We start from the raw sequence: 69,109 nt of genomic DNA on the forward strand, positions 1-69,109 counted from the left end.
AAACTTCTGAAGGGAAAATTTCAAAAACTTTCTTTTCTAACAACTTACCTGTATAATGTCCTGTATAATGTTACTGTATAATGTCCGTTGTAAAAAAAAAGGCAAATGCAATTGATAATAGAATATAGCAGGAGGATTGATAGCTTATGTTATTACAGAGCGTGGGAGAATGCAGTAAAAGCCCAAAGGTTGCCGTCACACCGGCTATTTCTGCTGCAGTCTTTCTGCAACGGAAAGCCCACAGAAAATACACAATGAATATACAGTGTCCAAATCCACATGGAAATGTTGCAGAATCTATATATTTAGTATTTTGATGAACAGTGGAGTAACTGCATTTAATAGGGGTGTATTCACCCTCAGTGACTAGAGTGAGCTGTAAATATAGCCCCATCAAGCATATACAGATGAAGATGTGATCAAGAAAAACATTCAGCAAGAGGTTCCTGAAGAAAAAAAAACAACTCATCAATGAAAGGGGTCAGAGGAAGACATCAGGAACTGTTGGCAAACATGGTGCACAGTCAAGCAAAGTGCAGCCAAACACAATGCTGGGGTTCCAACTAATTCCTTAGCATAGATGGGCTATAAAAGAAGACAACCAGTTCTAGTGCCATTGCTGCATTAGGTATGTCTTCCTTATGGAGTCTCTGATTTGACTTATATTTTTAGTATTGGGTCCTCTGATACTTGTGTTTGGATGCCATAACAAATTAATGCAGTTCTGAAGGCAAAGGAGGTCCAACATGCTGCTAGATTGGTATCGCGAATAAAGTGGCCATTCAGTGTATAAATCCTATAACCAAAATTGTTGTTTCACAATTAAATATTTGACACATTGCGGTGGTATATGTTGCCTCTATGAACCTTCCGTCTGATTAATATGCATGACAAAAGACAATGACAAGATACAAATCTTTTGACTCAGTTTATTAAATTACCATTTTGCTTAATCAATTGCTGTGCATTCTATTAGAGAGGTGCTCATGTATCAATACATAATGAATCAGGTTTCTTTCCATATAACTGATACAGTAATAACTATAATAGTTATGTGATAAATGTCGATTCATTTCACTTGTGGGAGTAATGTGTTTTTAAGCTACATTTGCTATGAAATACTTGTACTTTGTAACTGTGTTTCATTTTATAGGAATGTAATATCGTAAGAGTTGTCCCTTTTAAGACTCTGTAGCCTTGTACTGTATGCTTCTCGAGTTTTAGAAATGTTCAGAGAATGAAAGAATACATTGTAACTTAACCCTCTTTAACACGAGACAACTGCCGGCACTGGAGTGCCAATAGCCGTGACAGCGATAATTCCTGTGCCTTTACACAGTAGGGTCATCGCTCAGTGACTGGATATGAAGCTGGCTGGAGATTGTTCCTGCCGTCCTTCTACATTCACAGTAAATACGCAGTTGTTCATAAGCGACTGCCTTTGTAAACTGAACAATGCAGTGGCAGACCAACAACAATTTTTAGGTCTGCGTGAAAAATCGGACCAGTGATTAATTACTGATCAATCTTTTAATGCATACGTTCAGACTGCACAATTATCATGCAAAACACTTGATCTAATGAGCGATTTACACAATAATTGTCCAATGTAAAGGGGTCCTTAGCCTTGAAAAAGCAGATGCACCTCTTGGCAGTCAGCCCAGAATAGGGAGTCTCACTAAAGATAAACATGAAGTTGTATACACCTGTTTGAATGCTTTGCTATTTTTCTCTCAGCCAATTAGCTCTGACTTCCAAGTTCTTTATATTTTGTTACTTTTAATTAAAATAGACTTTTGGAAAAAAAAACTCCTAGACAATGTAAATAACAAGCATCTGACTTTGTTTTCAACAGCAGCTGACAAATAATATCTAATTCATGTGTGAGAATATAGATGCTGAGGTGGTTTCACAGGTGATGTTTACTTGTGGTAAATTCCTTTCTTTGTAATTTTTAATTAACTCTGATTTACAACTCGATATAGCTGGCTATGTTACTTATTGTTTATTCCTGGCCATTTGACCAAGATGTTGTTTAATGTTAGCAGGTGTAAATGACATAGTATGTGACTAATTAGGGGAAATTCCTGTTTTCTAATGTTTTGTATATGTTGCTCATATTCTTTTGTGCAAGCCCAATAGGTTGAAGCTAATAAGAAGAGATTATAAAAGCACGATACTGTCATTAATAAAGAGAACGGGTATCACTCATAACACATTAACACTATGTTAGGATTCTTTGAACCCTCTCCAGTAGTAGCACTACATAATTTGGAGCTGAGAGTAAACTTATATCAGGGCGCCCTTTGTGTGTTCTGCCAAATTACTCTAATAACTGTATAAGTATGGTGGGTGTTTTATTCACATGCATTCTGGATAAACATTGATCCAGGGATTATTCTGACTGCCATTATGCGAATGAACAAGGGGGCGGGTTGAAACAGGCTGAACTAGATGGACATTGTCTTCATTCAACCTAACATACTATGTTACTATGTAGCAGCCACAGCCAACAACTCTCTTTGAGGGCATCAACAGAAGTTGATCCCATGCTTCCTTTTTTTATGAAAAAACGATGGAGGATTAAATCACTGAGATGTTACATGACACTGTCCAGCACCTCTGATTGTCAAGACATAAAATACACAGGTCAATTATTGGCTTGACATTTTGCTTATAGAAGTATAGAATCCAACAGCACACTTGCAAATAACAAAAAATCCACAAAATCAGATAGGGAGGAAAGTGCATGCAGAGCCGTATAGGGTCAATGAACAAAAATACCCCGAATCCAATGTTGAGTAGAGATACGGCAGCATACGGGTAGAAAAGCTTTTTTCTTTTTTATCAAACCTTTATTAGTTCCATAAAGACTTGAAGGACCGTCAACGTTTCGACCTGTGTGGTCTTGATAAAGACCACACAGGTCAAAACGCTTCTGACATTTTGCCTAGTCATGAAAATATGTGTAGAGCATGAAATCTTGTAAATATTATGAACAAATGAGTTGCCAGTTCCCTTTAGTACAGTGTATAAACATTTGACGATCCAGATATTGTGATAATCTGGAGTAAGGAAGAATTGATCTGGGCCCCTTGGTATTAAATATCTTGGAGCCCTTAGCAAACACTATAGTCAGAGTACATTTGGTTTGGGTTAATGGAATTGAATTTGATGAACACTTATCACTCTGGGCACAAACACTTGCGGCTGCCCCAAAGCCCAGTGGTCACTCCTGACCTGGAAACTACCAAGGCAATAAGAAGAAATCTCCTTTAAATCAGAATATTGTATAATCCAGACCTTATTGTGTCCTGTTAATCCTAGATCAATTTATTATGCTGTCTATTACTTACCATATATTAGGTAATTATTGTGAATCATATAATGTTAATACAATATATTATTTATTAGATATAATAGTACTCTTCCACTGTGTATTATTACTTGTTTAGACTTCTACAGAGTGGCCACAAAAAAGTAGCTGGCATCATGCTCTTATAAAAGCTGTCTAATAGTTCTGACTTTATTGTCCATAGCAACCAATCACAGCACAGCTTTCATTTACTATACCGTTGAGGTAAAATGAAAGCTACTCTGTCATTGGTTGCTATGGGCGACAAACATTTTCTTTTAGACAGCTTTCATAAGAGTGTGTTGCTGGCCAACTTTCCCAAGTTTCTTTTGGTCTAGAAGTATAGTCATACATTATGATTAGATTTCTGTTTTTGCAGTGGTTTTAACCAATAAGATTGATTTCACACAGTGGTGTTTTTTTTTAAATGCCACTTCAGTTTTAATCACCCTTTTTTTAACCAAAACCAGAAGTGAATCCAGCAGAAAGGAGAAGTATAAGTCCTTCCTTTATATTTTGCATCCTTTTGAATCTGCTTCTGGTGTACAGTATTTATATACTTTTTGGAGGAAAGATGGTAAGAGTCTAGCCAGTCTCCAGAATGGAGAGCAGGATGTACTGGTGATCCTTATAGTACTGGAATTATACAGTGTAGTATGAGTTACTGTATATAATATGCAGCTTCAATATTTTAGAGGCATCACAAAAAGATCTACAACCTATAATGCCAAAGGAAAGGAAATCAAATCATTTCCGATTTTCCAATGTTTTTCTTTTTCTGTTTTGTTGTAATAAAAGGTTTATGTTAGTTTGACACCCTTACAAAATTGTTGGAAAAATTGGGAATTGTCCATATAATTTCTTTATATGCTCTGGAAACCATAACCTGTCGTATCTTCATGAGGCTGAAATGACTTGGGCCTCCACAGACGCCTCCTCCTGGATGAGTGTGTTCTGCTCTTCTTGATCTTTTTTCTTCTCTATCACAGCATAAACAGTGGTTGCTGGAGTCTGGATCGAGCATTTCTCCACTGAAGCATCATCCTTCAGCCCCATAACCTGCATATGATAAAGGAAGTATAAGTGACAATATAGACCATGGTGCTCACATGGTGGATTTACTTGGAAAAATCTGCTGTAGAACCCGTGACAGATATCTGAATCTGACCCTTGGAATTCTGCTGCAGAATTGCATTTTGAAATGTCATGGATCTGCACACAGATGTAGCCTCGTTCAATGGGGCAAATCCATGTGCTGCCAGCTGCCTTAGTTTGTGCAGCAAGAAGTAAAATGTCGATTTCAGATCCTCATGAGGAAGAATCTGTATCATAGTTCACTGAAAATAATGGAAAATGTATTCAGATGTGAATTTTGGCACAGAATCCCCTTTGCAATCCATGCACACATTTCATCATATGAACATAAGTCTTCTGCAAAAGGCTCCTGGTAGAGGCCAGTGGGGAGCTAGCTGCATTATATTTATATCATCAGCCATATAATTATGAATGCTTCAACTTGTACATTTGAATTCTGGGACAGTATGCATGCACAGTTGAGAAGGCACTCTGATGGCACTAAGTATGTGGCACTTCTTGGAGGGGTACTTATGATAGCCCTGTTAATAGAGGCACTTAAAGAGACCTTGTCACCATCTTTTTGCACCCCTTTCTGATGGCAGCATGACATAGTGACATTCCCACTGATTGCAGCCATATGTCTGCTTTGTGGATCTGTGCAGTAGTTTGGGAGAAAATGATATTTTATCAGTAGCAGCACATACATAGAGGAATACCTGAAGTAGTCCTCGATATTCCTGAGTTGCAGGCCAGCTACACCTATCTGCTCTCCAGTCACTGATTAACTGCTCTCTGCCTATTACAGTGCATAGAGAGCTCTCAATCATTGGCTGGAGGGTGGCGGGGCATTCTGCAGCTCATGAATCTGGAGGACTAGTTTTGTGTCTGGCTACTAGTAATAAAATGCACATTTCTCCAAAACCAGTGCACAGATCCATAGAGCAAACATATCACTGTAATCAGCATGCTTCCGGGGTTGAACTGCATGGTTAGTGCAGCAAGCCCCTGAGAATTTCCAGGTGCGCCACTAAAGGGGTTAAGCTGTCCTTATAGTGGTGTAACCTGTATGCATGAAAAGCGGCATGAACTGAAAAATGAGAAAAATTTATACTGCAAACTCTTTTTCTCAAATTTGGTTTTCAATAGTTGGTAAGTATAATGAAAGGAGCAGGATAGATAGATAGATAGATAGATAGATAGATAGATAGATAGATAGATAGATAGATAGATTGATATTAGATAGATAGATAGATAGATATTAGATAGATAGATAGATAGATAGGAGATAGATAGATAGGAGATAGATAGATAGATAGATAGATAGATAGGAGATAGATAGATAGATAGATAGATAGATAGATAGATAGATAGATAGATAGATAGATAGATAGATAGATATTAGATAGATAGATAGATAAATAGATAGATAGATAGATAGATAGGAGATAGATAGATAGGAGATAGATAGGAGATAGATAGATGTCACCTTTGTGATAAGTTGATTCACATATATTAAAATCCCACAATTTCAGTATATGTGACTTATTCTTTCATCATTACCTCCTTAGCATCTTCCTTGTCATGACTCGATTCCTTGCTGTAGTCTGTTAGTAGAGAAACCGCACTCTCCTCCTCTGTACCTTCTTCATTCTTCATAACCTCAAACTGAAAGCATAAGCGTCAATGTCTGATAGCCTCATTACAGGTATGATTAGAAGGGAGTCCTCATATGCAGCAGTTAGGCTCTTCTTACACACTGTTTTTTTTAAATCCAGCACTTGTCGCTTTTCTGCTCGCTGTAAACCACTGACATGGATGGAAGCTACTGTTTGGGAGACAGAGGCCAATGAGATTTCCATCTCACATATTCTCCCGTATGGTTACTTCCTGGTTTCTATTCCCAAATTTCTGAATGCAGGATGGAACCCAATATAGAACCCAAGAAAAAAAATAAAAAGCAATCAAAAAGTTGTTTGCACTCCGAAATGGTGCCAAAAAAAAAAAAGACTACAGAATATCCCGCAAAAAAAAAAAAAGAGCCCTCACAACACTAGATCGACGGAAAGATAAAGTTCTGGCTGTCATAAGATGGCACCAAAAAATAAAATACCTTTGGAAAAACAACTTTTTTTAAAAGTAGTAGAGCAAAAAAACAACAAACAAAAAAAACCCTATATACATTTGGTATCATCATAATCACTCTGACCTATAGAATAAAGTTCTGTTAGTTTTCCACAGTGTGTATTGTTTTTCTGTTTTTAGATGCATCATTCCGATCCCTGGCATTTTTCTTGTTTTTCGGTAGCCTATTTTTATTACTTTCATTGACTTCAATGTGAATAAAGTAAAGGTGAAAAAACTACAACTAAAAACTATGATTACAGTACTTTTATTTATGAATGCAGTGTGGTTTACCACTGTAGCAGGTAAAGGAACATTTCATGAAACCATTTCTTTAACCCCTACATAACCTCTTGGGCTTTTGTGACCAAAGCAAAATTTCACCTTTTGGAATGTTGCATTCTAAAAGTGAATTTATTGCTGTTTCTTAGTCTACCGCAAAATGTTTTGTTCCTTTATTTTTGGGACACAAGTGATTACCCTATTATTTACAATTGGACAAGATGTTAATAAATTTTGTAGATTTTTAAGAGAACATTGGTCAGGAATAAGAAACAGTTCTAATTTTCCATGCTGTCTTTTAGGGCTTTTTCAAATGAGCCACAGAGCGACCGAAAATCATTTGATTGGGCACACAAATCTGCCGTTTATTCGTCCGTTGAGACGGCCAGGGTCCGGCGCATATACGCCGAGCCCAGATTGCTGTCGGGTGGGGGGAGACAGTTTAGCTCTGCTAAACTGCCCCCCCCCCCCCTTTCCGCTCCCTCGTCAACTCTCTGCAAGGGAAGGGGCAGGACCAGAGCTAGTGTGCTAAGCTCCTGCACTCTTCCATTGCTGGCAGCTGACAAGAGGCAGACAGTGGGCAGGAGCTTAGCAACTAGCTCCCGCCCCATCCTGCCCACTCCTATTGCAAACAGCGGGCAAGGGGTGGAGAGAAGGAGGGTGGAAGTTTAGCAGACACGCTGCTAAACTCCCTCCCACCTCCCTGCTCCAGCAGCTACTATTGGCTCTGATAGGAGTCTATGGGAGCCGCCGCCGTATTCCGGCTGGGCGCTGGCCGAAATGCACTCATATGCGCTATCTTGGCCGGCCGGGCGCTTTTATGCCGCGGGAATACCGCCATCTGAACTGATGCATTGTAAACCAATGCATCAGATGGGCACCATATATTATCCGGCCTTGAAAGTGCGACCGATATACGCTCATGTGAATAAAGCCTAAAGGTGGTATGTTCAATTACTAATAGCTTTTTTGTGATGGCGGTGTTGCTGGTGTGGGGTGATACAAAACCACGGCACTGCACTTGGCATCTTATCCATTGCATTGATTCCATGTATTGGTGAGCTGCCCAATATTTCATTTGCCACTGTACATTTAAATTGTTTACCATAATATGAGGTCTTTATATGGTTCAGGATTTTTGATTTTTAGCTACAGGAGGCGCTCTGATAATACTGATGCATAGTGTTGTGCAGCATGTAACAGATTCATCAACAGGGTTTATACCAAGTTAGGGTAAAACTTACAGCTCAGACCTGTGGTTGTCCTCTGACGGAATTATTCAATAAGCAATTTTGGTTTGGCTTGACAAAAGGCATAAATGCATTAATAAACGTATCCAAGTAATAAATACCCGTTTAACACTAACATATAATGCTAAGGACAGCTCGGTGCATAAAGTTATACAACTACTACTGAAATCAGTGCAAGGTCTAAACTCTCTATGCAGTGAGTTCCCTCTAGTGGAGGATTCTAGAAACTACTATGATTGCTAGCAAAAAGGAGAAAAGTGCACTTTGGAACTACTGTAGGTCTCGGGGATATGCAACCATCTGTGATTTATCTTCATGGTGCTGCTATCTTCTGCATTATAAATCTGATCTATGCACAGTATACATGAAAGTGAAAAGTTTAGTTGTACCTTAGTATAATCAGACTCTACTGCCAGTTTCGTCCAATGAACCGGTAGATTAGGATGATATGATCTCCATTTAAAATGTTTCACAATAATAGCCGTTAAGAGAATGAGGACTATTGTTGACAGAAAAAGTCGAATAATATTTTGCCTTGTATAGTCTTCAGTTGTTGAAGTTTTTTGAAATGGAAAATAAGAAAATAGTCATCATTATACAGCAGATAAACAAGTGACACCACTGATCAAAGTGATACTTTGTTATAAAAGTCACTGCATAATATTAGTAAACTTGCTGCTAAAAGAAAAATAGCAAAATCTGGAGTTTTCATAGCAAAGATACAGTGCTGTCAAAAAGTATTTGCCCTTTAGGGGTCCTGTCCACGGGTGTAGCGATATCCCACAGCAGATCTCCGCCACGGGAGCCGCCGCCGGGGAGCAGGGGAGAGCTGACGGCTCTCCGTGCTGAGCCTATCTGACAGGCTCACCGTGGAGAATCACGGCAATTCGCAGTATGCTGCAATTTAAATCCCGTTAGCGGAGGATCGCTATGACTCTTGGCTCGTGGACAGTGGGGCTGCACTTTCCATAGTAAATCTATGGAAAGAGTTCACTGCGTTCCCTGCAGCCGGATTATCCTCGCGGGGACCACAGTGAAAATTTGTGGACAGGAAGCCTTAGGCCGAATGCACACGGCCGGCTAAGATTCCACATGTGGGATCCTGCAGCGGAATCTGATCATGTGCCTGGCCGAAGACCCCTGCGTACCTGTCCGGATGGTTCTATTCTGTGTTGCAGATGTGCCGGCCGGCACGCTGGCGCACATACGCAGTACAGAAAATGCCAAGCTGTCGCTAGGTGATGATGCGGTATATCTTTGTCTAATATGATAAGTAGTTTAATGATCTGACAAAAATGCCAAAGTAGGAGAAATTTGCAAGGGGGCAAATACTTTTTTACAGTACTGTAACTAGATTGTCAATGTAACAGAGCTCAGTTGGCAATTTAGAGGCAAATTCATCACAGCTTTTTTCGCCGTATCATAGATGCCTGTCTGGAGATCAATTTAGCGGAATGTTTGACCATCAATGACTTGTAGAAAACGACAGATTACCCATCATGATATCACTGAACATTGTGCCCAACGCTCTGCCACTTTGACAATCTCAGTCTGTTATATCCTGAAGCTCTGCCATTTCTATATTAAAAAGCAACATGTTACGTTTCACACGCAGTGAAGCCTGCTGCTATTATAACTCCACCAGAGGAAAAAGCCTGAGTGATTGCAATATCCAAATGTCAGAGGAAAGCACTGAACAGACCCCGAGGCAGAGTCCAATGTCTGGGATAGCAAAATTCTGCATTATAGGTATAGTTGCTCTGTCTTCCAAACTGATATACTGCATATTCACAGATGTTTAAGGTGCAGTAGCTCAGATTAGGCAGTTGGTGGTGGGGGGGGGGGGGGAGGAATACATCGTCTGTGGTTTTTCACTAGTGCATAAAATTCATGCAATATACATAAGTGTTATGCAGGATCAGAATTGACACAGAAGTTTTTATTCTTCTGCTGACATAGACATAAAAGGGCTTGATTTTTGCAGCATAAGTTGGTATCTTAATGGCACCATTTAAGGTGTATCTGTCACCAGATTTATGCTGCCCTATCTAAAGTCTGAATAAATTAGTGTTTATAGCGCCGGCTCAATTACTTTATTTCATACTATAATATTAATCAAATTACTGTTGCTGCAGTGGGACTGAGACGGACCCCTCCATTCTGTGTGTGCTCCCTGTAGTCATGTAATGTACACTATGGGAAGAAAACTGGTGTTCTGCACCATAGGTTGACAATCTGCAGCTCATGAACATTGAGGCAGAATCAGAGGCATAACGTGAAGCTTCTGGGCCCCAATGCAAAACCTGTAACAGGGCTCCCAACTATAATGCTTTATACATAGTACTGGGCTCCCTATATGGAGAAGAGAGGCCTTATGGGCCCCCTAAGGCTCCTGGACCCGGGGGCAACCACATCCCCTGAATTCCCTATAGTTACGTCAGTGGGCAGAACAGAAGCACTGATTTATAGAAACTACGACAAAACAATGTAAATGACCCAGCGCTATAATTAAGTATTCTGTCACTAATTTATGCTACCTTCAAAGACAGCAGCATACATATAATTTATTGGGAAACTTTGCCATAAACTTTTGTGGAGCAGGAGCAAGTGCAATTTTGCCAGTGTTTTATGGGTTTCATTTTAACAGCGTTCTCTATTTTCTTTTTATTCTGCCGGTCATCCATTTTCACAGAGAAGAGTGAGGTAGATGTGGGCTCTATGGACATTCAACAACACACGAGCAGCATCTATGTGCGGTCTCATGTTTTTAGCCTTGATTGGGCATACAGAACCCAACAACAGTCATCTAAATACGGGATTATTCAGATAAGAAAAAACTATTTTTCTTTAAAAAAGTAAATTGCTGTGTATCACCATATTTTGAGATTCAGAACATTTACTTTTTTCTATTGATAGCGCAGGGATAGGGATCGGTGTTTGTGCGGTGAACTGCAGCGTTTGTTGCTTCCATTTTTTTGATACATAGGACTTTTTTTTCCATTTTTCTAGAAGGCACAGTGGCCAAAAGACATAAATTCTTTTTACATTGTCGGATTAAGGCCTCGGTCAGACAAGCCTTTCCTCCCCACACCAATAGGCATGCAAAAAGATCGCCCCTCGCGTGTGGGGAGAGGGAAAAAAAAAAAAGAAACAAATCGCATGACCGGGTGAATTCCAGGCTATTTGAAGTAGCCAGTTCACACAATCGAAGGTATGTGGTGTGTGTTTTTCAGCTTCCATAAAAGTCTATGAAAAGCACGCTCCAAAGATAGGACAGGTCCCATCTTTGCGCACTGCATGGACCTTTATATGTGAATTGCACTAGCATGTCCTGTATTTGTATGTGCGAGTATTTTGCACCGCTAAAAAATATACATGTGAACACTTTCATAGGAAAGCATTGGTTCTAATAGACGCAAACTTTTTGCGCGCCTATACATGTGCGGAAAAAACGCTCGTTTGACCGAGGCCTAATAATGTGATATATTAATAGTTTAGATATTGTACCTAAAGGCCCATTGAGACACAACAATTATTGCTCAAAAGATGTATTTTAATCGACTTTTGAGTGATAATCGTTGTGTCATTTACAGCGCAGGATGATCGCTGAAATGTTGAGCGATCACTTTGCACTCTGAGCAGAGGATGCAGAAGACAAGCAGGGCCACTTGTCTTCTGCATCCAGCTGTTCCCCGCACAGGATGCCTGGCTGTTATACAGCCGAGTGCTCCGAGCGGAGGATGCAGAAGACATGCGGGTTGTCCCTGCTTGTCTTCTGCATCCAGCTGTTCCCCGCTCGGAGCGCCCGGCTGGCCCGGCTGTTATTAAGAACAGAGCTGGTCTGCTGGACCTAGCCTGTCATCAGGGAGTGGGATACACCTGAAAATATAGTATCAGCTGTATACTGCTGTGAATTCCTGATAACTGATCACTGATCTTTCAGCACGCTGAAAGATAATGATGAGCGACTGCTTATCGAAAACTGCACGATGTAAGTGCAGTTACACACAATGATTATCGCTCAAAAGATGGCTTTGGAGCGAATTTTGAGCGATAATTGTTGTGTCTAAATGGGCCTTAAGAAATGAGAAATTAATATTAATTTTTGTTGCTTTTTTGTTTTTTTTTACATATTATTGAACATTTTTTACACTTTTATAAAATCTTATTTTACTTCTGTAGTTCAAAGTATTGTGTCTGTCAACAGCCTATTAAGCCCTGCCTATTTACAGATATTGCAAATGTACACTACCGGTTAAAACTTTTAGACCACCTCACTTTTTCCAGTTATTTGTGACAGATCGCGAAAGTGCTTTGGAGTCCCCTATATTGAGGAGAGAGAGGAGGATCTCTTACATATCGCCCCATATTTGGAGACATAGGGGGCTGGGCTAGAGGGCTTTCCCATGAGAGAGAGGTGGGATGAGAGAGGGGGCAGGGCTAGAGGGGTTCTCATAGTGATTTTTCTCTAACCCAGAGAGGGGTTGAGGCTAGAGGGCCCTGCCCCTCTACCCCCCTCTCTGGGAAGCCCTGGGAAAGCGCTCTAGCCCCACGCCCTATCTCAATCCATGTTAATGTGTCTTTTGTTCAAGCTTTAATCCTGGGCAACGCGGGGTATCCCTGCTAGCTTAATAATTGCATACATGCGGCAATGACACCTGCTGTCATGTGTTTGAACATTTGTGTAGGTCCATTTATGATGTGCACCCTTTCCCTCTTCGCCTTGCTGGTGACGGAGTGGATGTGCACCTGTGCATCACCAAATAAATATCTGTCTTGTCGCTCTCCCTACAGAACTCTACAAATTTTCGGGATGTAACCTAGCCTATGTCCTTCCACAACATGCAAGCTATCTCCCTGCCAAATTTCATCAAAATTACTTCAGCTATTTACCCATGAAAAGGTAACAAACAGACAGAGTTACTTTTACATTTATAATATTAGTATGGATACTTTGTGTTGATACCTACCTTCCATTATGATAGCTGCATCACTGATGAGAGAATCTGCAAAGTTACCACCCCTCCTAATGCGATACATACAGTAATAATTCAAGTAAGACTGCTCTGGGTATGGTATTGTAAAATATACTTGATTTTCTTTGACATCTTTTATTTCAGCAATGACATCTTTGCTGTCATTAAATAGCTGAAACCACATTCTTGTATTGTTCTCTGATGCCTTGCAGTTTATCTTCAGCTGTCCTTTGTACTTCTCCCAAGTGACTGAAGGTCTGGGGAGAACTGTAAAATATATATACATGGAGAACAGAAATTACATCATCTAATTTTCTAACAAATTTCCCTAATGTTGTTAGAGAATGAGCTAAGACAATATTCACACTGGTGTGGTTTCAGATGATCCAGTTTTACTAAAAACAGAAATCAGCTAAATGGAAAGCTTTGCTTCCATTTTTTTGGCTGAACCCCACTCAGTCCTGTGTCCTGCTCTTCTGTCACCGAGGAGATGCTTCTCCCACTTGCCGTGACATCGGATTGATGATACATAGGGAAAGACCTGTCAATCATAATCAGCTGGATGGAAGCCATCCAGCATTCACTTCTCTCTGTCCCCAGGCCAATGTTAAAAAGGGTTACCAAGATAGACTTTTATTACCTATCCATAGTATAAGTAATAAAAGTCTAATCAGTGGGGGTCTCACTGCTGAATCCCACTCTGATCCTGAGAACGTGGGTACTGTGTCCCTTCTTCTGTCTCTGCGGGGATGCTTCTCCCACTTACAGTGATGTCGGGTTGTAGAAAATAGCCAAACACTTGTATTCAGCTATCTCTGGCAATACCTTTGAAAATGAATGGAATGGCACCGCACATGTGCAACCATCACTCCATTCAATCTCCTCCTCACTGCAATGAACTTGAGACCCCTGTTCTTGGGATTGTGAGGGTCTTAAGGGTGAAGCACCCACCAATCTTACCTATTTTATCACCAATCTCGTTGCAACCTGGTTTAAGATATGTTTTCTCTAAAATGTGGCAGTGCTTTAAATATAGTTCCTGGGATCATGGGACCAGTCAGTTAGTCATAGTTAGAACAGTATAATTTTACTGACAGCTTTTCTTTAAGACTTAAAAGTTGAAATTAATTGATACATTCTTACCTTTAACATCGATCATCAGTGGATCGCTGAAATGTGACTCCATTCCTGATTTATTGTACCTACAAGAATATTGCCCAGCATGCTGTTTATCTGCCTTGTGTATTACATAGGTGAATGGATTGTTGTCATTTTCCTTTATTTTATCATCACCCTTGAAAAGGCTAAAAACGATGTTCGGGTATGGAGAAGTGCATATTATAGTTACATCCTGTCCCGGCTGGATAATGCTGTGTGGTTCAGCAGTGATTGTGGGTGGAGGGAATATGTCTGTATAAAATCACAAACATTATATGAGATTGTTTAATGAGAAAAGTTGAACTTTATGTATATACAGTATGCCATAGATTAATCTGTGTAACCAGGTGCAGAGATGGCAGTCATACCCAATCCATGAAGTTTATAATGGTCATCCAAGGAGTGAAGAAATTTAAAAATATCCACGAATGTTATAAAACATAAAAAGGAAGCATTACTTCTCCTTTCCACAACAATGCAGCCCTGAAGCTCCGGTGGTCTACCACCAGTCTACTTGGCAGATTTACAAATACTATCTATTATAGTCACCCGGTGCAAACTTTGACTAGACTGTCTAAAATGCACCGATTTATCAAGTAGCTCATTCTGGATTATAAATCTGGAACATCTTTAGACTTTCTAATCTAACCTTATACCATTTTTTAGTTTATGTCACAAATTTGGCACAAATTTTGGTGCACAAAGTCGCATTTAGGACACATGCCCTTTTAAGGAAATCCAAAACTTGTCCAAAAGCTTATAGATCAAAAAAGGAAATACACATTTTTTACTGACATTTGGAAGTATTTTTTTTTCTTTCAGTTAGCAAGGAATGTTGATTTGAAAAACCCTGCACTAATGTCACAATGTATGTGGTGCTGCTGGATGCTTTGCAATAGGGAGAGGTTTCCCTACATCCTTATATGTCCAATTTTTCTGTAGTAGTAAGGCGCAGTGTAAGTGATTCAACCGGATGGACGCAAGTTATAGCCCATATGGAAAGGGCTTTTGATACCTAGACAACTTCCAAGGGATAGTGCTGGAAGACTGTAGTAAGACTATTAGCGACAAAGTTGTAAAAATGGAGGATGTCACCGTGTCTGCACAATGAGATAATTAATCTATCAAATGAATGGTAATCCAAAGTTATTAAAGTTTGCTTTGGATTTTGTGTCTGTAGATCTAAAACCATTACCTTCTTCTCGCACTACAGAAGTGTTTATTCCCTGGTTGCCATGGAGACGAACTGTATGCATTCCAAGCGCTAGAAGTCGAGTTTGCTCAGTAAGAACAGCTAGGGATGTTTTTTATTGCATTCAGCTCTTGCAACTATATTGCTGACCAAAAGCAGGGTTGTGATTAACAGGGATGCGCACAGGAAGTTGGGAATTGTGCAAAATGTAGTTTCAAGCTGGATCCAGAGTTGGCAACTTGCACACGTGACTGGTACACTGGACAAAAGGGGCTAATACCGTATTTTGATACCCTCTGGTGTATGCCAAGTTGATCAGGTGTTAATGTTAGAATAAGACGATGATACAAAACATACTTCTAGGTTGTGTCAGAACTACTTCAGAAGACAAGAAGCGGTAGGCATCAAAGAATGGAATGGCTTGCACAGTCTCTGGAAATAAATTCTATTGAGCTTGTTTTGGATCAACCCTTCCAATCCACTGCCTGACGTCTGAAGACATTCTGATTGAAGGCTGTACAGCTCCAATGTCGGAAGACATCTGGCAGGATATTCTTACTGTATATTACTGGCTGCTCTGTTGTCAGGGGCCACTCCAGCATGTCCCATACCGCAGTACTGGCTCTGGCCAGCAGATAGCGCCATTGTATGATGGCAGAAAGAGAAAGCCCCCTAGGAAAACCTGAATCCATAATTGGATTGCAAAGGGTGGACTGGACAGAAGGGTGAAAGCAAAGCAACCGTCAAGTGCAGCACATTGGTGGGAACGTCTGCAACAACGTTGAGAAGAAATCAACAATATCAGCTAGAGATGCTGACTTTGAAGAGTCAAAAATCTAGATTTAGTTTGGTGGAACAAAGTTAACCCTTTTTTTCCACCTTGTTTATTTGTTTTATGCTTTCATTTTAAAGTACATTTGAGATATTAAACTGTGTAAATATAAATAAAAACTAGAAAAATTGAGGTGTTCTGAATTTTTTGACCGGTCGTGTATGTCAGCATTAGAGATGAGCGAGCGTACTCGGATAAGCACTACTCGCTCGAGTAATTTGCTTTATCCGAGTATCGCTGTGCTCGTCCCTGAAGATTCGGGTGCCGGCATGGAGCGGGGAGCTGCAGGGGAGAGTGGGGAGGAACGGAGGTAAGATCTTTCTCTCCCTCTCTCCCGCCCGCTCTGCCCCACTCCCCGCTGCGACTCACCTGTCAGCCGCAGCGGCACCCGAATCTTCAGGGACGAGCACAGCGATACTCGGATAAAGCAAATTACTCGAGCGAGTAGTGCTTTTCCGAGTACGCTCGCTCATCTCTAGTCAGCATAACAAAGGACTTTCTTGATTCAACATAAATGTTAGCAGCAGTTGGAAAATATTGAAACATTGTATAATAGATACTTTGTGTTGATACCTACCTTCCATTATGACAGCTGCATCACTGATGAGAGAATCTGCAAAGTTACCACCCATCTGAATGCGATACATACAGTAATAATTTGAGTAAGACTGCTCAGGGTATGGTATTATAAAATCTACTTGATTTTGTTTGACAGCTTTTATTTCATCGATGACATCTTTGCTTTCATTAAATAGCTGAAACCACATTCTTGTATTGTTCTGTGGTGCCATGCAGCTTATCTTCAGCTGTCCTTCTTTGTAGTTCTCCCAAGTGATTGAAGGTCTGGGGAGAGCTGTGAAATATATGCACATGCAGAACAGAAATTACATCATCTGGTTGGCCAATAAATATCCTAAATGTTATTGGAGAAGCATGCTAAGGCTATGTTCACACTAGGGTTGTTTCAACTGATCCTTTTTTACTAAAAGCAGAAATCAGCAAAACTGAAAGAATTGCTTCCATTTCTTGGGCGGATTTATTAAAGCCATCCATAAAAAAAAAAATGAATGATTTACGTATCACAGCATTGAAAACAGATCTGTTTTCTTGTGCAGCCCGGTAGAGATGTGGGGACAACAGTGGAAGTTGCCCTACAGTACCACAGAAGGTTTTTATGCTTCCCTTAGAATGATGGCATCAGTGGTGCTGTCTCAATGAATGTGGCTCAGTTGTTAGCATTGTTGCCTTGAAGGACGGCGTCCCAGGTTCAAATCTCACTTACAAAAACTCCATGCAGATGATACCCTTGGTCAGATTTGAACCTAGACCTCCAACACTGCAAGACGACTAAGCTGCTTCTTCCTTCTCCAGAGGAGGAGAAGAGACATAAAGAGAACATACAAACTCCATGCAGATATGGTCCTTGATCAGATTTATACCTAGTACGCCAGCACTGCAAGGCAATAATGCTAACCACTGAGCCACCAATCTGCTTTTTGCTTCGCCGAAGAAGTAGAGGAGGAACAAGGAGCAAAAAGAGGAGGAGGAAGACGGAAGGAGAAGCATTGTTTTAATACATCTCTATGTGTTGCAAAACTGAAACATTTTCTTTAGGTTTTGCTGTTCCCACAACAGAATAGCAAAACTGAAGTGAAAACACTAGTGTGAAAAAGCCCTAACATTTCAAAATTCATGCCATTGCATGCGGGGGAAAGAAAAAGCAGGGCAGGATCTATCTTGTCTTGAACGTATAAAACATGAGTGCGAGAAAGATAGGACAAGCCCTTAATTTTCTCATGCGCAGTCATGTGGACAAAGCCATTGAAATCAATGGCTTCGCCTGTATGGGTTCGGCAGGCGTGATTTTCACGCTTGCAGAACCCTCCACAATCACAGCCCATGTGTTTAAGCCCTGACACATCAAACTCCAAAGGTGCATTCATAATCTACAATCTCCCAACATTCTTGGCTATCTCAGTGCCACAGAGCTCACTCTAATGATTTACGTTGTGGGAAGAATAGTCATTAAACCGGGCACCGTACAGTCATATAGAATAAGAAATACTAGTTGGTCCACAGCATCATAAGAATTCGGCTAACCTGTGTCTGTCAACAGGCTTGTTGACTTTTCCCGGCAACAAGTAGCAGAATTGCGATTGCTGCTCTGAATTATAATAGAGGTTGTAATGTAAAATTGGTACAATAGAAGTAAATGCAATGTATTTTCAAAGTGCGAACTTCTTGAGCTGAAAACAGATTCTTCTTACTCATAGTTATATAACTCATAATCTTTACCATACTGATTGCCATGTTTTAAATATGAAGAAATAATAATAATTTTAATAGAAAATGAAATCCATGGGAGCATGATTAGACTGCCAAGCATAGCTGAAGAAATAATACTTTCCTAGCTCATTGTTTGTAGCATTGTTCATACTCGGAGAGAAATGGCTGCTGGGCATCTCTCCCAATTTGTGTATGTTGAGAGACCTGGAAGCCACCCAGCATTAACTTCTCTATGATCCAATACATAATGCTGTCCTCAGTACAATGTTAAAGGGGTTGTACCAAGGATATCAAAATTGGGATTATTCACCCTAGAAAATAGATGGTTATGGGCGACCAAATCACTATGCATAAATACATTAGGGGGCAAAACAAGGATCTCTCCCATGATCTGTTTATACCCAGGACTGTGACGGTAACAAGAGGCATCCTCTACATTTAGAAGAAAGAAGGTTTCATCTCAAACGCAGAAGGGGGTTCTTTACTGTAAGAGCAGTGAGACTGTGCAACTCTCTGCCTGAGGATGTGGTTATGGAAAAATCTATAGAGATGTTTAAGAGGGGACTAGATGTCTCTAGATGATTGGGGAAGGCAACCCCGCAAAAACAGACTGCCAAGAAAACATCACAATGTAACATCACCCTCGGAGTCAGTCATAGCTCGATGCTTGCACCAAGGCACTTTACCTTTAGATGTCTTTTTAGGGCATTATGACCTTACAGGATACAGACATTAAATACTCAGAAGGGTTGCTGATCAGGAGATCTTCCGATTGCCAGTCTTGGAATCAGGAAGGAAACTTCTCTGAAAAGTGTTGATCCAGCGATAATTCTAACTGCCATTATTGAGTCAGGAAGGAATCTTTACCCCCAGGGTGGGGTAATTGGCTTCTGCCTCAGTGGAGTTTTGTTTTGCCTTCCTCTGGATCAACATGGGGGGGCAGAAACAGGCTGAACGGGATGGATGTTGTCTTTTTTCGGCTTAGCATACTATGTTACTTAGATAAACTTTTTTCACCTATCCATAGTCTAAGTGATAAATGTCTAATCAGTAGTGGTCACTCCTGAACCCCACTCTGTTCCTGAGAATGGGGCTCCTGTGTCTGCCTGTCCCGTCACTGTAGGGATATTTCTCCCACTGGCAGTGACATTGGATTGATGAAAATAGCCGAACGCTTGTATTTGGCTATCTATGGCAATCCCATTGAAAATCAATGGAGCAGCACCGCAGCTGCACAACTACCACTCCATTCAATCTCCTCCTCACTGCAAAAGGCTGCAGCAAGCCTACAATGGGGAGGAAGGCGGACTCCAGACCCCTGTTCCTGGGATTGTGGTGGTCTCAATGGTGAGACACCCACTAATCTTGGTGCAACTCATATTAAGCCATGTTTTCTCTAAAATGTGGCAGTGCTTTAAATACAGTTCCTGGGATCATGGGACCAGTCAGTAAGTCATAGTTAGGGCAGTATAATCTTACTCCCAGGTTTCCTTTAAGGCTTAAAAGCTGAAATTAATTGATACATTCTTACCTTTAACATCGATCATCAGTGGATCGCTGAAATGTGACTCCATTCCTGACTTCTTGTACCTACAATAATATTGCCCAGCATGCTGTTTATATGCATTGTGTATTACATAGGTGAACGGATTGTTGCCGTTTTCCTTTATTTTATCATCACCCTTGAAAAGGGTAAAAATGATGTTCAGGTATGGAGAAGTGCATATTATAGTTACATCCTGTCCCGGCTGGATAATGCTGTGTGGTTCAGCAGTGATTGTGGGTGGAGGGAATATGTCTGTATAAAATAACACAAAAATTTTATGAAATTATCGGTATAATTTACAGAAAACATTGCTTAATGAGAAAAGATTAACACTTTCCAATCCACTGTCTGACGTCTTCAGACATTCTGATTTAAGGCTGTACAGTTCCAATGTCGGAAGACGTCCAACAGGGTATTCTTACTGTATAATGCCGGCCGCTCTGTTGTCGTGGGACTCTCCAGCATGTCCCATAACGCAGTACTGGCTCTAGACAGCAGATGGCTCCATTGTATAATGGCAGAAAGAGAAAACCCCCTAGGAAACCCTGAATCCAAAATTGGATTGCAAAGGGTTAATTTGATGTATATACAGTAAGCCTTACGTTAATCTATGTAACTAGGTAGCTTTGATGACAGGGGTGTAACTGTATGGGCTACAGGGATGGCAGTCATATCCAATCCCTGAAGTTTATAATGGTTACCCAAGGAGTGAGGAAATGTAAAAATATCCACAAATGTTATATAACATAAAAAGAAGCATTACTTCTGCTTTCCACAACAATGCAGCACTGAAGCTCCAGTGGTCTCCCACCAGTCTACTTGGCAGATTTACTAATATTGTCTAATAGTCAGACAGAGTAAATTTAGATAGTTTATCAAGTACCCCATTCTGGATTATAAATTTGGAAAATCTTTAGACTTTTCTGCCACTTATTAGTTTATGTTACAAATTGGGCACAAATTTTGCTGCAGAAAGTCGCATTTAGGTCCTACAGTCTATTCAGTGAATCCAAAACTTTCCGGGGATGTCTAAACCACATGATAAATGTGGAGCAAAACATATAGGACAGTTTTTTGGCACAACTTGTGCCACAAAGCTGTTGAATTTTCAATAGTAAAACTACCCTTCTGTTTGCAAGTGGGCAGCTATAAAGTTTTGTTCTGCTTGAGACAACTTTTACCAATCAACAAACTCACAGATCATGCGCCATACAAGAGGCAAGGGGAGAACGATCAGTGGAGATTTGCCTGAGGAAGCTGCATGTAGCTGTTTCCTCACGATTCAATAAAGCTTCAATGCTCATGTGTTGGAGTGGTGGTCTTGTGTTGGAATTAAGTTTTTCCCTTGTCTCTGCTTTATTTATCTGGTGATTGGCACAGTGAGTAGTCAAATGTAGGAACAGGCAGTGCCCACAGTTTACTAGTTCATGAAGCGCTATTGCAGATACTTGTTTTCAGTCAAGTGGGTCTGCAAATGAGTCCTTGTGTTTGTTTTATCTTTACTCCTGGCATCATTGCACCCATTGCTGAGCTGTGGTGCTAGTAGTATGGCCCATTATCACTGGGATTACTGATTGACTGCAGTAGTCCCATGTTTCCTGCTTGCAAACGAAGACTGGGAGGTCCACCATAGCGTCCATGCTAGATCGCCAGGTGATCGAAAAAGTGAAAACTGCTTTTTTTATAATTAATAACATTTAGAGATGTTAAGAACAGATAAAGTCCGGCAGCAGGAAAACTTAAGGGCTGTTGAAACAGAAGTTTATTGAGTAAGGAAAGACTAGAAGCAATGGGATGAAACTGAAAGGGAGGAGACACAGATTAGATATTAGAAAAAACTTTCTGACAGTGAGGGTGATCAATGAGTGGAACAGGTTACCACGGGAGGTGGTGAGTTCTTCTTCAATGGAAGTGTTCAAACAAAGGCTGGCCAAATATCTGTCTGGGATGATTTAGTGAATCCTGCACTGAGCAGGGGGTTGGACCCGATGACCCTGGAGATCCCTTCCAACTCTAAAAGACGGCTAAGGGGCGATCACATAACTATGTATAAATACATGAGGGGACGATACAAGGATCTCTCCAATGATCTGTTTATACCCAGGACTGCGACGGTAACAAGAGGGCATCTGCTGCGTCTAGAAGAAAGCAGGTTTCATTGCCAACACAGAAAAGGGTTCTTTACTGTAAGAGCAGTGAGATTGTGGAACTCTCTGCCTGAGGATGTGGTGATGGCAAAATCCATAGAGGAGTTTAAAAGGGGACTTGATGTCTTTCTAGGGGGGAAGGATATTACAGGGTAAAAATCTTAGGTCAATTGTTAATCTGGGTATACAGGCAGGTAGGAACTATTAGGGGTTGATCCAGGGATTAGTCTGATTGCCATTAGGGAGTCGGGGAGGAATTTTCCCCCAAATGGGCTAATTGGCTCCTGCCTCTTGGGATTTTTGCCTTCCTCTGGATCAACAATATGGGAGGATAAACAGGCTGAACTAGATGGACATTGTCTTCATTCAGCCTTACATACCATGTTACCATTCTATGGGTAGCTTTAAAATCGGACAAAACTTTACAAGAAAAATAAATGTGGCTTATTTAAGAATTTTGAATAAAACCTTTAGTGATAGCATACAGCTATACAGGTTACGGTGCTATTTAACATGTCACCAATAGTCACATGATTAAAAACAACCAATGAAAACAGAACCGAGTCCAGATGAAAGAGGCATTAGATTTTTGATATATTCTAATTATTTTTTTTAGAGGAATAAAAAAATACAAGAAATGAATACATATAAAGTTCCATCAGGAAACATTAATAATGGTAAATGACAGCTTAATATTCATACCGTTTCAAGTCCTGGTCTCTAGGGTAAAAATCCACAGGGTCTCCTGATTTAGGAGCTTTCGTGGAAACTTTCAATACACTATTGTTACTGATTAGTAATGTGGGGAATAGGTGCAAGGCGGCACCAGCTTACTATAGGTATGATGTAGCCCTTGTTGAGGACTGTTATGCATAAATACTAGTTGAAACCATTCAAAAGCATTATTTGCACTGCTGGATCTTGGCCCAAAGGTTGGTAATTTGGGATTGTCTTATGGTTGTCTTGCACCACCCCCTTAGGCCCTGCTCTGGGTATTAGTCAGATTAAACATAGCCAGGTCTATTGAATTTCACGAAATAATAACTCTATTGCTTACCTTTCACATATAGATACACAGGATCGCTGTGCTCGGAGTATTTTGAATTCTTTCTGTAATGGCAGCTGTAGAGTCCGCTGTCACTAGGTTTTACATTTCTAATTGTAAATTCTGGAGTGCGTTGATCTGCTATTGAATCGTTATTTCCTTTTTTTGTCCAGTAGAATCGTTGTGCTGCCGAGGAATTTCTGCAGTTGAAATGCACAGTACTACCATTCATAATGACGTCATTTGGATCGTCCGTTTCTATTTCTAATGTCGGCTTACGCAGTTTTTCTGGGTTTCAAAAACATAAGTACAAAAAGTTTTTCAGAGACAAATATAATAAACATAATGTCATAGAAAATGGTTTAGATTCTGTCAAAAAGCAAAAGTTGCTTGAAGTTTCCATGTTGTTTTGATGGAGAAACTCAAAACGATATCACGCTTGCATTTCTACGATTTTCTAGGAGAAAATCACATGCCATGGCTGAAAATACGTGTGTGAAAATAACATGTATTTTGAATAAGTAAAATGTATAATTGCACTCACATGTACATGGAAGCGCAAGGTATTTTTTCTCACCCATTGGAAATAATAGGTGAGATTTCTGTGAACTCACAGAAAAAGCAAACATGTTGCCACTCCTCTATCTCGCCATGTAAAATCGCCCATGTAAATACACCCATTGCAAATAATAGGTTGTATTTTCGTACAAATTTTCACAAGTTTTACGGCTCAATATCGTGTTCTGCCGTGTCTAACTAGCCTAAGGCTAACTTCAGTCTTTCATTTTTCACAAAACTAAAAAAAAAAAATCAAAAAGACATTTGCAGGATGCTAATCCTCCAAGGGTGAAAGATGAGGACCCTCCTGTGTGGTTGTAGAACTGTTTAATCTTATTTAGAACCATATGTTAAATCACAAACTCAACTAAAACCCCAACCCCAATACTGTGATGCCATGGAAAGTTGTTCAGAGCAACAAAGGGCATGGGCCCGAAACACCCACCATAGTCAAATTACACTTATGGTTAGTCAATACATTTGTGTCATGGGCCTATGGGAGTTGCACAAATGCCCACAAGCGGAGCCCTCTCATATCCATATAGAATATACATTTTGTATTTGATGCTACTTACCATATGCATTATTTTGTGCTATCACCAGACTGCAACCTAAAATATAAAAAACAGACCCTTCATTTTATATAGGTTTGTCATAGCTCCAAAAAATAAAATTAGGCTTCAATAATCCATAACAGTGTGGGGCGCATGTATTACTAGTGTTGCACCCAAATTCTGGCATACATTTCGCCTTTGTTTGGTGCAAATCAGTTAAAATAAATTTACTGTTGAGTTGCGCCAAAAGCACAGATGTTACTTCTCTGACCCCATTTTTCAAAAGTGTCTAGAAAAGGGGGCGGGGTTTAAGTGGAGTGAAGTTTTTAGACAGATTTTAAAAAGTTGCTAAATTTGTTGCAATCTTATTCCAGTAGCTGTGTGGCATGCTGAGCAACTTCGCATCTCTAGGTATATTTAACGATACAGCAAATTTATTAACACTCAACATTTTATATAATTATCACATTTAAGTAAGGAAAAAAAGGCATGCCAGAAAACTGGAATTGAAAATTCCCTTCATTATAAATTTCCCCCAGTGTGCTAGCTGGCACATTACAAATCAGATGGATAAATGCAAGCAAGGAAATCTTCAGTATGCCATATAGAACATAATAATGCAGTAATATAGAAGAAAGGCGTAAGTCCATGAGAACCGTCCAGGAAACAGCGATATGAAGAACGGTTCCACTGAAACCTGATAACATGACTATGGGTGTATTAGAAACGAAACTTTAAATGAAGAAGTAAGTTATGCAATATTTGATAATTGCACGCTATATACATATTAAAATAGAACAAGTAATCAACTTTTCTGTTGGTTCAGCTTTTCAATATTTCTAGTGAAGCATGATGTGAACAACATGAGAAAATAAAGATTTTTGCAAGTAAGAGCTTGCCATTTGTAGTTTTGTATTTTCTATATTTGTAGGTTATGTTTGGATCCCATCCCAGAAAACAAAACTAACTCATTTCAATGTTGTACTTGTACATTTGATCCCACATAAGAGGACAAAACGAAACCACTGATTTCAATGGTTTCATTTTTCACTGTCGGGATTCCCACACGTTAATGCTACGCATGATCAATAGGAAGATGGGACTTGCCCTATAGTTCTTGCACATAGTTTTTCTACATGTGAGAAAGATAGGGCAGGACCTATTTTCCTGCTTTTTTTTTTTTAACTCGCACGCTATAGTAAAAAAAAATACAGTGGTACATGTGCTAATATGCTCCGTAGCAACAAGTGCATTAGCACATGCACCCATCTATTTACACCCTTAGAGAAAAATAGCCCACCCTGCCATATCAGGGACTTTCTTTACAACCTACTGTGAGCACAGGACAGCACTGAACCCTCTGCTATTCAGGAACAGCCCATCAACAGTATAATTGCAAAGTTTTTTGAGTCCCTGTTGATTTGGTACCTTGCTCCTGTGAAGTTTCATTTACATAGAGTATTAAACGCCATTCAAGGGGTCTGTTCCAAGACATCAACTGGATGGCCAAAAACGACATCCATGCTGAACCCTGGATAGTACCATAGCCAATACTATTCTGTCTAGCCAAAATTCTGGAATCAAGCAGAAAAGCTTGCAGCTTTGGTCTGCATTTTACTAATAGCAGCTTATGGTTCTAGCCATGATTCAGTCTGGATGCCGTTTTTGACCATCAAGATGGAGCCCTGGGATGGACTCACCAAACAGGATTATAAATGCTATCTGAATGTAGTCTTAGCTTTCTAGTGCAATGTTTATTGCTGAGGGCTCATTCACACGGGCATATGCAATTCTGTGAAAAACAGACCAATTTCACTGTGTGTGTATGTGTGTGTTCCATGAAGTTTTGTTGCATATGTGCATTTTTTTATGTCAATGTGCCATCTGTTTTTCACGTGCGTAAAAAAAAAAACAAGAAACGGAAGAAGGCCAAAGTTATGTCACTTTCTTTATGTCTCCTGGCAACATGTGTAAAAATGCAGCACACATGCATATAACATCCGCCTTCGTTGCGGTTTGTTATGCTCTCATAGACTTTCATGGGTGATTTTGGTCTATGACTATGGGCCAAAATAGGACATACTGCAGTTTTTTTATGCAGACAATAGGTCTGCCTAAAAAAACATACAAATTTGAATAGCCCAATTTACTTTAAATGGGTTTTCTGGTTAGAATGAAGTTTTTAAAATCCATGCCAAAAGTGTTAAAACAATTAAACAAAGAGTACTTACCTGTCCTCTAGCGCTGCAGCCCTGCGAGTCCTCTAGTCTCTGGCAGGTAGTGGGCTGACTGCCGCTGTCAACAATTTGTTTCGAACTCCTGGCACCACAGGCCCCATGATGTAAGCACTGATGCCAGGTGAATGAGCCGTGACTCTGTGGCCTCTGATTGTCAGGCAGCGGTTATTTGATGTCCACAGTCAATAGAGACTGAAGGAATCGCTGGGCTGTAACACTGGATTGATGAGGACAGGTAAGTACATTTTGTTCAATTCCTTTAACCATTTGGGACCTGATTTTAAAAAGTTCATTCTAACAGCACAACGACTTTAATGGGTCCATGTGCTGTCTGTATTCAGTCAGTAATAAATACGGACAGCATACGAACAGGAAAAACACCTGTGTGATTGGGCCCTAAATTATATAGGTACAATGAGACTTGACCACTGCTATTGGCTGGTGTGTCTATCATACCCTTCTTAATAGCTAATATGCAACCTAGCATAGAGCAGGACAGAGTGGAGGAACAGCACAGTTCTGGCTGTGCAGCAAGTGCTATACTGTGCTAACTGTTGACTGTCACTCTTTTGGTGGCATTGGGAAATCTACGATAGGGGTATGCGAAAATTTGTATTGGCATCCTTTGTGCATGTCCCTGATCCCTTAGTAGGATGCCTAAATCAGACTACTCAAAAAGTAGATCCAGTCCCATATAGAAATACTTTGCCAGTGCTGCATGACACTATGTAGAATCTATACTGCATACAGTACATATACAGTAGGTTACTTATTATGCACAGTATATCTATCATCCATCATAACTAGAGATGAGCGAACACCAAAATGTTCGGGTGTTCGTTATTCGTAACGAACTTCCCGTGATGCTCGAGGGTTCGTTTCGAACAACGAACCCCATTGAAGTCAATGGGCGACCAGAACATTTTTGTATTTCGCCGATGCTCGCTAAGGTTTTCATGTGTGAAAATCTGGGCAATTCAGGAAAGTGATGGGAATGACACAGTGACGGATAGGGCAGGCGAGGGGCTACATGTTGGGCTGCATCCTAAGTTCACAGGTCCCACTATTAAGCCACAATAGCGGCAAGAGTGGGCCCCCCCCCCTCCCAACAACTTTTACTTCTGAAAAGCGCTCATTAGCATGGCATACCTTTGCTAAGCACCACACTACCTCCAACAAAGCACAATCACTGCCTGCATGACACTCCACTGCCACTTCTCCTGAGTTACATGCTGCCCAACCGCACCCCCTCCCCCCCACAGCGCACACCAAACTGTCCCTGCGCAGCCTTCAGCTGCCCTCATGCCACACCACCCTCATGTCTATTTAGAAGTGCGTCTGCCACGACGAGGGACCGCAGGCACACACTGCACAGGGTTGGCACGGCTAGGTAGCGACCCTCTTTAATAGGGGCGGGGCGATAGCCCACAATGCTGTACAGAAGCAATGAGAAATACAATCCTGTGCCACCGCCATCAGGAGCTGCACACGTGGGCATAGCAATGGGGAACCTATGTGCCACACACTATTCATTCTGTCAAGGTGTCTGCATGCCCCAGTCAGACTGGTTATATGCACCTTAACAGTAACCGCGTTGGTGGTAATGTGGTGGTGACTGCGGACCTAGTACCACGGTTGTATTTTGTTGGTTTTCGGAATGTGGCCAGGATTAAGTGGGCCGTGGCGGGGGGATGGTGGGGGGGCTCTCTTGTAGTGTCGGTAAAGGTGAAATTCTTGGACTGCCGCCAGACGAACCAATGCAAAGGCATTTGCCAAGAATGTTTTCCCTGTTGGAGGAGGAGGGGGATGTTTTTGAGGCACTACGTGTCCTCTCCACGTGTCCGTGGTTATATGCACCTTAACAGTAACCGCGTTGGTGGTAATGTGGTGGTGACTGCGGACCTAGTACCACGGTTGTATTTTGTTGGTTTTCGGAATGTGGCCAGGATTAAGTGGGCCGTGGCGGGGGGATGGTGGGGGGGCTCTCTTGTAGTGTCGGTAAAGGTGAAATTCTTGGACTGCCGCCAGACGAACCAATGCAAAGGCATTTGCCAAGAATGTTTTCCCTGTTGGAGGAGGAGGGGGATGTTTTTGAGGCACTACGTGTCCTCTCCACGTGTCCGTGGTTATATGCACCTTAACAGCAACCGCGTTGGTGGTAATGTGGTGGTGACTGCGGACCTAGTACCACGGTTGTATTTTGTTGGTTTTCGGAATGTGGCCAGGATTAAGTGGGCCGTGGCGGGGGGATGGTGGGGGGGCTCTCTTGTAGTGTCGGTAAAGGTGAAATTCTTGGACTGCCGCCAGACGAACCAATGCAAAGGCATTTGCCAAGAATGTTTTCCCTGTTGGAGGAGGAGGGGGATGTTTTTGAGGCACTACGTGTCCTCTCCACGTGTCCGTTCCATGTAAGCAATAGTAGCACTCAAGACAGGCCCCAGTAACAATTCTGAAGCAGCAGTATAGCGGGAGCGCAGTCTCCGTTCCATGTAAGCAATAGTAGCACTCAAGACAGGCCCCAGTAACAATTCTGAAGCAGCAGTATAGCGGGAGCGCAGTCTTCGTTCCATGTAAGCAATAGTAGCACTCAAGACAGGCCCCAGTAACAATTCTGAAGCAGCAGTATAGCGGGAGCGCAGTCTTCGTTCCATGTAAGCAATAGTAGCACTCAAGACAGGCCCCAGTAACAATTCTGAAGCAGCAGTATAGCGGGAGCGCAGTCTTCGTTCCATGTAAGCAATAGTAGCACTCAAGACAGGCCCCAGTAACAATTCTGAAGCAGCAGTATAGCGGGAGCGCAGTCTTCGTTCCATTTCAGTAGCCTTAGTATAGCCAAGGCACAAGTGACATTTATGTAGCTAAACTGTAGGCCAACCCCACACACCTTTCTGTACCATGAGTGCAGGCGAAGAACATAGAAATTACTATGATTACACTGTAGGTGAGGGCCCCAAAAAATTGGTGTACCAACAGTACTAATGTACCTCAGTAAAAATTGGCCATGCCCAACCAAGATGGCAGGTGAATCGCTTTGGTTAATGTGGCTTAAGTGGTAACTAGGCCTGGAGGCAGCCCAGTGTAACGAAAAATTGGTTCAAGTTAAAGTTCCAACGCTTTTAAGCTAATTGAAACTTATAAAAATTGTTCTGAAAAATTATTTGAGTGAGCCTTGTGGCCCTAAGAAAAATTGCCCGTTCAGCGTGATTACGTGAGGTTTCAGGAGGAGGAGCAGGAGGAGGAGGAGGAGGAATATTAGACACAGATTGATGAAGCACAAATGTCCCCGTTTTGGATGGTGAGAGAGAACGTAGCTTCCATCCGCGGGTGCAGCCTACGTATTGCTTACGTATCGCTGCTGTCCGCTGGTGGAGAACAGAAGTCTGGCGAAATCCAGCCTTTGTTCATCTTGATGAGTGTTAGCCTGTCGGCACTGTCGGTTGACAAGCGGCTACGCTTATCGGTGATGATTCCCCCAGCCGCACTAAACACCCTCTCCGACAACACGCTAGCCGCAGGACAAGCAAGCACCTCAAGGGCATACAGGGCTAGTTCAGGCCACGTGTGCAGCTTCGACACCCAGTAGTTGTAGGGGGCAGAGGCGTCACCAAGGATGGTCGTGCGATCCGCTACGTACTCCCTCACCATCCTTTTGCAGTGCTCCCGCCGACTCAGCCGTGACTGGGGAGCGGTGACACAGTCTTGGTGGGGAGCCATAAAGCTGGCCAGGCCCTTAAAGACTGTTGCACTGCCTGGGATGTACATGCTGCTCGATCTACGCACATCCCCTGCAACATGGCCCTCGGAACTGCGCCTTCTGCCACTAGCGCTGTCGGCTGGGAATTTTACCATCAGCTTGTCCGCAAGGGTCCTGTGGTATAGCAACACTCTCGAACCCCTTTCCTCTTCGGGAATCAGAGTGGGCAGGTTCTCCTTATACCGTGGATCGAGCAGTGTGTACACCCAGTAATCCGTAGTGGCCAGAATGCGTGCAACGCGAGGGTCACGAGAAAGGCATCCTAACATGAAGTCAGCCATGTGTGCCAGGGTACCTGTACGCAACACATGGCTGTCTTCACTAGGAAGATCACTTTCAGGATCCTCCTCCTCCTCCTCCTCCTCAGGCCATACACGCTGAAAGGATGACAGGCAATCAGCCGGTGTACCGTCAGCAGCGGGCCAAGCTGTCTCTTCCCCCTCCTCCTCATCCTCCTCATGCTCCTCCTCCTCCTCCTGTACGCGCTGAGAAATAGACAGGAGGGTGCCCTGACTATCCAGCGGCATACTGTCTTCCCCCGCCCCCGTTTCCGAGCGCAAAGCAGCTGCCTTTATGGTTTGCAGGGAATTTCTCAAGATGCATAGCAGAGGAATGGTGACGCTAATGATTGTAGCATCGCCGCTCACCACCTGGGTAGACTCCTCAAAATTACCAAGGACATGGCAGATGTCTGCCAACCAGGCCCACTCTTCTGAAAGGAATTGAGGAGGCTGACTCCCACTGCGCCGCCCATGTTGGAGTTGGTATTCGACTATAGCTCTACGCTCTTCATAGAGCCTGGCCAACATGTGGAGCGTAGAGTTCCACCGTGTGGGCACGTCGCACAGCAGTCGGTGCACTGGCAGCTTAAAGTGATGTTGCAGGGTGCGCAGGGTGGCAGCGTCCGTGTGGGACTTGCGGAAATGTGCGCAGAGCCGGCGCGCCTTTACGAGCAGGTCTGACAAGCGTGGGTAGCTTTTCAGAAACCGCTGAACCACCAAATTAAAGACGTGGGCCAGGCATGGCACGTGCGTGAGGCTGCCGAGCTGCAGAGCCGCCACCAGGTTACGGCCGTTGTCACACACGACCATGCCCGGTTGGAGGCTCAGCGGCGCAAGCCAGCGGTCGGTCTGCTGTGTCAGACCCTGCAGCAGTTCGTGGGCCGTGTGCCTCTTATCGCCTAAGCTGAGTAGTTTCAGCACGGCCTGCTGACGCTTGCCCACCGCTGTGCTGCCACACCGCGCGACACCGACTGCTGGCGACATGCTGCTGCTAACACATCTTGATTGTGAGACAGAGGAGGAGGAGGAGGAGGAGGGTGCTTTAGTGGAGGAAGCATACACCTCCGCAGATACCACCACCGAGCTGGGGCCCGCAATTCTGGGGGTGGGTAGGACGTGAGCGGTCCCAGGCTCTGACTCTGTCCCAGCCTCCACTAAATTCACCCAATGTGCCGTCAGGGAGATGTAGTGGCCCTGCCCGCCTGTGCTTGTCCACGTGTCCGTAGTTAAGTGGACCGTGGCAGTAACCGCGTTGGTGAGGGCGCGTACAATGTTGCGGGAGACGTGGTCGTGCAGGGCTGGGACGGCACATCGGGAAAAGTAGTGGCGACTGGGAACTGAGTAGCGCGGGGCCGCCGCCTCCATGATACTTTTGAAGGACTCCGTTTCCACAACCCTATACGGCAGCATCTCAAGGCTGATGAATTTTGCGATGCGGACGGTTAACGTTTGAGCGTGCGGGTGCGTGGCGGCGTACTTGCGCTTGTGCTCGAACACTTGCGCAAGCGACGGCTGAACGGTGCGCTGAACTACACTGCTGGATGGGGCCGAGGACAGCGGAGATGAGGGTGTGGGTGCAGGCCATGAGGCGGTAGTGCCTGTGTCCTGAGAGGGGGGTTGCATCTCAGTGGCAGGTTGGGGCACAGGGGGAGAGGCAGGGGTGCAAACCGGAGGCGGTGAACGGCCTTTGTCCCACCTTGCGGGGTGCTTGGCCATCATATGTCTGCGCATGGTGGTGGTGGTGAGGCTGTTGGTGTTGGCTCCCCGGCTGAGCTTTGCGCGACAAAGGTTGCACACCACTGTTCGTCGGTCGTCAGGCGTCTCTGTGAAAAACTGCCAGACCTTAGAGCACCTCGGCCTCCGCAGGGTGGCATGGCGCGAGGGGGCGCTTTGGGAAACACTTGGTGGATTATTCGGTCTGGCCCTGCCTCTACCCCTGGCCACTGCACTGCCTCTTGCAACCTGCCCTGCTGATGCCCTTGACTCCCCCTCTGAAGACCTGTCCTCCTGAGTAAGCGTTGCACACCAGGTGGGGTCAGTCACCTCATCGTCCTGCTGCTCTTCCTCCGAATCCTCTGTGCGCTGCTCCCTGGGACTTACTGCCCTTACTACTACCTCACTACAAGACAACTGTGTCTGATCGTCATCGTCCTCCTCACCCACAGAAAGTTGTTGAGACAGTTGGCGGAAGTCCCCAGCCTCTTCCCCCGGACCCCGGGAACTTTCGAATGGTTGGGCATCAGTGACGATAAACTCCTCTGGTGGGAGAGGAACCGCTGCTGCCCAATCTAAGCAGGGGCCCGAGAACAGTTCCTGGGAGTGTTCCCGCTCCTGAGCAGGTGTCATTGTAGTGGAGTGAGGAGGCTGGGAGGAAGGAGGAGCAGCAGACAGAGGATTCGGATTGGCAGCAGTGGACGGCGCAGAACTGCGGGTAGACGATAGGTTGCTCGAAGCACTTTCTGCCATCCAGGACAGGACCTGCTCACACTGCTCATTTTCTAATAACCGTCTCCCGCGTGGACCCATTAATTGGGCGATGAATGTGGGGACGCCAGAAACGTGCCTCTCTCCTAATCGCGCAGCAGACAGCTGCGACACACCTGGATCAGGAGCTTGGCCTGTGCCCACACCCTCACTTGGCCCTCCTCGTCCTCGGCCACGTCCACGTCCACGTCCTCTAGGCTTACCCCTACCCCTCAGCATGCTGTATTACCAGTGATTAGATTTCCCAGGCAGGAAATAAATTGGCGCAAGACTGCAGGCCAAATATAATTTTTGCCCTTTTTGGAAAACGAAAGGCCCCACTGCCTCTAGTGAATGAATTATCAAAGTTTAATAACTGTGCTGTGTCCCTGCTTATGTGTCACAGAACGTGAGGGTAGCAGAGTTATTAACTGTGGCAGAGCAGGTATTTTTTTTTCCCAATTAAGGAAAGCAAATGGCGAAGCCAGCAGTAAAGCGTAGCTGGCTGCGTATGATTTAGCAATGTTTTTCACGCAGCTCACACGTCTCCACAGGCGTAAGGACGGACACAGGCTGGACAAATAGATTTCTTTTCAGTTTTTTCCCACCAACAGGCAGCACTGCGTAAATTCAATGAACCTGAGAAGTTTAATAACTGTGCTGTGTCCCTGCTTATGTGTCACAGAACGTGAGGGTAGCAGAGTTATTATAACTCTTGGAGAGCAGGTATTTTTTTTTCCCAATTAAGGAAAGCAAATGGCGAAGCCAGCAGTAAAGCGTAGCTGGGTGCGTATGATTTAGCAATGTTTTTCACGCAGCTCACACGTCTCCACAGGCGTAAGGACGGACACAGGCTGGACAAATAGATTTCTTTTCAGTTTTTTCCCACCAACAGGCAGCACTGCGTATATTCAATGAACCTGAGAAGTTTAATAACTGTGCTGTGTCCCTGCTTATGTGTCACAGAACGTGAGGGTAGCAGAGTTATTATAACTCTTGGAGAGCAGGTATTTTTTTTTCCCAATTAAGGAAAGCAAATGGCGAACCCAGCAGTAAAGCGTAGCTGGCTGCGTATGATTTAGCAATGTTTTTCACGCAGCTCACACGTGTCCACCGCCCGTAAGGACGGACAGAGGCTGGACAAATAGATTTCTTTTCAGTTTTTTCCCACCAACAGGCAGCACTGCGTATATTCTATGAATAATAACTGTGTTGTGGCCCTGCCTATACAATTCTTTCCCTGCAGTATCAATGGAGGGTGGAATGCTCTGCAGAGGCGATTTTGAGAAGCCCAAAAAAAATGCAGCACAGCCAACAGCAGCCTGGACAGTACTGCACACGGATAAATATGGCCCTAGAAAGGACCGTTGAGGTTCTTGAAGGCTACACTCACTCCTAACACTCTCCCTGCCTATCCAACACTTCTGTCCCTAATGCCAGGTGCAACGGTCTGCAGAGGCGATTTTGAGAAAAAAAAAAATCCCACTGCTAACAGCAGCCAACACACAGCTATCAGTGGCCCTAATAAGGACCTTTGGGGGGTCTTGAAGCCTACACTAACTACCAATTCTTTCCCTACAGCAGCTCCGGTATAAACAGCACTGTCCCTCATCTAACTCACACCGCATCTGAGGCGAGCCGCGGGAGGGGCCGACTTTTATATTAGGCGAACACCTGATCTCGCCAGCCACTCACAGCAGGGGGGTGGTATAGGGCTTAAACGTTGCAGGGGGAAGTTGTAATGCCTTCCCTGTCTTTCAATTGGCCAGAAAAGCGCGCTAACGTCTCAGGGAAGGAAGTGAAAGTAACCAGAACACCGCATGGTGTTCGTCACGAATAACGAACATCCCGAACACCCTAATATTCGCACGAATATCAAGCTCGGACGAACGCGTTCGCTCATCTCTAATCATAACCTTTTGGAGCTTCGTCAGTACCACATTATAATTTCTATACTTTTGTATCACTCACTTCATTGTAACTGGAGAAAAGTGAATCATTTGGCTGGTTCTGATTTCAAGATTGAAACTACCCCGTTTGGGAGATTATGTAAAAATAGAACTTTTCTACATACTTGGAGAACTGAGAACTGGAATGGCCAATAAGGAGTTGTCTTTTAAATAACATGAAGCATGACATAGCCTCATGCTATAACTGAGTACAGCATCATTCTGGTGCCACTTTTTTGCAGGAAAATGTCCCTTTCCCTAACAAAGGTAGTTTTTCTTCTGTCATATTATCGCTTGTTTGCAAATTACACGGTCTTATCTTATCCCTATATAATGCACTTCTTAGATGGAATGACTATTCAAAAAAATCGTTTAAGTGAGTGAAAGTGTATAATAATCATTCAATCTAAATGTGAGCCAATAACTGAGTGACGAATGAGAATCGTTTGCTTTTCGCTCATCGTTCATTTTATACAAGCATAAAAATCATCGTTGAGCACTGTTTACATGGAACGATAAGCCGTTCAGGCTTATGCAGCGAATGTGAAAGACTGAACGATACTGAACGATTCCCATAAGAACAAGCCAACGATGTATCTGCCCGTCCAAACAGGTTTCCCGAGAGCAAACAAGTTAGCGATGATGTCACTCACTCGTTCGTTTGTTCAAACAATTGGCTAGTCTAAGAGGACCTTAAGATTTGGTAACAGAAGGCATCACTGTGGCAGATGAGGACTCAAGCTTATCTAAAATTAGAAACTGATATTTGGAGAAAAGGAAAAAGGGATAATGAAGAAGGTGCACAGTTAAGAAATGAATAGATAAACTAGGTGAGAGGCACACAATTTCTAAATGCCCATATAAACACAATGATTATTGCTCAAAATGCGTTCAAATGACCGTAAATGAGCGATAATCGTTGTGTGTAAACACGCACATTGTGCACTTTTCATCTGAACAGCTGGGCTCTGCAAACAGCTCCAGGTGGCCCTTTTACACGCAAATGAAGATGATAATGTGCTAAAGGACATTAGTGTCCATTAACACTTTATGCAAAATGATCGCTAAAACTTTCCATCTTTCAATTGTTTGAAAGATCATCTTTGCATGTAAACGGGCCTTAAGAGGTATGTTGCCCATTAATCTTAAAGGGATTTTCTAGCTCTTATAAACTGATCAGTAGCTGATTGGCAGGGGGCCACCGCCTGGGACATTATACAGTAGCCCATCAAGGTCTTGCAAGCACAGCTCCCATTCACTTGGATGACCTATCTTGTCTTCTATAATAATGTTCGTACTTTTTCCATTATGCTCTGGGAATTATGTATTAAAGGAAAACACAAACAGTATGTAACTTTTATAATCAGAGAACTGAAAAGGAATCGAAAACAAAGAACAGGAAGTTTATTAATTGTGAAATCAGACTATGTCAGCATGACTACTTCATGTGTATATGATGCAGTGAAATAATGCACAGCATGACATTTCTTAAAATGAAACATGAACATTTCCCAGCAAACAGAATTTGTATATCTATATATAACTATCCATGCCTGGCAACATTTCATGAGTTACATAACTATGGTATAATTATCTGCAACTATACTTGTATTTTATTTGTTTTTTATATAGATCTCAAAAACTGCCTTCTAAAACTTCTATACCTCATTCACTATACGTTACGTTTTAAGGTCCATACACATGGCATATGGAATTCAGTGCAGCAATTTCAATTCTCTATACAAGCAATTCTTGGAATGTTTTCTAGATGTTTCTTTAACAAAAATTATAGCCACATATGCCACAAATCCACCAGAAAGAACAAAAATTTACTAAAACGTACTAGTTATCAGCTGCCAAAGCACAGAATATGGATTTTTATGGTACTTTTTAATAACCTTTTTTAAGGTACAATTTAATTTAGTTCAATATAAGGAAAACCCTATATTTAACCTACATGCAGAAGTGATGATACGTAAAATGGACCTAGACAAACTGGAAACCGGGGGAAAATAGGTTGAGGAAACATTAACAATCTCTGTTATGCGGATGACACAACGCTGCTTACGGAAACAGAAGGCTGTTCTAAAGCAGCTGATATATAAGATTAAAACTCAAAGTGAAAAAATGGGCCTCTACCTAAAGAAAACAGCAAAAATGGCCAAATTCAAATCAAAATTGACAATGAGTCCATAGAATGCCTGTGAGACTTCATCTTCGTTGGCTCAAAAATTGACTAAGCTGAAGAATCTGTGCCAGAGATAAAATGTAGGATAGCATTGGGGTGAAGCGCAATGCTAAAGATGGACAAAATCTGGAAAAGTAGGGATATTGGTATAGCAACTAAACGCAGGATAGTGCAAGCCACCGTTTTCCCCATAGCCATGTATGGATGTGAATGCTGGACTGCGAAAAAAGCTGATAGGAGGATTGATGCTTTTGAGCTGCGCTGCATATGCCCTGGACAGCGAGAGTAACAAATAGAGAAGTCTTGAGTTCTATAAGACCCGATATATCACTGGAGGGCAAGATGACCGGGCTCAGGCTCACGTATTTTGGCCATGTAATGCGAGCAGAGTCACTGGAAAAGTCTATAATGCTTGGACAGATCAGTGTCAAAAGAAGACCGGGCCGCCAAAGGACACGATGGCTGATACTGTCCAAGCTTACGATAGACTTTAATGGAAGCCGTAGGTGTGGGAACCACAGCAAAATGGAGCATGCTTTAATTTGTTTTCCAGACCAAAACAAATCTGCATGCTTTAATTAAGCTGCCGGCGCCATGTCTCCCTATAGGCGGCTTGAATTGTGGATTTAAATTTGCCCGTGGACATTGGGCCAAATTCCATGGTGCAAGCACCGAGTCATGACTGACTCCTTGGGCGACCGGGCATCATGACGTTTTCTTGGCATTGCCTTCTCCAGTCATCTTTTACCCTCCAGCAGGCTGAGTACTTATTTTACCGGCTTTGGAAGTCAACCTTCAGCCTACTACCACTACATTTCCCTCAGGCCAAAAAAGATACTTTCATCTACTGACTGTCGCCATATATGACCATTTACAACTAGCTTTACAAAAAAATGGTATTTGTTATTTCTTAAAATAGGTGTTTTTGGCTCTTGTGTTATCAGAGACAACACCTGGACTATCCATAGTCATTTGCAGCTTATTTTGTGTTGAGAATTTTGATGTACATTAGAGATGAGCGAACGCGTTCGTCCGAGCTTGATATTCGTGCGAATATTAGGGTGTTCGGGATGTTCGTTATTCGTGACGAACACCATGCGGTGTTCTGGTTACTTTCACTTCCTTCCCTGAGACGTTAGCGCGCTTTTCTGGCCAATTGAAAGACAGGGAAGGCATTACAACTTCCCCCTGCAACGTTTAAGCCCTATACCACCCCCCTGCTGTGAGTGGCTGGCGAGATCAGGTGTTCGCCTAATATAAAAGTCGGCCCCTCCCGCGGCTCGCCTCAGATGCGGTGTGAGTTAGATGAGGGACAGTGCTGTTTATACCGGAGCTGCTGTAGGGAAAGAATTGGTAGTTAGTGTAGGCTTCAAGACCCCCCAAAGGTCCTTATTAGGGCCACTGATAGCTGTGTGTTGGCTGCTGTTAGCAGTGGGATTTTTTTTTTCTCAAAATCGCCTCTGCAGACCGTTGCACCTGGCATTAGGGACAGAAGTGCTGCATAGGCAGGGAGAGTGTTAGGAGTGAGTGTAGCCTTCAAGAACCTCAACGGTCCTTTCTAGGGCCATATTTATCCGTGTGCAGTACTGTCCAGGCTGCTGTTGGCTGTGCTGCATTTTTTTTGGGCTTCTCAAAATCGCCTCTGCAGAGCATTCCACCCTCCATTGATACTGCAGGGAAAGAATTGTATAGGCAGGGCCACAACACAGTTATTATTCATAGAATATACGCAGTGCTGCCTGTTGGTGGGAAAAAACTGAAAACAAATCTATTTGTCCAGCCTCTGTCCGTCCTTACGGGCGGTGGACACGTGTGAGCTGCGTGAAAAACATTGCTAAATCATACGCAGCCAGCTACGCTTTACTGCTGGCTTCGCCATTTGCTTTCCTTAATTGGGAAAAAAAATACCTGCTCTCCAAGAGTTATAATAACTCTGCTACCCTCACGTTCTGTGACACATAAGCAGGGACACAGCACAGTTATTAAACTTCTCAGGTTCATTGAATATACGCAGTGCTGCCTGTTGGTGGGAAAAAACTGAAAACAAATCTATTTGTCCAGCCTGTGTCCGTCCTTACGCCTGTGGAGACGTGTGAGCTGCGTGAAAAACATTGCTAAATCATACGCAGCCAGCTACGCTTTACTGCTGGGTTCGCCATTTGCTTTCCTTAATTGGGAAAAAAAATACCTGCTCTCCAAGAGTTATAATAACTCTGCTACCCTCACGTTCTGTGACACATAAGCAGGGACACAGCACAGTTATTAAACTTCTCAGGTTCATAGAATATACGCAGTGCTGCCTGTTGGTGGGAAAAAACTGAAAACAAATCTATTTGTCCAGCCTCTGTCCGTCCTTACGGGCGGTGGACACGTGTGAGCTGCGTGAAAAACATTGCTAAATCATACGCAGCCAGCTACGCTTTACTGCTGGCTTCGCCATTTGCTTTCCTTAATTGGGAAAAAAAATACCTGCTCTCCAAGAGTTATAATAACTCTGCTACCCTCACGTTCTGTGACACATAAGCAGGGACACAGCACAGTTATTAAACTTCTCAGGTTCATAGAATATACGCAGTGCTGCCTGTTGGTGGGAAAAAACTGAAAACAAATCTATTTGTCCAGCCTCTGTCCGTCCTTACGGGCGGTGGACACGTGTGAGCTGCGTGAAAAACATTGCTAAATCATACGCAGCCAGCTACGCTTTACTGCTGGGTTCGCCATTTGCTTTCCTTAATTGGGAAAAAAAATACCTGCTCTCCAAGAGTTATAATAACTCTGCTACCCTCACGTTCTGTGACACATAAGCAGGGACACAGCACAGTTATTAAACTTCTCAGGTTCATTGAATATACGCAGTGCTGCCTGTTGGTGGGAAAAAACTGAAAAGAAATCTATTTGTCCAGCCTGTGTCCGTCCTTACGCCTGTGGAGACGTGTGAGCTGCGTGAAAAACATTGCTAAATCATACGCAGCCAGCTACGCTTTACTGCTGGGTTCGCCATTTGCTTTCCTTAATTGGGAAAAAAAATACCTGCTCTCCAAGAGTTATAATAACTCTGCTACCCTCACGTTCTGTGACACATAAGCAGGGACACAGCACAGTTATTAAACTTCTCAGGTTCATAGAATATACGCAGTGCTGCCTGTTGGTGGGAAAAAACTGAAAACAAATCTATTTGTCCAGCCTCTGTCCGTCCTTACGGGCGGTGGACACGTGTGAGCTGCGTGAAAAACATTGCTAAATCATACGCAGCCAGCTACGCTTTACTGCTGGCTTCGCCATTTGCTTTCCTTAATTGGGAAAAAAAATACCTGCTCTCCAAGAGTTATAATAACTCTGCTACCCTCACGTTCTGTGACACATAAGCAGGGACACAGCACAGTTATTAAACTTCTCAGGTTCATTGAATATACGCAGTGCTGCCTGTTGGTGGGAAAAAACTGAAAACAAATCTATTTGTCCAGCCTCTGTCCGTCCTTACGGGCGGTGGACACGTGTGAGCTGCGTGAAAAACATTGCTAAATCATACGCAGCCAGCTACGCTTTACTGCTGGGTTCGCCATTTGCTTTCCTTAATTGGGAAAAAAAATACCTGCTCTCCAAGAGTTATAATAACTCTGCTACCCTCACGTTCTGTGACACATAAGCAGGGACACAGCACAGTTATTAAACTTCTCAGGTTCATAGAATATACGCAGTGCTGCCTGTTGGTGGGAAAAAACTGAAAACAAATCTATTTGTCCAGCCTCTGTCCGTCCTTACGGGCGGTGGACACGTGTGAGCTGCGTGAAAAACATTGCTAAATCATACGCAGCCAGCTACGCTTTACTGCTGGGTTCGCCATTTGCTTTCCTTAATTGGGAAAAAAAATACCTGCTCTCCAAGAGTTATAATAACTCTGCTACCCTCACGTTCTGTGACACATAAGCAGGGACACAGCACAGTTATTAAACTTAGATAATTCATTCACTAGAGGCAGTGGGGCCTTTCGTTTTCCAAAAAGGGCAAAAATTATATTTGGCCTGCAGTCTTGCGCCAATTTATTTCCTGCCTGGGAAATCTAATCACTGGTAATACAGCATGCTGAGGGGTAGGGGTAAGCCTAGAGGACGTGGACGTGGACGTGGCCGAGGACGCGGAGGGCCAAGTGAGGGTGTGGGCACAGGCCAAGCTCCTGATCCAGGTGTGTCGCAGCTGTCTGCTGCGCGATTAGGAGAGAGGCACGTTTCTGGCGTCCCCACATTCATCGCCCAATTAATGGGTCCACGCGGGAGACGGTTATTAGAAAATGAGCAGTGTGAGCAGGTCCTGTCCTGGATGGCAGAAAGTGCTTCGAGCAACCTATCGTCTACCCGCAGTTCTGCGCCGTCCACTGCTGCCAATCCGAATCCTCTGTCTGCTGCTCCTCCTTCCTCCCAGCCTCCTCACTCCACTACAATGACACCTGCTCAGGAGCGGGAACACTCCCAGGAACTGTTCTCGGGCCCCTGCTTAGATTGGGCAGCAGCGGTTCCTCTCCCACCAGAGGAGTTTATCGTCACTGATGCCCAACCATTCGAAAGTTCCCGGGGTCCGGGGGAAGAGGCTGGGGACTTCCGCCAACTGTCTCAACAACTTTCTGTGGGTGAGGAGGACGATGACGATCAGACACAGTTGTCTTGCAGTGAGGTAGTAGTAAGGGCAGTAAGTCCCAGGGAGCAGCGCACAGAGGATTCGGAGGAAGAGCAGCAGGACGATGAGGTGACTGACCCCACCTGGTGTGCAACGCTTACTCAGGAGGACAGGTCTTCAGAGGGGGAGTCAAGGGCATCAGCAGGGCAGGTTGCAAGAGGCAGTGCAGTGGCCAGGGGTAGAGGCAGGGCCAGACCGAATAATCCACCAAGTGTTTCCCAAAGCGCCCCCTCGCGCCATGCCACCCTGCGGAGGCCGAGGTGCTCTAAGGTCTGGCAGTTTTTCACAGAGACGCCTGACGACCGACGAACAGTGGTGTGCAACCTTTGTCGCGCAAAGCTCAGCCGGGGAGCCAACACCAACAGCCTCACCACCACCACCATGCGCAGACATATGATGGCCAAGCACCCCGCAAGGTGGGACAAAGGCCGTTCACCGCCTCCGGTTTGCACCCCTGCCTCTCCCCCTGTGCCCCAACCTGCCACTGAGATGCAACCCCCCTCTCAGGACACAGGCACTACCGCCTCATGGCCTGCACCCACACCCTCATCTCCGCTGTCCTCGGCCCCATCCAGCAGTGTAGTTCAGCGCACCGTTCAGCCGTCGCTTGCGCAAGTGTTCGAGCGCAAGCGCAAGTACGCCGCCACGCACCCGCACGCTCAAACGTTAACCGTCCGCATCGCAAAATTCATCAGCCTTGAGATGCTGCCGTATAGGGTTGTGGAAACGGAGTCCTTCAAAAGTATCATGGAGGCGGCGGCCCCGCGCTACTCAGTTCCCAGTCGCCACTACTTTTCCCGATGTGCCGTCCCAGCCCTGCACGACCACGTCTCCCGCAACATTGTGCGCGCCCTCACCAACGCGGTTACTGCCACGGTCCACTTAACTACGGACACGTGGACAAGCACAGGCGGGCAGGGCCACTACATCTCCCTGACGGCACATTGGGTGAATTTAGTGGAGGCTGGGACAGAGTCAGAGCCTGGGACCGCTCACGTCCTACCCACCCCCAGAATTGCGGGCCCCAGCTCGGTGGTGGTATCTGCGGAGGTGTATGCTTCCTCCACTAAAGCACCCTCCTCCTCCTCCTCCTCCTCTGTCTCACAATCAAGATGTGTTAGCAGCAGCATGTCGCCAGCAGTCGGTGTCGCGCGGTGTGGCAGCACAGCGGTGGGCAAGCGTCAGCAGGCCGTGCTGAAACTACTCAGCTTAGGCGATAAGAGGCACACGGCCCACGAACTGCTGCAGGGTCTGACACAGCAGACCGACCGCTGGCTTGCGCCGCTGAGCCTCCAACCGGGCATGGTCGTGTGTGACAACGGCCGTAACCTGGTGGCGGCTCTGCAGCTCGGCAGCCTCACGCACGTGCCATGCCTGGCCCACGTCTTTAATTTGGTGGTTCAGCGGTTTCTGAAAAGCTACCCACGCTTGTCAGACCTGCTCGTAAAGGCGCGCCGGCTCTGCGCACATTTCCGCAAGTCCCACACGGACGCTGCCACCCTGCGCACCCTGCAACATCACTTTAAGCTGCCAGTGCACCGACTGCTGTGCGACGTGCCCACACGGTGGAACTCTACGCTCCACATGTTGGCCAGGCTCTATGAACAGCGTAGAGCTATAGTCGAATACCAACTCCAACATGGGCGGCGCAGTGGGAGTCAGCCTCCTCAATTCCTTTCAGAAGAGTGGGCCTGGTTGGCAGACATCTGCCATGTCCTTGGTAATTTTGAGGAGTCTACCCAGGTGGTGAGCGGCGATGCTACAATCATTAGCGTCACCATTCCTCTGCTATGCATCTTGAGAAATTCCCTGCAAACCATAAAGGCAGCTGCTTTGCGCTCGGAAACGGGGGCGGGGGAAGACAGTATGCCGCTGGATAGTCAGGGCACCCTCCTGTCTATTTCTCAGCGCGTACAGGAGGAGGAGGAGGAGCATGAGGAGGATGAGGAGGAGGGGGAAGAGACAGCTTGGCCCGCTGCTGACGGTACACCGGCTGATTGCCTGTCATCCTTTCAGCGTGTATGGCCTGAGGAGGAGGAGGAGGAGGAGGATCCTGAAAGTGATCTTCCTAGTGAAGACAGCCATGTGTTGCGTACAGGTACCCTGGCACACATGGCTGACTTCATGTTAGGATGCCTTTCTCGTGACCCTCGCGTTGCACGCATTCTGGCCACTACGGATTACTGGGTGTACACACTGCTCGATCCACGGTATAAGGAGAACCTGCCCACTCTGATTCCCGAAGAGGAAAGGGGTTCGAGAGTGTTGCTATACCACAGGACCCTTGCGGACAAGCTGATGGTAAAATTCCCAGCCGACAGCGCTAGTGGCAGAAGGCGCAGTTCCGAGGGCCATGTTGCAGGGGATGTGCGTAGATCGAGCAGCATGTACATCCCAGGCAGTGCAACAGTCTTTAAGGGCCTGGCCAGCTTTATGGCTCCCCACCAAGACTGTGTCACCGCTCCCCAGTCACGGCTGAGTCGGCGGGAGCACTGCAAAAGGATGGTGAGGGAGTACGTAGCGGATCGCACGACCATCCTTGGTGACGCCTCTGCCCCCTACAACTACTGGGTGTCGAAGCTGGACACGTGGCCTGAACTAGCCCTGTATGCCCTTGAGGTGCTTGCTTGTCCTGCGGCTAGCGTGTTGTCGGAGAGGGTGTTTAGTGCGGCTGGGGGAATCATCACCGATAAGCGTAGCCGCTTGTCAACCGACAGTGCCGACAGGCTAACACTCATCAAGATGAACAAAGGCTGGATTTCGCCAGACTTCTGTTCTCCACCAGCGGACAGCAGCGATACGTAAGCAATACGTAGGCTGCACCCGCGGATGGAAGCTACGTTCTCTCTCACCATCCAAAACGGGGACATTTGTGCTTCATCAATCTGTGTCTAATATTCCTCCTCCTCCTCCTCCTGCTCCTCCTCGTGAAACCTCACGTAATCACGCTGAACGGGCAATTTTTCTTAGGGCCACAAGGCTCACTCAAATAATTTTTCTGAACAATTTTTATAAGTTTCAATGCGCTTAAAAGCATTGGAACTTTAACTTGAACCAATTTTTCGTTACACTGGGCTGCCTCCAGGCCTAGTTACCACTTAAGCCACATTAACCAAAGCGATTAATGGGTTTCACCTGCCCTCTTGGCTGGCCATGGCCAATTTTTGGGATGTACATTAGTACTGTTGATACAGCAATTTTTGTGGGCCCTCGCCTACAGTGTAATCAAATTAATTTTTAGCCCACCTGCATTACAGCTGACGTTACCTCAGCTGTGTTGGGCAATGCAATGGGATATTTTTGTGTACCGCCGGTGGGTTCCAGGGAGCCACCCATGCTGTAGGTGCACACTGAGTTTTTAATACTTCTGTACACTTCTAAAGAACCCGTCTGACTGGGGCATGCAGTGTGGGCCGAAGCCCACCTGTATTACGCACGACATTACTACCTCAGCTGTGTTGGGCAATGCAATGGGATATTTCTATGTACCGCCGGTGGCTTCCTGGCACCCACCCAGGCAGTGGGTCCACAGGGAGTTAAACCTACATGTGTCCACTTGTAAAGAACCCCAGTCTGACTGGGGCATGCAGTGTGGGCCGAAGCCCACCTGCATTACGCACGACATTACTACCTCAGCTGTGTTGGGCAATGCAATGGGATATTTTTGTGTACCGCCGGTGGGTTCCAGGGAGCCACCCATGCTGTAGGTGCACACTGAGTTTTTAATACTTCTGTACACTTCTAAAGAACCCGTCTGACTGGGGCATGCAGTGTGGGCCGAAGCCCACCTGTATTACGCACGACATTACTACCTCAGCTGTGTTGGGCAATGCAATGGGATATTTCTATGTACCGCCGGTGGCTTCCTGGCACCCACCCAGGCAGTGGGTCCACAGGGAGTTAAACCTACATGTGTCCACTTGTAAAGAACCCCAGTCTGACTGGGGCATGCAGTGTGGGCCGAAACCCACCTGCATTAACCCTTTCCAGTCCACTGTGTGACCTGTGAAGACATTAGGGTTTAAGGCTGTACAGCTCCGTTGTTGGTAGACGTCCGTCGGGGTTCTCTTACTGTATATTGCCAGCCTCTCTGCTGTCGGAGCCTATCCTACGTGTCAGCTCATGCAGTACTGGCTTTAGCCAGCATATAGCGCCGTTGTATAACAGCAGAAAAAGAGTAAGCCCCCTAGGAAAACCATATACAAATTGGATTGGAAAGGGTTAAGCACAACATTACTACCTCAGCTGTGTTGGGCAATGCAATGGGATATTTCTATGTACCGCCGGTGGCTTCCTGGCACCCACCCATGCTGTAGGTGCACACGGAGTTTTTACTACATCTGTACACTTATAAAGAACCCCAGTCAGACTGGGGCATGCAGTGTGGGCCGAAGCCCACCTGCATTAAGCACGACATTACTACCTCAGCTGTGTTGGGCAATGCAATGGGATATTTCTGTGTACCGCCGGTGGGTTCCAGGGAGCCACCCATGCTGTGGGTCGACAGGGACTTCACAATAGGGAGTTGTACCTGCCTGTGTCTATGAATTAAAAAGCCCGGTCTGACTGGGGCATGCAGACACCTTGACAGAATGAATAGTGTGTGGCACATAGGTTCCCCATTGCTATGCCCACGTGTGCAGCTCCTGATGGCGGTGGCACAGGATTCTATTTCTCATTGCTTCTGTACAGCATTGTGGGCTATCGCTCCGCCACTTTTAAAGAGGGTCGCTGCCTAGCCGTGCCAACCTCTGCAGTGTGTGCCTGCGGTCCCTCGTCATGGCAGACGCAATTCTAAATAGACATGAGCGTGGTGTGGCATGAGGGCAGCTGAAGGCTGCGCAGGGACACTTTGGTGTGCGCTGTGGGGGGGAGGGGGGGCGGTTGGGCAGCATGTAACCCAGGAGAAGTGTCAGTGGAGTGTCATGCAGGCAGTGATTGTGCTTTGTTGGAGGTAGTGTGGTGCTTAGCAAAGGTATGCCATGCTAATGAGGGCTTTTCAGAAGTAAAAGTTGTTGGGAGGGGGGGGGCCCACTCTTGCCGGTATTGTGGCTTAATAGTGGGACCTGTGAACTTGAGATGCAGCCCAACATGTAGCCCCTCGCCTGCCCTATCCGTCACTGTGTCATTCCCATCACTTTCCTGAATTGCCCAGATTTTCACACATGAAAACCTTAGCGAGCATCGGCGAAATACAAAAATGTTCTGGTCGCCCATTGACTTCAATGGGGTTCGTTGTTCGAAACGAACCCTCGAGCATCACGGGAAGTTCGTTACGAATAACGAACACCCGAACATTTTGGTGTTCGCTCATCTCTAATGTACATCCACACCGAAAGCAACGTCAAAATCCGCACCATGATATGGTTTATGCTGCAGATCCACAACAGACTTCACCCTTTCAATTGATCTATTGATCTATGGCAAAATCCATACCAATTCTCTGTTTTTCTATACTATAACCATTCAGAGATACTGTTATAGCTCTCTAAGGACACTACCTCGTTTTTGATATTTTTTCCTTCCATAGTGTAAAGTTTTCTAGGGAAAAGTATGTGACCGGGGTCGTTCTTATCAGGACGGGTGCCTTATATAGGCAGCTTGGGTCAAGGCAGTTTCCCATATTGGGGTAAAAAGTTTTATATTTGTGTAATAAAAGTCTAATTTTATTATGGTAATATTTTTAATGGTTTATACTCCTTGTTTATCTTATCTTAAAAAGTTTGTAGATCCTTTTGTATCTTGTCCATTTGTGTAAATGCAGTACCAATGTGGTTCACTGATGGAAATGCAGGGCAACCCGCCGAATTATCATGGCGTCATTAATAGGTTGCTGGTCTGCATGGTGAACTACATATATCAGAATGGTCTGGCACCCTGTATCCACTATGTGTGGGAGTATACACCAAGCAGCCACCCCCCTCTATATCAAGAGGCAGTGTGAGTGGCTGTCTTATCGGTGCCTGCACAGGTGTTATTCGCTCCTCCATTTGGTAGTCAGCTACCTGCATGGTGAGAGGAAGATGCATCTATATGCACTCCTCAGTCAGTAAGTAATGGCCATTTTCTGTGATTGCATTTGTGTAAAATCAGCACCAATTTTGCAGTATGTGAATGCACCCCTATAGTGCTCTAACTTTAGTTCTGATAAACTACAGGAAATTCGGGTGTTGTGCCCATAACGTGAGAGCAAAAAAACACCCAGTTTACGTCTAAGTGAAAGTAGCCTTAGTTAACTCATTTTTTAGGTTTAAGAATTTACAGGGTTACGGTTTCTAGAAGGGAATGGAAATTGTGTATCTACAGTGTTTAACCCCCAATTTATAGGCCTGGTACAGTGTCGGTCACAGCAGGGATCCCATGGCTTCCGTCACTCACTGTGGGAACATGCTAGAAGGAGTCTGCAACCATTTGCAGGATACACTGACCTTTTTACAGCCTCAGAGCAGTCTCTTCCTGACAGCATGCTGGAACAGGATCATTGCACTGAGACGGTCTGAAACCTCTTACACAGGGTCACTACTTTTATCAGTGATAAACAATAGCAGGGTGTGATCTTTTCCTTCCAACCTCTTCTGGTCATCTGCCTAGACCTCCACACTATAATGGTAACCCTGAGACATGCAAGGGGCTCCTTCATTAGTGCACTATACATTTCGAAGTTCTGGCACTGTTCTTCAAAAAGAATAAAGGTCATTTACATTGTTTCACTACTCTCTGGCAAAGTTCTGGCCTGGACCTCCTTCCTCTGGCCTGGGAACAGAATGACCCGGTGTTGTGAAACCTTCGATTGTTCCTGAACACTTTCAAAAGAGTTTCGAAGAACCTAGTTGAGCATCTTCTGTAACCTCAGCCCCGATTCAGTTATGTCAGGATAACTCTACTGTGGGCCAATATTCCAACCAAATCCGCACTTTGCAGCTCAATTTGAATAATGAGGCAATAGTGACCCCATTTTAGTAAGTCTTGGCCAGATGTATTAAAGATGAGCTGGCTGCTCATGAATTACTTGCTTCTTTGAATGAATTCATTTTGTTGGCTAATAAGATTGACTTTGGGTTTTGTGAGAAGCTATGTGAGGCCAATAATGTATGCTGCATTGCTAGGCTTGCAACAACATTTCAAACATTGCTGAAAAACTCCTATACCAATCTGAACCTATGCAAGTGGAAAAGTGCAAGATCACAGACATCCACACAGGTAAGCAATCAACCTTTGTATATTCTGTATCCTTGGCTATGCGAAGATTCCCTTACACAGTGCAAGCCATCTTGGACCCTAATTCTGCAGGTAGCTTTATCCATATAATCCTCTCAGTCTCTCTGTCTTAGATTGCTGTGACTTTGAAAAAATGTTTTTCATATCATCTATGAATGTTCCACCTGTTCCATGTGTTCTTTCACCAATAGAAATTTAGATGTCCTCCAGTTCCCTCCTTCTGACCTACTATGGCTGGAAAACATGCCCCTGCATTGGAACTCTGGAGAGATTACTCATTGGGGTGATTCTTGTCACCTACATTGCCTATCAATCATTTGTCCACTTTCAACTTCCCAAGAGAGTCTACTATTGCCTCACCTATCTAAGACTTGTACTGATTTATCTAATGTATTCAGTAAACAGGCCAAGACCTCTCGTCCATACATGCCTTATGATTGCGTCATAGTCTTGCCTCCTGGTACCACACCTCCCATTGCAGATGTGTGAACTCACCCGGTTTTACAGGAAGTCACCCTATTTTTAGTCTCCCATCGCCCAGTCACCCTGTTGCTAGGGAGGAATACTAAAAATAGGAAGCAAGTGCAGTAAGCAAACAGAAACAAAATCAACCATTATCTATTGGATTCATGTATTAAATAGTGTCCTGTATTCTTGCCCTATTCAATCCCACCTCTTGTTCAGCTCTGGACGCTACTGCATCTGATGTGTAGTGTGTGGGGACAACACCCTGATGCTGAACAGCTTCAAGACCCAGTGCACTAGTGCCCAGGGATGAAAAAGACTGGGAATGAAGAAGGTAAATATACAGTCTGGTCTGGGGACAGAATATTATTTTGTCCGATCTCGGGTTTGAGCAGGTGATTGGACACAATGACCCTGGAGGTCCCTTCTAATTCTACCATTCTATGATTCTATGATAGTTGGTCTGTTTTTAGATCTGAATATATTTCAGGGGTCTGAATTAAGTTGGGATTGTGATATAAATATAGGGTGTCTATATGTATTTAGAAAATCTGAGGTCTGAAATTATACTTAGCCCTGTCATATATATATATATATATATATATATATATATATATATATATATATATATATATATATATATATATCATACCCCTTGTAAAGGCTGCTTCCATTTTGTCGCAACCTGTTGCTCAATTTTCACCCTGTGAAGATCTCTCTGGGGCTGATATCTCTGCCATTGTAGGATCTTCCCATGACGGCTTTCTAATGTTCACATCTGCTTTGGTATTTACATTTTTATGTTTAGTCATAGGGCTCATTCACATATGTGTAAAAGACTGCAGGCAGACCCGCATCATTTTACAAATTAGCAGCCATACACGCAGACACAGCATATGGGCTGCAAGTGCACCGCGAATGGACGTGTATCACTCGCACGTGGACATGCGCAGGATGATTCTTTTTTTTTTTTTTTTTATTCCTCGCTCTGTTCATAGTGGTGTTATGTATGGAATGGCCACCCATACACAATGCATTGTGTGTAGACAGCATATCATATGTAGCCCATACAAGTGTACAGGCCTCACGCTGCATGGTACGCTGAGAAATAGACCATGCTGTGATTTATTTATTGTGTGCATTAATACGCAATGTCCACATGCAGGTGTGCATGGAACAATGAAAGTTTATTGACTTTCATTGACTCCATTTACTGCGTATTACCCGCAGGCAGGGGCGTAGCTAATGGCTCAGGGCCTTGGGTGCAAAAGTTCAGCTTGGGACCCCCTTTCCTGTACCCATACCCATACCTATACCTAAATCATGCTGCATACAGCTGCAAAACAAATTTCCACACATGGTCTAGCCCCTTGGAGTAATCTTTCCAAACATGACTCATTTCCAGCACTACATGAAAATTTGTGCTGGCCACTCTCACATATACCGCTTTTTACCACTATTAGGGCAGCGGCCCGAGCGCTGTGCTTACCGCGGTACAATGTTCCCATTGTTTTTAATGGGGTTACTCAGAGCTGAGCTCGACCGCGATGTTTCTAACGCCACAATTTTCGAGAGCTGTCTGTTGTATTTTTGCATTTTCTAATGCACCTCCTAACCCATCACAATTATGGGGTGCATTAAAAAGCGCTGTACCAAGCACTCAAAACCGCCGCTCGAAATTGAGGGAAAAAATTCCATGATTTCGAGCTGCATTTTCTAAACCCAGGTGTGAGAGTTGCCTTAGAGTGTGTTCATGTTTTTTATTGTACTTTTGAATTGCAATAAACAAAAACACATTTAAAAAATGCATGCGATATTCAAAGACCACATGCGTTTTTAAGAAACTGCATACACTATTAAAAGCTGCAAATGTTTTTGATGCATTTTTTAATTGTGCGTACAGTGTGCAACTATATACAGTATATACCGGGAGATGTATAACTTATACCAGCTATAGATAGATAGATATGAGACAAATAAATAGACACAAGAGAGAGAAATGAGAGAGATAAATATGAGAGAAAGAAAGAGGTAGATATGAGAGAGACACACAGACACATAACCCGAGGCCCAGACCATTTCTCCGTGTGATAGCAGCAGGATAGGCAGATGCAGCAGCCGCCTTACAGCATGAGGCAGGGGCAGCACACTGATGAGATCATCACTGTATTCCACTCCCTGTCGGGCTGTGCAGCTGCCTCCCTCCTCCCCTTCTCTGCTTCCTCTCAGGCTGATCACACTGCCGGCCACGCAATCGATAGCGCGGCTAGCCGGTAATGCACTGAATGTGCATTTGTATATGGCGGAGGGCGGCCTCTGGGCCCCCTCAGAGCAGGGGCCTAGTCGCCATTGCAACCCCTGACCGAACACCTATGCCCACGGGATATACACATGCGTAATATGCGGTGACAATACACCCATGTGAATGAGCCTATAGAAAGATAAACATCATGATAACTGCAGTGCTGGATCATCACTAACACCAATGGTGTCTGATGGACCGCGCTTAATATAATGGGGTCTGCTAGGTTTCTATTATGGGACCATTATAATTATATAAAAATAATGCAGTGTGCTGTGCTATTTTTCTCATGTTTTTCAAATTTGTTTATAGAATCTGCAACAGACGCTTCCACCAGAACCTCCAATGCAGATGGGAACCCAGCATAAAGAGGGGGAATAGAGCACAAGAAAGGAAGCAATGTGAATAATATTTCACTTTTATTAGTATTCTCCAAAGTATATTTTTAGTTATTAAAAATCTCAGTAGCAGGATTTGGGATATTATCTTCCATATCTTATATTCACATCTGTTTGGAGGCTTCACTCTGAGCCTCCATCACAGATCCAGCCTAATATACTGAACAAAGTAGTGCCGAATCCTGCACTATTATGTCCAGTAAAACTACGGGGAGAATGACTTAAACCCGATGGACCCCATTATAGTCAGTGAGGTCCATCATGATGAGCTGGATCCGGCACTTCATGATTTTCATTGTTTGGCTCCTATGATGGAGCTGAACAAAGGAATCAACAGGCACAGATGTGAACAGAGCCTTACTATAAAATAACCCAAAGGACAAAATCGTGTGTCCCCAATATTAATAACCTGCCCCGTGGCAGTATATGATGTGTTAATAGTATATGTGTGAAATAGATTAATGAGAGTCAGTTCTTTATTCAAAGTGTCTGTCATTTCAGGCAAGTCCAATTGGTTGAAATAAGTGTTGGGTATCTTTTATACTAGCACTTTCAATGCCTTCAAAAGGAGTGTTTTTTCTTGGGGGGCGGAAGGGGGGGGGGGCATTTCACACTTTGCCTCAGCCAGAAGAAAGGCTTAGGGCACTCCCAATCGTATTCTGAAGATATTAGTTGTAAAATGTTATTATTTGGTATATTATAATATAAAGATATGTGTTTTAACAGGGCAAATTCTATGGGGGCAAAGCAGAAGCAGGAGAAACACTTCTGGATACAGGTTCCAGATCCCACAGAGCTGAGTTTGATAATAAATAGAGATGAGCGAGCACACTCGTTTAAAGCTGATGCTCGATCAAGCATCGGTCTTGTCGAGTAGCTGATTACTCGATCGAGCATCAGCCTTAAACGAGCGTGCTCGCTCATCTCCAATAATAAAGTAATATCCTGCTATAGAGTACTACTGCATCAGGGTATAGCACTAAAGCCGCCTGCACACGAGCGGGTCGACCGTGCATGCAGGATTCCAACAGCGGAGTTCGACCTGGTGCCTGGCCGGTCACCCCAGTGTACCTCTCCACCGTCTTCTCCTCTGCTGCTGATGTTCCGGCCGATGCGCTGGCACACATGCGCAGCACAGAGTATGCCGCGCTGACGCTATGGCGATGACGTGGCTGCAGCGACCATTCTGCAACGATGATTGCAGAATGGCCACGGGACGGACAGCTTCCATAGATTTCAATGGAAGACAACCATGCGTAGCCCGCACAAAATTGCAGCATGCTGTAATCTCACCCCCCGCGAGCTGAAAATCACAGTCGATTTCCGCTTGTGCGCAGGAAATCAGGTATTGTCATAGCATGCTATAGGCTGGATTTGTTGCAGAATCCGGAGGCAGAATCCCGCTCTGGATTTCGCAATGTAAATCTGCCCGTGGGAAGTAGGCCTAAGGTGTAACAAAATGTATCATATAGCTATGCTGCCTTCAATATGTTTTTGAGAGGTAGGGAGTAGAGATGAGCGAGCGTACTGGTTGAGTAATTACTCGATCGAGCACTGCGATTTTCGAGTACTTCCGTACTCGGCTGAAAAGATTCGGGGGGCCCGGGGGGGGGGGGGGAGTCGTGGCGGAGCGGGGGGTAGCAGCGGGGAACAGGGGGGAGCCCTCTCTCTCTCCCACCACTCCCCGCTGCAACCCCCCCACTCACCCACGGCGCCCCCCGAATCTTTTTGCCTGAGTACGGAAGTACTCAAAAATCGCGGTGCTCGGGCGAAAAGGGACGTGGCCGAGTAGGCTTGCTCATCTCTAGTAGGGAGGCAAAACATGCTTTAGTGCCTGTGAACCTGATCTTTTAGGGACACAGGATGGAATAGTTTACAACAGCATTGCGGAATATTCAGCACCAAATTTTGCACTGCTAACGGGTGGATTTGGTGTGAATTGAAAATAGCAGAATCTTGCTGGCAATTTTGCACCAAAATTCACAGTTAACAGTGAAGATTTTGGTGCTGAATTCAGGGACATTTTCTGCATCACTGTGGTGGAATATTCCATCCCGTGTGAAAAATCCCTTACAACCCTAGCAATACCGCTGTGTTTGCAGTTTGGAGCACATATTTGGAAGAACTGGGTGACCCTATAGTTACGAAGGGTTACTCATAATGTATAACAAAATAATATAAACATACCTATATAGATATCGATACATACAGTATATAATCTACATAATATCCGAATGTTACATACATTTCATACAAATATATTCAATGCAATTTTCACAGGAAATGTAAAAAATAGACTTTTATCTAGAAGATCCAAGAGCTGATGAGTCTGTTTCATGTCAAAAACATTACTGTCAAAATTCTGAACAACTTTATGACAAAGCTTTGGCACGTTGAATGATGACTGCATCATTCGTAAGTCTTTTTTCTATTTCCTTTCAAATTATTTTTAGGAAGATATACGATATAAATATTTAGAAAGGAAATAGAAGAAAAAAAAGACTTGAGATGTTCACAAGGCCACTTACAACTGTTAATCATGCGGGGAAATATTACATTTGCAGCACAATCACAGTAATGCCATCATTTTATCATAATGGGAGCCTAGTCCTAATATCAAGAATAAATAAGAGAATAGAAAGAGGCAATAAAGGAAAAAAGGAAAGGAATTATAGATACAAGCATAAAGAAATACAAACTCTGACTGACACAAACAATTGTATTGGCTTTTGTTGGATTTAGATCTATTTACAAGCAAAAATTATATTACAAATATTTATCGAAACATTTACATAAAAATAGTTATTTCATTATTTTATCATGTATAAGTAACGTGAACCCTATGTAAAAAGTCTTGTATTGAAAGTCAAATAATCAAGACTAGGGATGAGCGAACGTACTCGGATAAGCACTACTCGTCCGAGTAATGTGCTTTATCCGAGTATCGCTGTGCTCGTCTTGAAAGATCCGGGGAGCGCCGCTGCTGACAGGTGAGTTGCGGCGGGGAGCAGGGGAGAGCGGGCGGGAGAGAAGGAGAGAAAGATCTCCCCTCCGTTCCTCCCCGCTCTCCCCTGCAGCTCCCCGCTCCGCGGCGCTCCCCGAATCTTTCAAGACGAGTACAGCGATACTCGGATAAAGCACATTACTCGGACGAGTAGTGCTTATCCGAGTACGTTCGCTCATCTCTAATCAAGACTGTCCTTAGTATTTAGTTTGATGGATAATACAGCACAAACAAATGAACAGAAAGGGAGTTTATAAACACAAAATTGGAGAAAGAGAGGTAAAAAATCTTGGCACAAGACCCACCTGCATAAAAAATTTTGAATTGATGGCACTTTTTGAAAAGTGGGCGTGGTTTATCACAAGGGGACATGGCCATATAAAGTATAATTTATGCCAGAAATTGGTGTTAATTGTACCAGAAATCTACTTCTGCTTTTAGATGGCGTAGATTTCTTTTTAGCCACACAGACAGATTGAGATGCACCTACTATGTGAAGAAGTATGTGCTACTTTATATATTAGGAGCATCTAGTGGTTGTGAGAATCATATTAGGACTGGAGTTGGAAAGCAAACTTACATATATTTCAGTTATATAACTTCAATAACGCAAGTCATTAACGCATTCTAGTAATGACTGTAAGGAGAAGTATGCATGAAAAGTTCTAGTAAGCCTCCAAGGCAAAATATATGACATGCAGAAATCAAGAAGTTTTCAAGCCCCAACACCAAATATGTAACAGGACTCTTCCATAATACTGATATTTTCTTATTCAGCAGAGGACTTCTAACTCTGCGTCTCCTTAGCCACACCCCTGATCAAATACTCACAGACAGTACTGAGGATGAAGTACATGACTAGATCCATGTTGCTTCCACTGGTATTTTTGCAGCTATAAAATAATTCTTTGAAGTGAGGACTAAATATAAAAGTATTGCTTCCTTTTTTTTCTCCAGGGCTCCACCTTCCCTACATCTCTTATATCTAGTATTGAGACTTTCTAACTAGTATTCCCTCTAAGCTGCGCAATCTGGGCAGGAAAGCATTAACCCTTTCCAATCCACTGTCTGACGTCTGTAGACATTCTGATTGAAGGCTGTACAGCTCTGATGTCTGAAGACGTCTAGCAGGAAATTCTTACTGTAGATTACTGGCTGCTCTGCTGTCAGGGGCCTCTCCAGCATATTCCATACCGCAGTACTGGCTCTAGCCAGCAGATGGTCCCATTGTATAATGGCAGAAAGAGAAAACCACCTAGGAAACCCTGAATCTAAAATTGGATTGCAAAGGGTTAAAACAACATACTAATAAGATCCACAAGCCCAATTATGGTGTTATTACATGAGCTCTATTAACGCAGGGGTGATAATGACAATTGGCAGAGAAATGTGAATTCTAGCTACTGGTGCTTGTGTAATAGTACCCTAGAGATACACCTGTCTGCACCCTGTGGTTTATCATTTCCAGAGTGCACAGCTAAGGATACCTGGATATTTTTTTTTACCACAACTTTCCAGTTTTAACCACTGAGTGATAGCTACAGTTCACAAGAGTACACTCAACTTGCAACTAACAGTATTCCCCTCAACCACAGCTATAGCTTGATCATTAAAATTGGAAAGTTGCACTACTAAAAGTCCCCATGTGGCCCAAGTCTTAGACTCCTATTCCCAATCATTGCAAAGACTTGTTAAAAAGTCTAATTGATTTATTTTTTTTTTTTAAATCCGATTTTTATTAACATTTTTGAAATTTTTTACACTTCAATCAGCATATTGTGAATCGTAAAAATGTTTTGACATTTTCAGTAATATGGACAACGTGTCCCGTAGATTATGTCCCGATCCTCCACACGCCAGTCTTCTTGTCTCTCAATTGTCCCCGAGCTCTCGACCAGGGGAGCCCGGTCTGAAGTTAGATTTGGGTGGTCCCCTGCCCGGATAATGACGTGGGGATCATAGCTCGGGAGAGCCCCTCTGATATTAATTAGTCTATATTTACTGACGCGTTGGAGGGTGGGGACCTCCAGGGATCATCTTTCAATAAAACATAGCAATGCACAAACTAACATGCAGAGTGACTAGTAGACACAGAAAAATAACAGCTAGACAAATAAAAAATAAAAAAAAAGGGATGGAATAGGAAGAGTAGGATTAAATTAAATTCAAGTAAAAAGGAGGGGTTTGACTGGTGGACGGGTGGGGTAGGGAGGGGAAGTGAGGTAGGCTAGGGGGGGGGGGCTTTCTTTAGGCTCCATGCGGGTCAAACGTCTCCCTACCTCTTCTGGATCATTGTTTATCTTTAGGAATTGATGCTGCATCTGCGTTCAACGTCCGAGGCCCAACATCATATTGCCATCTCCGGTTATCTGAGAGCTACCTCTTCCTCTTCCAGTTGGTGGGTGAGGCTAGGGCTGCGAAAATTTAGTGTTCACTCCTGGACCCTCATGTTTCGTTCGGACTCAGCTGTTACCGATCACAGGCATTTCTTCTCAAATCGCTCCAGGGGAACCAGGTCAAGATAAAGTCCTCATGTGTACCCCTCTTCCAGCTTGTGAGCTCTTCTAGGCTGCAGATCATGTCTGCTTTTTCTCTCCACTGTTTTGGGGATGGTGGGGTTTGTTGTAGCCAGTGTAATGGTATTAATGCTTTTGCAGCATCTAATAAATGGGCTATTAATTTGTTTTTGCGAGGATGGAATAGCGTGGATGGTTTCCACAGGAATACCATATCTGGTGTGATTGTTAGTGCTGGGCAGAGGACCTTTAGGTCCTTTTCCACTTCCTTCCAGAATGCAGTAATACCTGGACATTCCCACCATATGTGAAGGAAGGACCCTATTTCAACATCGCATCTCCAGCATCTGTTATGTGGGGCTAGTTTGTAATTGTAAAGCCATTGGGGGGTTTTGTACCACCTGACTAATAATTTATAGTGGCTTTCTTGCATAAGTACGCAAGGAGAAAATCCGTAGGCCAAGTCCAGGATTAATTTAGTGTCCTCTGTTGTCAGGGAGATCCCCAGTTCCTTTTCCCAAGAGGTTAGGAAATTAGGTTTGGTAAATATGGGTGGGGCTATAAAACATTTTCTTATGGTGGATATTTTTCTGACGTTGGGTGTAGTTGCACCCAGGCTGTTTTCAAAACTTGTTTTGGGTCTAGTTGACTTGTATATGTACAGAAATTCCTTCAGGACTCCTTTACGTGTGCTGCATGTAGAGGGGTGAGCGAGTTGTTGGGCGCCAGCTCGATTAATATGGTTTCTGGGGGTTTGTGGGCTTGATTTTGGACGTCTTCTATCCTATTGTTTTCGAGTTGTTTCCATATGCTGGATGATCCAGGGTCATGGTGGATCCCTAATATCCTGTTTATGCCACAGATTGGTGTCATCGGGGAGGGATCTGGGGCCAGCGATTTTTTGAGTCTATCCCAGATCTCGCAGGGGCCTCTAAGAAGGGGGTTGAAATTTTTTGCTCTATATTGGTTTTTAACTGGGAACCAAAGGTCCTCCAGCAGAGTGTTGCCATGTGAGGCCATCGCCAACTTCTGTAGCAGGAGATCTCTGGGTGGGTGTGTCAACTCCATCCAGTAGCTAAGCTGAGTAGCCTGATAGTAGTCCTGGACGTTCGGCAAGTCCACCCCCCCCCCCCCCCTCTGCCCTCCTTCTCGTCATCAAGCTATAAGCAAGCCTGGGTTTTTTTTGTTTCCAAACAAAGTCCGTGAGCAGAGTTCTCAGGGATTTGAAGAAGGAGAGTGGTAGGTGGATAGGAATCATACGCAGTCTGTATATAATTATAGAGAGCACATATGATTTTAGGATATTCTTCCTCCCAAACCACGACAAGAGTGGGAGATCGTATGAGCGCAGAAGGGATTTTATTTGGGGGATCAACGGTTGAAAGTTATGCAGGTATAAGTCTTCAGTTCTTTTAGTAAGCCTAACCCCTAAATAGTCTATTGCTGTCTCGGACCACGTGAAGGGTGAGCTGGACCTCAACGGCGCACTTTGTGTTTTTGGGATTAAGATATTGAGAATTGTGGATTTAGTGAAGTTTACTCTAAAGTTGGAGAAAGAGCCAAAGTCCTCCAAAAGCGTGATGAGTCTGGGAAGGCTTTTTTCTGGTTTAGTGATTACAAACATTATATCGTCTGCAAATGCCGCCGTCGATAATGTATGTGAGTATACGCTTAGGCCTCTAATGTCCGGGTCCTGCCTAACCCATTGAAGAAGGGGCTCCATGGTGAGAATAAAAAGCGAAGGGGAAAGAGGGCAGCCCTGTCGTGTCCCATTGCGTATGTCGAATGGCGGCGAGAGCACCTCATTTACTTTTAATCTCGCATGTGGTTTTGTGTAGAGAGAAAAGATAGCTGTAATCAATGGGGTGGGAAAATTGAATCTGTGGAGTACTCTTTCCATGAAGGTCCAGCTCACCCTATCAAACGCTTTCTCCGCGTCGGTACTAACGAAGGCCATTGGGATTTTACGAGTTTGGGCATATTTTGCAGCATGGAGTAATCTTACGCTATTCTCCCTACCCTCTCTGCCTCTAACGAATCCCGCTTGTTCCGGGTTTATTAATGCCGGTATAAATTCTCCTATTCTCCCAGCCAGGAGTTTGGCCCAGATTTTAATATCTTGATTTATAAGTGATATCGGCCTATAACTACTGCACTGTTCCGGATCTTTGCCCTCTTTTAGGATGAGAGTAATATGCGCCTCTTCGCTTGTTTGGGGAGATTCGCCCCGCTTAGAAGGGCGTTAAATAATTCTGTTAGTCTGGGAACTAATTGCGCCTTAAAAGCTTTGTAATAAGACAACGGGAGGCCATCCGGTCCTGGGCTTTTACCCTGAGGGAAGGAGTTTAGGACTTCCTCTATCTCTTTTTCTGTAATCGGGGACAGCAAGCCCGACGTCCCTGCCTCGTCAATTTCTGGTAGGTTTAGGGATTTCAGGAACCCGTCTATTTTCTCAACAGTACTCTGTCGGGTTGGGGGGCTGCCGCTCTCCTCCAGGTTGTATAATTTTGAATAGAAGGATTGAAACTCCTTAGCAATTTCATCAGTGGAGGAAACCGTAGCCCCCCTCTGTGTTTTTATAGAGAGGATCGCATTCCTGGCCTTAGCTTTCTTTAGCAGTGTTGTCATAAGCCTACTGCCTCGGTTACCGTGGGCATAGTAGGCTTGTTTAAGATGCATGTGTTTTTTATTGAACTTATCTGTAAGAATACAACGCAGCTGGTGTCTAAGGGAGGTTAGTTCCTCTAGGTTGTTTTTCTTTTGCGAGAGCTTAGTGACTCGTTCAAGATTTTCTATTTGAGCAAGTATTTTGTCTATTTTTTTCTGGTTCTGTTTTTTGACTCTCGAGCCGAGTGCTATTAAGAGGCCTCTCACATAGGCTTTATGAGCCTCCCACACCATGGGTGTTTCAACGCTTCCGTCTAGATTGTTATTGAAATATTCTTCCAATAGGTTTCCTATATTAATTCTTTCCTCAAGGGGGTCTAGGAGGGAGTCATTTAGGCGCCATCTCCACTCACGGGGGATGGGTTGCGGTAGGCACATGTCAATGTGTATGGGGGCGTGATCCGAAACAGTGACAGAGTCTATACTAGCCTTTTTGATACTCTTTAGTAAATCAGGCGAGGTACACAGATAGTCGAGTCTCTGGAAAGAGGAATGCACTTGGGAGAAGAAAGAGTAGTCTTTAGATGTGGGGTGTAAGAGTCGCCAAACGTCCAGGACTCCTAGCTCCTGCATAGCTTTGTGCAGTCTTTTTAGCTTTGTCTGCGAGATCTGTGATCGCCCTGTTGTCGAGTCAAGCAATGGATTTAGAGTCACGTTCAAGTCGCCCCCCAGTATAATATGTCCAACTGCGAATTGTTTAAGGGTCTCCAGCTGTTTGACTAGCCAGGGGATTTGATCTGAATTTGGCGCATACAGGTTTGCTAGTGTTAGTTTTGTATTATTGATTGAACCTTTAAGGAAGAGTGCTCTTCCCTCACCATCCTGGAGTGTTGATTCCAATTTAAAGGGAATAGATTTGTGAAACATTATGGCCACCCCTTTAGAAGCGGAATGCGGGTGGGTGTTATGAAATTGCTGCCGGAGGCCCATTCCCGGGAGAAGGAAATATTTGTCCCTTTTGTAATGTGTCTCCTGCAGCATTAGAATTTTCGTCTTGCATTTTTTGAGTAATTGTGTGACATTGTGTCTCTTACCCAAAGAGTTGAGGCCTCGGACGTTGAACGATGTGATGCGTATAGGGGTCATTTCAATTCCGTTTCCTCGATCCAAGTACTGTACCTGTGGATACAAATAAGGAGAAGGAGAATGAGGAGAGGTCACAATCCCGCAGAAGCCCAGACTTGGGGCCCTTAATCAAGCCTGCTTTTTTTTTTTTTTCCTTTTTGATAAATCGGACCTCAGTCCACGCGAAGGCCGGTACAGATGGGTTAAGCGGGGTTAGGGTAGGGTTCTTAGTGAAAAAGGTAGGAATTAGATTAAACAGGGAGGGAGGGTGTCTGTGCGTCAAGTCTATTGAGGTGCCGTTGAAGAGGTCACGAAGCGCGTAGGTACGTCAGTGAAGCCCTAGGGCTGCGTTTGTCTAAACCAGACTCTCTCTCGGCTCCTCAATATAGTGAGGCGGGGGAAAGAATAACCGTTAACAAAAACAGGTTAGTAACAATTTAAATGAGCCAGGTCCCAGAGGGACGGGCCCCATCACAAAGACTGTTCATATTAGTATTGTAGTTGCGACAAATAAGGTTGCCAACTCGGTGGGCGAACTAAGTCATCCTTTGAGTCCTTCATACGGGGTTTCAATTCTTGATATTCAGGCGGATGTTAACCCTTTAATTTTCAGGTGTTCTCTTGTAGGGGTCCAGCTCTGTTTTTCTTTCTCCTTTCTCTTGGGGATCTGGTGTTTCCCGGAATCTGCTCCATTTCTGTTAATGCTAGTGTGGGGAGCGTGGGGAAGTCCGGTAGCGGAAGCCATGAAGGGATCTCAATAGGCTCCATTTCTAAGATATGCCAACATTTTTGCAAGTCCTCTGGCGTACGGATGTTGATTCGGCGGCCCTTGATATTTACTCCCAGTCCGAAAGGAAAGAGCCAGGAGTATCTGATGTCCCTGGCTCTTAGGGCCTCAAGTAGGGGTCTCATTAGGCGACGTTTCGCTAAAGTTGTCGGAGCCAGATCTTGATATATTTGGATTGGTGATCCATCGTACTGTAGCTCTTTGTTATTTCTTGAGGCCATCAGTACCGCGTGCGCGTCTGGGAACGCCAGAAGCTTGCAAATCACATCTCGTGGCGGGTCCTGCCCGGTGGGTGGGGGTCTTAGGGACCTGTGGATGCGCTCTATGGAAATTTGTGAGGCTCTTTCCTGGCCAAGGAGCAGAACGAACAATTCTTGCGCTATTTTGGTTAGAGTCTCTGTGGCCCACGTTTCCGGGAGTCCTTTAATTCTTATATTATTCCGCCTATTGCGGTTTTCTAGATCCTCTTGTAGGGTCAGGGCTTGGTTTAATTGATGGTGCTGCTCTCGGACGACTTGCTCTAATTCTGTGGAATGTGAGACTAAGCAGGCTGTGGTCGTTTCTAGAGCCTCAACTCTTCTGCTTGTAGATTTAATCTCCTCTTTGATCTCTGACAGGTCTGATACAATCGGCTGTATTAGTGTTCTCATAAAGCTTCTGGATAACTGTTCAGTTTCCTCACCTTCCGAAGACACATCCTCCCCCCTTTCTGTGCTGGATGGTGCAGAAGCTGTTAGATTTAAAGACTTTTTGCTAGAAAGGTGCGGGGATCTGGAGACCCTTTCTTTGAAAAATTTTTGCATATCAGGTTGACTTTTTGCTGTACGGGGTGTGCTTAGAGTGTCGTTGCTTCTATCTCTATTATTTTTCCCCATTGTGCGTTTGAGTTGGTTTCTGACTTAAGTCATACGATGAGGCCCGTCTTCTGGTGTGTCTTTTTATTTAGCCATTGAACGGTTGTGGCCTTGTGGCTTCACCCAGTATTTAATTTTGATAGTTGTTGTCTTCTTTCAGGGGCCGCTGTTCTCCTGTCTCTGGGTATATGATATAGATGGGGGATGTTCAGCCTCTTTTATGGGTCCTGAGTGTTTTTTTTTTTGTTTTTTTTAGGGCAGTAAGGTCACCCTATACATTAAGTGTAGGTCGTGGGGGCTCTCAGTCAGGACCCCCTGGCAAACCTCCGGCTGTGCCTGTATACAGTTCTTGAAGATTTCCCTAAGGGAGGGGAGTTTGGAGCTCTGGGTAGTGTGGTTAGGTGCAGTTCTAGTATATGGAGCCTGCAAGTGGGGCCAGTCACCGATGCTCCTGCTCTTCCCTGTGTAAGGTTTTTCAGGGCTACGAGCGGATCAGCAGCTATAACTTTAGCCTCCTTCTTCACTTTCTGTTTCTCCCTCCGGGAAAGGGAGGAGGAGGGGGAGGGGGGGCGCCGTTACAGCGCCGCTCCGGTTCGTCTTATTCTCCCTAACCCCCCTCTCAAACCTTGTCCGGGAGGCCCTCTCCGGGCTGCCAGACCTCTGCTGCCCTTCTGCTTCTCCGGGGGTCTCCGCCGGCAGCGCGCCTTCAGATCGGCGCGAAAATGCAGGGAGGGGGGCGGGGGGGGGCGCCTCTGCTACACCGCTCGGGTTTAGCCCCCTCCCGCTGGTCCGACCCTGACCGGGTGGTCTTTACCGGGCTGCCGGACCTCTGCTGTCTCTCTCCGCGTCACCGGAGGTCCCCGCCGTCAGCGCGCCCCACACTCGGCACGGAGGTGGAGAGGGGGGGGGGTCTGTCGCTGCCGCCGCTGCACCTCTCGTCCCGACTTATTCCTTCTCTTGCAGCTCTGTCCGGGTGATCTTCTCCGGGCTTCCGAACCGCTGCTGGGTTTTTTTTATACTCCGGGGGTTTCTGCCGGCCGCGCGCTCCTCAGCGCCGGAAATTGAGGTCCGGGCTTCCCCGCCGGAGCTAGGCCTCGCCGGTTTTCAGCGTCGGGGAGTTGACCGGAGGGTCTCTTTTTGCTCGTCTGCCTGCGGAGCAGCCGCCGCTGATATTCAGCAGACTTCTCTGGCGACAGGAGAGCCGGTAAGTGGGTTGTTTCTGTCCCAGTAGCAGGAGCGAGGTTCCTGCACGTCTGCTACCTCCGCTGGCTAGGTCACGCCCCCAAAGTCTAATTGATTTGAAGGAATGCTGCCATCCAATAGGTGACGCTGCAGAGATATAGTTCCATCTTCCTTATTTGCACAAATTACCCAGAGGAGCGTGCATGGCCATATAAATCTACTCACTCACCTCTTAGACGTTTTTACACCCCTTCTGGGTCCACAGGGGCCACTGACTGCCAGGTCAGACTGTGAGCAACTGACAATTTACAGCACCCTAGCTTCCTATCCATCCCAGCTAAATAGCCAGCTCATCACCCACAGATGTGAGCACATTTTGTCACATCTACTAAGCTAGAAGGTGCCGAACCATGTATAAAACCCGCACCGGACTTAGTCAATCAAGCAGCGATCTCAGCACTGCTGCAACAGTACCCCCCCCCCCCCTTCCAGATGGGGCCCCAGGCCCATTAGGATTCAGCCTGTGAAAATTTTTCACTAATCGCTCTGCAGATAAAACTGACTCCACAACGCCAGGTCGTTCCAATTAGTCTCTGTCGCCAAGCGGAGAAATTAGTTGCAGAACTCCTCAATAAGAGAATCTCCCTGACGCAAGCCTCTAAGCTTCCCCTCTGCCAGTGAGACCCTATCGGGGTCATCATAAATCAAACCCAAGGCCTCAAAAAAGTGATCCACAGAGGACAAAGCTTTAGAGTAGGGGAGCAAGGAAAATGCACATGCCTGGGGGAACCCTGCAACCTAGAAATAATGATTCCCTCCCTCTGAAACTTGTCGTAACCATAAGGCCCTATAGCAAAATAATAATAAGTTTGGGTTTTACGTGTGGTTTATATAATCTTTTAATGCTTTTATTTTTTGGAATATAATTGCTTAAGTATTAGTAGCAGTAATATTATTGAAAGTATATTTATAGTATATATGAATATTGCCTATCGGACATTTTCTGTTATTAGTAATTATGATCTAGCTAAACACAGCAATTTGCGAAGTTGCTGTATTCAGTATGGATTGCGGAGACCGTGTTTTGTTTATACAACACCGTCCAAATAAAGTTTGTTGAATACATGGAGCGCTACGTGCGTTCCATGTATCCCGCCCTCTCTTTCCAATTACGGTGAACGCTTCCTGGCGTGTCTGCTAGCTGCTCCCCCAGGCATGTAAGTAGGATTCCTATATATATATATATATATATATATATATATATATATATATATATATATATATATATATATATATATATATATATATATATATATATATATATATATATATATATATGTGTGTGTGTTCTGTAATGTATTTGTATGAGCTTGAAAAAGGCGACTGATGTCTGCCGAAACGCATTGCTCTTTGTAACGTGATAAATATTTTGTTGGATTAATTATCTTTTTTTAATAATTTAATCTTTTTTCCCTATGAGCGCAAAAAAACTTTTTTCTGCTATTGGTATTCAAATCGTGTATAGTTCAAGCCCCTATTGTAGGTGTGCTTGTTGATTTTTTGCTGCTTTCTGTTATTCAACGGATCCTGGGATCAAAGACCTTCTATATGCTGTCTTGGATTATGGGTGTCAGCGAGGGACCTCATTAAAGGTTTACCTCGCCAGACACCAGGTAAGTGATTGCCACATTTCTCCCTTAATTGATTTTTACTTCTGCACTTGGTGCATCCTTAATCTACTTTCAGGTGATAAAAAATATTTTTTTTTTATTTTTTACACCAGCTAGGGATGATTTTCAGGGAAGGGCTTATATTTTAAGCCCTTCTCCAAAAATCACTGCAGGGGTTGCCTGCATCCCATTGCTTTCAATGGAGCTGGTGGCTGTAGTGCCAGCCCCATTGGAAGCAATGGACATGGAGCCTCAGTCACGTGCATTTTTAATATGCGTGGAGCATTTTTATTTGTGAACATAGGTGTGCAAAAAAAAACACTGCTCGTCTGACTGAGCCCTAAATGGGAAACCAGTCGGCAAAACTGACATGGAAAAAGGCTCCGGGATTTCAGTTAACTGTAAGCATAACTAGAGCAACTAATGTCAGGCAGCTGCTGCCAAGGCAAATAGGATCATGTGGTGCATCAAAAGAGGTCTATGGTCACTTGACGAGAACATTGTTCTTTCTCTTTACAAATTACCAGTTAGATCACAAATATTGTGGACAGTTTGGGCCATCAGTACTGAAGAAGGACATATCAGGGCTTGAGTCGGTACAAATGCGGGTGACTAAAGTAATAAATGGAACGGGCAGACTACAATACCCAGAGAGGTTATCAAAATTGGGATCACTTAGTTTTGAAAAAGATGGCTGAGGGGCGACCTACTCACTATGAATAAATATATGAGGGAACAATACCCAGGAATGTGACTGCAGCAAGGGGGTACCCTCTACGCCTAGAGGAAAGAAGGTTCTAGACCAATACAGAAGGCAGTTCTTTACTGCAAGAGTAGTTCGATTATGGAACCCTGCTTGAGGATGCAGTGATGGTGAACTCACTAAAAGAGTAGAAGGACTGGACGCTTTTCTTGAGTGATACAATATTATATGTTAAAGTCAATAATTACTTCAGAAGGGTCGGTGATCTGGGGATTATTCTGATTGCCAGATTGGAGTTTTACCTAAAATGATGGAAATTGGCTTCCACCTCATGGAGTTTTTTGCCTTTCTCTGGATCAACATTGCAGGATAACAGGCTGAACTGGATGGTGTCATTTTCAGCTTTAGGCCTCCTTCCCACAAACGGATTTGCGCCGCGTAATTCGCGGCGGAAATCCGTTGTGTTGCCCGCAGCTATTAGGTTCTATTGAACCTAATAGCACAATGCTCCAGTGCGGAATTCCACCGCGGAATTCTGCACCGTGAATTCACCCGTCCTCACCCGCGGCATGCTCTATTTGCCGCAGGTGTACGCGCGGACGGTGTCGATTGCAGTGCTACAGCGGAAGGTAGAGTGAAAACGCTTCCCCGCCCACCGCCGCCGCGTCATGTGACGCGGCCGGCTGCTTCATGTGACGCGGTGGGCGTGTCACATGACGCGCGGAGGTGGGCGGGGAAGCGTCATGCGGGAGCGAGGACCCCGGATCCGCATGTAAGTATGGGGTCTCCTGGGGGGCGCCGTGACGGGCTCTGCCGCAGAATTTCGCGGCGCAGCCCGTCACGGCCGTGTGCAGCCAGCCTTAAAGAGACGCTGTCAGCTACTTTTAGCCCTATAAGCTAAACTTATGGGCTGAGAGTAGGTGACTGGCTGATTCCGGAGGAGTAAGCATTTTATTTACAAACCACATTGTACCCTGGTGTGAGCGCTGAAAGTCGCCGCTGAATGCATTGAGCAGCGCCTAAGTATATAAAATTAGAACGGATGGACTACTTAGCAGCGCCTTCCAGCGCTGACACTGGGAGAATGATGGGGAAGGGGAGTATAAAACTTACATCTCCTTCCTCAGTTTATAGGGCTAAAAGTAGCTGACAGAGTCTCTTTAAATACTATGTTTGTAAGTCATGTTGTTTTGGGATTTGCTTACCATGTAAACCCTTGGCATCATTTTTACATTTTTTAAACTTTTTTTGTATTGCTTTTTCAATAACATGTTTATTACCTTGTATCCTTTGGAGTGTGCACCTTTTGCAGCTGTGCCCCTGTTTCCTTTGCATTGAAATGTTAATAAAAATACATGGTCTGAACAAAACTTTACTTTAACCTGGCCTCCATAGGATCTGATGGGAGCTGAAATATAAAATGTTCTAAAATATTAGACAGTCATGCAAAAGATTGAAAAAATTATAAAACAATTTCAGGAACAAAGCCTGAAATGTTGTTAGCAGAAAATCCTGTAAGCTGCTTTAACTTTGTTCCTGACTTTGGGCAGTTTTCTGCTACAAACAGTGTGAAATTCTACATTCTAGTTCTGTGCTGGACACTAATGATGGATCCTGAACGTGTCTGGTTTAGTGGATGCTACTTTAAAGGAATTTTATTGTGTGTTCTTTCATATATGTTTTAATTAATAGACTTCATATTTCACTCAATACATGCAGAGTGAACACATGAAACGGTATAAAACTACTTCACCACTAGGTGGCAAACTACACTTCATTATCAATAGTGGAACTGTGATTTGTCTAGAGTTGTCCCATTTTAATTATTTTTATCGTCATGAGCAATTGATGTAGGTGACATAGCATAGTGCAGTCGTCTGCAGTCTATGACTTTCCATAAGTAGGCTGGAAATAATAGCTCCAATCGCAAACTAGATGAAGTGCAAAATCATTCTAATGAGCGAATGATGACAAAGTCGTTTACTTTAAAGTGCAGTAAGTTTACACACACTTATATGACTTACATTTTTCGTTAGGCTAGCTGTCCGCTGGCGTTTTTGCATTGCATTCCCCGCGGCGATAATCCGGCTGTGGGGAACGCAGTGAACGCTTTCCATAGCGTTGCTATGGAAAGCGCAGCCCCCCTGTCCACGAGCGAAGAATCATAGTGATTCTCTACTTGCAGGCAGCAAATCGCAGCATGCTGCGAATTGCTGTGATTCTCCACGGTGAGCCTATCTGACAGATGATACCGCAATTTTGTAGCGCTACAAAGTCGCTCAACCTTTTAGCACCATACGCAAGGATTTTCAGGGGGGGGGCTTGAAATATAAGCCCTAGCCCAAAAATAAGCCCT

The 69,109-nt window shown here is 44.4% G+C and overlaps 1 protein-coding gene across 1 annotated transcript; it reads right to left on the reverse strand.

Moving 5' to 3' along the window:
* Positions 1–928: 928 nt before the first annotated feature.
* On the reverse strand, positions 929–56,274 carry LOC136632713 (immunoglobulin superfamily member 1-like). Its single transcript, XM_066607788.1, has 10 exons — positions 56,141–56,274; positions 24,401–24,436; positions 23,280–23,555; positions 20,061–20,327; positions 16,821–17,096; positions 14,205–14,471; positions 13,056–13,328; positions 8,475–8,629; positions 5,993–6,097; positions 929–4,414 (listed from the first exon to the last, which is right to left on the reverse strand). The coding sequence occupies exons 1-10, from the start codon at positions 56,175–56,177 to the stop codon at positions 4,253–4,255; spliced, it is 1,854 nt and encodes a 617-aa protein (XP_066463885.1). The 5' UTR covers positions 56,178–56,274; the 3' UTR covers positions 929–4,252.
* Positions 56,275–69,109: the final 12,835 nt, after the last annotated feature.

Source organism: Eleutherodactylus coqui, chromosome 6 (genome assembly GCF_035609145.1).
Source record: "Eleutherodactylus coqui strain aEleCoq1 chromosome 6, aEleCoq1.hap1, whole genome shotgun sequence".
In the NCBI taxonomy this organism is placed as follows: domain Eukaryota; kingdom Metazoa; phylum Chordata; class Amphibia; order Anura; family Eleutherodactylidae; genus Eleutherodactylus; species Eleutherodactylus coqui.

What these genes read in the sequence shown, in the direction of transcription:
- LOC136632713 (XM_066607788.1), bottom strand. Translation starts at nt 56,177, where the DNA reads ATGGATCTAGTCATGTACTTCATCCTCAGTACTGTCT. An exon ending in CTTCATCCTCAGTACTGTCT is followed by an intron (nt 24,437 to 56,140) that starts GTGAGTATTTGA and finishes TTTATATTTTAG; the next exon opens with GTTGCAGTCTGGTGATAGCA. An exon ending in TAGAGTCTGATTATACTAAG is followed by an intron (nt 6,098 to 8,474) that starts GTACAACTAAAC and finishes TTATGCTTTCAG; the next exon opens with TTTGAGGTTATGAAGAATGA.